This window comes from Mustela lutreola, chromosome 3 (genome assembly GCF_030435805.1).
Source record: "Mustela lutreola isolate mMusLut2 chromosome 3, mMusLut2.pri, whole genome shotgun sequence".
NCBI classification, from domain to species: domain Eukaryota; kingdom Metazoa; phylum Chordata; class Mammalia; order Carnivora; family Mustelidae; genus Mustela; species Mustela lutreola.
Genome location: NC_081292.1, coordinates 172,464,748 through 172,525,443, shown reverse-complemented (window position 1 = coordinate 172,525,443; position 60,696 = coordinate 172,464,748). Strand labels below are relative to the sequence as shown.

The 60,696-nt window shown below is 48.2% G+C and overlaps 1 protein-coding gene across 2 annotated transcripts; it reads right to left on the bottom strand.

Moving 5' to 3' along the window:
- Window positions 1-3,603: 3,603 nt before the first annotated feature.
- Window positions 3,604-41,033, bottom strand: GPR55 (G protein-coupled receptor 55). Of its 2 annotated transcripts, none has more exons than XM_059167743.1 (2): window positions 40,827-41,033; window positions 3,604-7,068 (listed from the first exon to the last, which is right to left on the bottom strand). In XM_059167743.1, exons 1-2 carry the CDS (start codon window positions 40,843-40,845, stop codon window positions 6,098-6,100), a joined length of 990 nt encoding a protein of 329 aa, XP_059023726.1. In that variant the 5' UTR covers window positions 40,846-41,033; the 3' UTR covers window positions 3,604-6,097. The 2 variants fall into 2 exon arrangements, with proteins under 2 accessions (XP_059023726.1, XP_059023725.1); XM_059167742.1 differs by lacking the exon at window positions 40,827-41,033 and adding an exon at window positions 15,759-15,858.
- Window positions 41,034-60,696: the final 19,663 nt, after the last annotated feature.

The following is a 60,696-nucleotide window of genomic DNA, read 5'->3' as shown; positions in this document are numbered from 1 at the left end:
TTGTTTGTTTGTTTGTTTGTTTTCCTGCAGGGGGGTTTTGGTAAATAACATTTTCTCAATCTCATAAACAACTCCTTGCTACACTAGGTCCCGTCTTATTTCAGGCTGCTGTAGCATAACACCACAGGCTGGGGCCTTCAACAACAGCCATTTATTTTTCCACAGTTCTGGAGGCCGGAAGTACAAGATCCAGGTGCCAGCATGGCCGGGATCTGTGGACAGCCCTCTCTCTTCACAGACTATGATTCCTTGCTGTGTTGTCACGTGACAGGAGGAGCAAGGGGTTCTTATGGTCTCTCCTCAGGGTCCTCATGACCTAATCACCTCCCAAAGGCCCCCCCTCCTAGTTTCATCCTATTGGAGGTGAGGATTTCAACATATGAATTTGGGGGGCGGGACACACACATTCAGTCCCCTTCCTGAGGGAGGTGGGAGGCGTGGGGAGGTGATGTGCGGCCTTGTCCATGGAATCAAATCATTCCTGTCACTGGCCCTGAGGCTCTCTCCGCTAACCTCCAGTGCCTGCCAGGTCCCGGAAGCTGAAGACCACCAGCTGAGTGCTGAGAAAGCCCACCACCGGCTCCCTGCCCCCTCAAGTTGGGGCTCTGCCCTGAACCAACTCATGCCCTCGGAAAGTCTCCAAGGCACTTCGAGGCAAAGACACTGGGTCTGACTTGTCTAAAGGCTCCACACTTGGGCACCAAGGTCCCCGGCTCTCTTTGATCTCAGGGACTCTGTCTACCTTCCCATTCCACATTCTGCATTCCTTCCCAGAAGGAGGCCACTCACTCCGCCCTCTGTGGCTTCCCACCCTGACTGAGACTCGGCCTCTCTATGTCTCAGGCTTAGCCACATATGCATCCCCAACCTCTCCTCCCAGAGTAGATCCAGATGAGTGGCGTGAGCTGTTCACCCAGCATTCTGCCTGCTCTCCTCTGGGCGCAACTTATGGGGTGCATCCAGGCCCCCTTCAAGGAGGACCCACTGTCTCGCTGCTCTGAGGCCCTCAAGGCAGGGAGTCCATTCTTCTGCTGGGCTATCCTCCTCAGGTATTTCTGGGTTCTCCTCCTGCCAAATTCCCCACACGTCTCCTTTCGGCCATGCCCCACGTGGCGGCACATGCTGGATTCCCATCCATGAGAATTCAGCTCCAGCTGCCCCTTGAAGTCCAAGCCCAAGACTTACAGAAAACGGAGGAAAAACCAAGCAAAAGGGCCCATATCCGTCCCCAGAGGTGGCCACACCCAGAGATGGGAACCCAGTGCTCCCTGTGGAGGGCGAGGTTTCCCCACCAATGTGGGGCCAGGCCTCTAGTTCGGAAGGCCTGTCTGCCCTGCGGGGAAACCCCACCACCCACCAACAGAGCTGTGGTTTGGCCCCAAACCTCCCACACAATCCCTGGGTTCCTGGACACGGTATGGTCCCCAAGTCAGCATCATGCCATGGGGAAGACACCGTCCATGAGAAGCCGCTGGGATCCTAGGATCTTGGAGCCTAGGGCCATCCGATTCCTGCGTATCTCTCCTCCATCCTCTGTGGCCTCCCCTGGACACACAGACTTGTCACCGTCACTGACACGGAGGTACAGCCCGAGCTGTCCTTGGAGAACAGGTCTGTCACTGGGGGATGGGCTTTGTTGCGTGACTGCAGGTGTCCCCCGGAACCTCTGTCTCAACAGCTTCCCCTCAAAGGGAGCATCTTGGTGACGCTTGCCCCGGTGATGGTCCCCGAAGAACAAAGGCTGTCTGAGGCCTCCAGGTGAAGTCGGGGCCCCTCCACCAAGCAGAACCGACATCAGGCTTTGAAGTGACAAAGCTTCAAATCTTCCTTCCAAGACTTCAAAGCACAGAGCCCACACTCAGGTTGCAGCTCCTGAGCAAGGGGCCGGCGGCGGCTTTGTGGAGAGGACACATCTTGCAGGCTCTTGGTAGGGGATGGGATGCTCAGGCTCAAACTGGCCAGGGGGAGGGGCATCCTTGTGTCCTGCTTCAAGACCCACACTCCGAGCCCTGCCGCCCACACTCCCACAGAGACCCGTTCAAGGAGGTGCGTCCTGGGCTCACGGGGAAGCCAGCTGCAGGTGGGAAAAGGGGAGAAGGGGCTGTGATGGTGGTTGTAGGGGGCGTTTCCAACCCCCCACCCCGCAAAGTGCTACTCTTCTGGGTCTTGAGCCCCCGTCCCCTAAGCAGCAGGGCTCCCGCCAGTTCCCATGGAACTGGAAGACAGTTCCATGTGGGAATCTCCCCCATCTCCACGTGGTACCTGAGTGCAGATGCCTGTGTCCCTACCCCGAGACGGCTCTGCATACCAGGCTCTCCTCACCGACCTATTAATTGAAGCTCTTTTAGCCTCTGCTGGTCTCCATGGTCACCTGCCAGCCCTCAGCCTTTTCAAGCAGCTTTGCAGTTAGGCTTTATTTGTGGCAACTTGCTACAAGGCTGTGGTCTTTCAGTTTCACAGGCTCCACAGAGAGGGATGCAAGAGGACCATGGAGCTCACGGACCAGCATTCTGCCTGTCAAATGTCCCCTGGGGGCTGATATCCCTAAAGGAAGGTCAGTCCTGCTGTGGAGGGGACACGGCCCAGACGGAAGGTGGCTCCTGGGTCAGAGGAGATGGCTGTGGCATTGATCTTCTTGGCCTGTCGTAACAAGATACCACAGACTTTGACAACAGGAGTATGTCTCACTGTTCTGGAGGCTGGGCGTCCAGGATGGAGGTACCACTGAGGGCTCCCTCCTTGGGTTGCAAATGGCCACCTTCTCCTCACGTCCTCAACACAGCCTTTCTCCGTGCATGCAGTGGAGGAGAAAAAAGCAAAAAAAAACTCTGGTGGCTCTTCCATAAGGACACCAATCCCGTTGTGAAGGCTCCAAGCTCAGGACCTCATCTAAAACAAAGTATGTCCCAAAGGCCCCATTTCCAAATACTGTCATACTGGGGGTTAGGACTCCAAAATATGGATTTGAGTGCTGAGAGGAGACACATAGCAACTGTCCAGGGTGGGGATGTCCCCAGCCAGCCCGCAGCACCCAGGCCGCAGCTTAGCTATGCCCGAGGTTGTGGGGAATTTAGGAGAAAGAGGTGGTCTGGGCCAGCCCCTAAGAGCTCCCATTCTCCAGAAGCTCTGGATAGGCGAGCAGGATTCTCACGTCAGGAGCCATGACAGAAAACTCAGATTTAACCTGGGAGAGTCAGACTCACACCACAGATAGTTGGTGAAGGGAGGGGGCACAGCGAAGGACCTCTGGGGGGCTGGCCCTGTGTCTTTCGCCCATTGGGGGTCAGCAGGCCACCTATGCTGGGCCACACAATGTCTGTAAAAGGAGCCCGGGCCCTTGGAAGCAGCTCCATCGTCACGATAGTAGTGGGACATGATGGAGGGAGTGGGTGTGGCGGGCTCAGTCCTGGAGGGACAGCAGCTGGGCCTGGGGGTGGGGGTTCTCTGCGGCCCAGCTGCTGCCACAAGGAGCCAAGTACACAAGTGGGTGTAGGGGTGTAGGGAGCTGCGCTGGGAGCAGTCTCAGGCAAGGGCCTTCAGCGGCCGGCTCTCCCCTGGAGCCAGGGCTGCCCGAGAACTCCCCATGACCACGTCACACAGCACCATAGAAATCCATTTATTTGGCAAATCCGTTTGATCGGATCATTTTCCCAATAAATTGTGCTACTTTCACGCATGTACCTATTACAAGTATCTCTTGGCTTTTTCCAGACTGGGAGGAAAACTATGGTCACGCTGACAGCCGAACAATGTCCCCAAGCCTCCTTTACCAACAGGCATTTCAGCCATTTCCACAGGCTGAGCTCAGAGTTCCACAACTCACTGACCGCCCCTTGCTGGCAGGAGAGGGCCCCTGGATGCCTCAGCACCCAGCCTTAACCCTGGCCCTGACCTCTGCCCCTTCCATGCCCACTGGACTGAGTGTGAAGCCCCCGGCAGAGCAGCCTGGCCAGAGGTCCTGGGTCCAAACCCACTCCCACAGGCCCCGATGAGTCCTCTGCGACTTGCAGACCAGGAGGGGTCTGCAAGGAGAGAGAGAAGAGGCCTGTGTTCTTCCCCAGTGTGTTGGCATCAGTCAGGGGGTCTCCAGGGCTCCCCAACAAGCCCACAGTCACCACACCGACCTGATACTGCTGTCCCCCTCCAAGGACTTACACCACTCATGGACCTCTCCTTCTCTCCTGCCTCCTCTGTCACCCAGCTCTGGCAGGGGCAGACTACCCATGAGACAAAATTTTATGTTTATGAACATCACAGGCATGACAGGTGGTCAGGGCACTGCTGTCTCCTCTTCTTAGGAAGCCTGTCTGGCCTGAAGTACACGAGGAGATGTGAGCACCTCATGATGGGCCCCCAGTGCAGAGACAGAAACTGGAGGAGTGGGCTGACCGCACACATCCATGGGCCCCATCTGGCACCAGCATCTGCTGTATGTAACAGCCTGGCTTCCTTAGAGCCTCTGGGCCGGATGGCCATGGCGCTGCAGGCACCTTGGGGCGGCTGGGTCTGCAGGACTCCTGCCCTGGGCTGCTGCCTCCTGGAGGCCCAGCCTGCAGGGCGGGAGTCTCTGATCCTGGCTGGGATCACACCTCTGCACCCATTTCCACCCCAGCATTGACACTTGCTTCCTCGCCCTTTCCTGCCCTGACCACCAAGTCAGCTGTGACTGAAGCAGGAGGTAGAGAGGCTCCAGCCTTGGATGGCCCTCTGTCGAGCCGGGGATTCTCAAGCAGGAAGCAGCTCTGCCCTCCATCCTTCCTCCCCGTCCCTCCACACACACCCCCTTCACAGGAGCCCCGGAGCTGCAAGCCTGGGGTTATCGCCTGATCTCCGCCTCCGCCTCCGCCTCCGCCTCCTGTCAGGCTTTTACCCAAACCACCCTCTTCCCCGCCACCCTGCCACCCTACCTTCCGTCCACCACTTAGCGGTGGAAGCTTCTTTACCTACAGGTAGAAAGTGGTTCTTTGCTTCCTCCAGACCTCCCCCTTTTTCACACGAAGCTCACCTCTTACATCTCATCCCACTCACCCTGTCTTGCCAAACCACCCCACAGTTCATCCTTGTAATCGGTCGGCTCTCTGGAGCAGCCTGAGTCATCAGAAGGCTTGCGGTGGTCTCGGCAGACCCTCTTCGAGATCATTCGAGAAGCCAGGGCTGGATCGTGATTTCCACGGTTGACAGTCTCCAGCCAGGAACCGCCAGGAGCTGCGTGCCATCAAATGGTTTCTCCGATCCCCGGCTGGCTCGTCTTCTCCCTCCCAGTCCCTGGAGAGGGACAGTCCTGTGGACAGTGCCACCCGGCCAGCCGCCCAGACAGGACTCGGGTGGGCGAGACAGGCACAGGGTCCTTATTCTCCTCTGGTGGACCCCAGTCAAGCCTGTTTCTCCTCGTTCTCGGTGAAACAGCCTCACGAACAGCCTCCTAGTCCGTTCAAGGTAGCAAGCCGGTCACGCTCAGGAAAGTCCCCTCTCCTAGGCTTGTCAATCACAAGCTATAGTTTCACCATGGCCCGGTTCACCTCAGCTTCCCTCATCCTTCTGCTGCCTTCTTGTGGGCATAAGAAGGCCTGGCTGGCTTTCTGGGCCTTTCTTCCCCGTAGGAAACGTGGGGCTCTCTGTATGTCCTTGTTCTGCTCTCATCACCCCCGCTAGCTGTGAAGTTACTGGCCTCCAGAGCCTGAGAAGGGACGGAGAACTACAAGTCTCCTTGACCAACCATCTTGGTTCTCTCTCCTAACGCCCCTCTCTTCCTTTCCAGAATCTCCCAGTCTAACAGAAGGATGGGGGGAGCTGGGAAACAGCCTCGCTCAGATGGTCTCCATCTTTTCAATTCTCCTGCCTCACGCAGAAGTAAAGAATTCACATGGTTCTCAGGTCCTTCAGGGACTCTGAAATACTGGGTGATTTATGTTGAGCTGTCTGGGTGCGGGGGAAAGGTCTTTGGGACACAATGAGCAAAGACCGTGTTCAGTGAGCATCAAAAGGGAAAGCGTACCAGTAATGTGCCACATTCGTCCATCACATCAGAAACCTTGCAACAGGGTATCTGCTATCAGAATCTGGGGCTGGGGTTTCCTTCCTCTGCATCAGTCTTTCCTTAGCCCCTGGTGGTCATGGTATCCTGGAGGACAAGCTGGGCCCTGGAAGGCCGGGGGGCCATGATGTCCATGCGGAGCTCTTTAATGACAAAGTAGTAGCAGAAGACGTCGAGGCAGCAGTTGACATTGGAGAAACACATGGACAACTGCAAGAACAAGCTGATGCTCTGCTTGGAGCTGCACTCCACGATGAAGCCGTTCCGCACCAGGAACTGCAAGAAGAAGCCCAGGTGGATGGGAAGAAAGGAGACCACGAAGACAGCCAGACTGGCTGCGATCGTCCAGATGCAGGCCTTCTTCTGGACCCAGTCCTGGGTGAGGTCCCGACGGCCAACCAGGATGCAGATGCTCCTGGAGGAACAGAAACCTATGACGCCCATGGGAAGAAGGAAGCCGAAGACCTCAAGGGGGAAGAAGACCTTGGCGCTCCAGGTGCCATCGGACATGTTGTGGAAGCACGTGTACTTCTCCACCTTCCCGTGGAAGCTGTAGATCGGGATGCTCCCGGCCCACACCAGGACCCAGATGGTGCCACAGATCCCCAGGATCTTCCTCGGGGACCGGAGATGGCTGACCAGGAACGGGTACTGGATGGCCAAGAATCGATCCAGACTAATGAAGCAGATGGTGAAGACGCTCCCGTACATGCTGACGAAGTAGAAGCACTCCACCAAGGTACAGAAGAAAGGAGGGGTGGCACGCACGTTGGACAGCGCCATCTTGAACGGAAGGGACAGCACCAGCAGCAGGTCGAAGACAGCCAGGTTGATCATGTAGATGGAGGTGGCGGCGTAATCCGGCCACCTCTTCTTCAGGAAGGAGCTGAAGCCTCGGATGGCCAATGCATTGAGGAGAAGGCCCAGGAGAAACGTGGGGATGTGGACGGCCAGCTGCACGGTTTTCATCAGCTCATCCACCTCATCGAAGGAGCAGCTCTGGTTCTTGTTGAGCTGCAGGCTCATGTTTTTTCCTACAATACCAACAACACAGGAGATGAAGTCCCTCTCGCTCTCTACAGGCGACAGATCCAAAGGACTGTATCACACAGTCATTTGTGCCCACTGAATCACAATTAGAAAATGCTAGAAAGAAAATTGCCTCTAATCCTGCTGCCCAGTTATAAGGGCTGTTACCTTTTTGTGTATTTCATTCCAAACTCTCTCTCTCACACACAGGTGCTCACGCATGCACAGGTGTACGCAAGTCTTTCTCTTTTACAAAAACGGAAGTGTGTGTGAACATCTGTCCCTTGTTTTCAATCAGAACTCCTGTTGAAAGTCCAGACCCTGGCCCAGAATGGCTTCAGCAAAGGACCGTTTCATGTAATTGAAAAACTAACCAGGGCAGGGCCGACCTGAGCTATGGCTTGATCAGGAATTCAAAGGCTGTTTCCAGGACCCAGACCCTCTTTGCACACTGTCCCTCTGCTCTCTGCCACCCACATCCTGGAAGGTTGCCGCATTGGTCCGGGTTGGAGCTCAGAGAACCAGCACGTTTGGAGGAGGGCCCTCTGCCAAGGGCAGAAAGAGAACAAGAGGGCTCTCTGGGGTCTCTTTTCTAAGAGCGCTAATCCCATTCATGAGTCTTGATCACCTCCCAAACTGCCCCATCTCCTAATACCACCACCTTGGGTTGGGGAGAGGGGTAGGTGTTTAGATTTCTGCATGTGAATTTGGGAAGGGGGATGGGACACAAACATTCAGTCCCTTAACAGTGGCCCTGGAGTAGATCAAACCCAGGAGATGTTCACTTGACCCAGACCTCCAGAACCAACGAGGCTGGACAGAGAATTCAGATGACCCAGACTCCATGCGCACACCTCTCCTTTCACAGCGGCTGGTCTGTGCCAGGCCCAGGAGCACACAGGGCCCCTGCATAGGAGAGGCCAGTCACGCTAGCCCTGGGAGGCTCACTGCGCCTCTCCTGCCCTCAAGGACTTCCTGGCAGCAGGGGCGGGGGCCCAAAACGTGGGCACAGCAGAGAGAAGGGGCCAACATCGCCCTTTACCAAGAATCCTGCACTAGCAACCAATGCAGTCATTTGCTGAGTATCTGTTATCCAGCTAGTTTTTATTATTATTATTATTGAGAAAATATCCTATGCATTCAATAAGATCTTCAGACAGTACCGAAAGAGAAAGAAAGAAGGAAGAAAGGAGGGAAGGAAGGAAAGAAAGAGTGAGAAAGAAAGAAAGAAAGAAAGAAAGAAAGAAAGAAAGAAAGAAAGATGCAAGCCTCCAAGGTACCCCAGGGCCTCGGTTTCCAGAGACAACTGTGGTTAACAGTTCTGTACATATTTTTCCAGAAATTTTCCAAGGATACACACACACACACACACACACACACACACGATGTTTCTTTACATTTAGAAAATATTACACCCATAGCACTGCCCCTTGCTTTTTCACTTTGTAACGATTCTTGGAAATTGTTTCCACATCAGCGTGTATGAATAGGCTTTTTCTTCTTAATGGCACACTTACATCCTGTTGTGTGGGGATACCTCAACCCATTTAGCCAACAGCCTATTGACGAACATTCAGGTTTCATAGGGTTTTACTGGGAAACAAAAATTTCCACAGAGAGCATCCCCATGACTTATTTCTTTGCTACACGGATTTCAATCAGCAAGAGAAGCCCCATTCTGCTGCTATTTCTCATCAGCATGGCTCCCTTGAAAACCTTGGGGAAAGAAGGCTTTGGGCATTTTTAAATTTGACTAAATTTGATCAAATACGTTACAAGAAGGACTCATTTCCTTTTCTCTCTGTAGAAAACACTACGAACTCATGGTCATATATGTAGAGGCAATCAAAGGCGTAAAACAAAAATTTAAAAAGGCCCCTATGAGGGGTGCCTGAGTGGCTTAGTGGGTTAAAGCCTCTGCCTTCAGCTCAGGTCATGATCTCAGAGTCCTGGAATTGAGTCCCCTGTCGGGCTCTCTGCTTAGCAGGGAACCTGTTTCCTTCTCTCTCTCTGCCTACTTCTGATCTCTCTCTCTCTCTCTGTCAAATAAATAAATAAAATCTTCATAAATAAATAAATCTTTTTTTAAAAGTCTCCTATGAAGTGCACAAAGCAGCCAATTAATAAAAACACTATTTTTCTGTCTGTAGTATCTGTCAATTCTTAAAATTGGAATTCACTGCGATTTATTTTCTCATTCTCATTCTAGAGTAGCTTTATAGCTAGCTTTGTATTCCTTTACTTAAAGAAGGCCTCCCCCACCTGGAGTGCCAGGGTGGCTCAGTCAATTAATTGTCTGCCTTTGGCTCAGGTTATGATCTCAGGGTCCTGAGATGGAGTTCTGCTCGGGCTGCTTGCTCAGGGAAGAGCCTGCTTCTCCTTCTGCCTCCCCCACTGCTCATGTTCTTTCTCTCCCTCTGTTTCACAAATGAATAAAAAAAAAAAAAAAAAAACTTAAAAAAAAAAAGGATGGAAAAAAATGGTCTGACGGATGCCGGGGCTTCTCTGACTCGATGGTACCAGATGGATGTATGGAAAAAGGCACAACTTAGCCCTCAGTGTTCTCCACCCAGACCATCCCAAAGGTCACATCTGAATTACTGACAGACTTCAAATGGGAACTTTTCAAAAGGTAATCTTTGAAGTTAGAGAAAGCACTCTATGGATTGGCAAAAAGAAATTAGTTTGGAAAAAAAAATACTTCCATCTCATGGCAGAGTAAGCAGAAAATCTGAAAAATTAATCCTCTGAATTCCCTTTGAAAGTTCAAGGAAACCATCTTTTTGAAAGTCTTCTTTTTTAAAAAAAGACCAGGAACTTCTCTGGAATAAGATAAAAAGGATTCAGGCTGCAGCGAGAGATAAAAAAAGTTATTTTTCTCAAAGATGGGCTGCCAGTAAAAGCCAGTCCCCTTGTGGCAGGAACTAGCAAGCTCCCCTCACTTGACCTGTTGCCACAGATAGGTCCTGAGCCAGTCAACTCAGGGATCCACTGGCGTGGGGGTGGGAGGCTGGGAAGCGATGCTTAGACAGGATTCCATGTTGGAGAGACAAATGCCTGTGTAGGATTCAGGGGAGAGCAGGTCTGACATCTGTGGACGGAGAGAAGGAAAGAAGCTTCCGGGGGCAGATAATTTTTTCTCCAGTATCCAAGAAACAGTTACCAAAATGAATTATCTCCCTATCAAGAACAAAGTCTTCCATTAAAAAAAAGAAAGAAAGGCAGAAATGATGTTGGGAATATTCTGACCACCATATGTAGAAACCTTCTTTTTAACATTTTGTTAAAATATTTTCACATCAGGGACGCCTGGGTGGCTCAGTTGGTTGGACAACTGCCTTAGGCTCAGGTCATGATCCCGGAACCCCGGGATCGAGTCCTGCATCAGGCTCCCAGCTCCATGGGGAGTCTGCTTCTCCCTCTGACCTTCTCCTCGCTCATGCTCTCTCTCACTGTCTCTCAAATACATAAATAAAATCTTTAAAAAAATATATTTTCACATCAAGTAATATACCAGGGGGGAAAAATACACAGAAACATCAGATGAATGATGTTCTTTCTTTATGAAGAGTATAAAAACTATATGATACAAAGATCCTCAGGAGACAAACAGGCAAAGGACGGAGAGTTCCCAGAAGAGGATTTACAACGAGATAAAATTTTTGCTCATCATTTCAACAAAGAAGCTAGTAAGGGTTCTATGAAACAGTCATCGATATGCTGGTGAGTGTACACAGCTTCTAGATTTGATAACTTAGAGAAAAAGTCAGAAAAACCTTATTAATCTTTTACCCAGTCATTAAAAATTTACTTTAAGTAAATCAGGAAAAGCAAAAAAAGTCGTGTACAGAAAATGTGTTTACCTGAACATTTTTTCTGCTAGCAAAAAAACACACACACATTTTTAAATGCCACCCAGAGCTTAATTTCACGATGGTAAATCTACTCAATGGAAAATTTTTCTGTCTGATTATGTTATGTTTATGCTGACTGTGTTAAGTAAAAAACCCACAAACTACAGAACGATACATTCAGAATGACTTCAACTATGATTTAAGAAAAAAAACCCACATACAGGGAAAAAAAAAAAACCTAGAAAAAAATTTCCATATGTCCAACATTGGTTGCATTCTAACAGTTAGATGGTGGGTATTTATTCAGTCTTTTTTTCTTTTTTTAAAGTTTTTATTTATTTGACAGAGAGAGATCACAGTAGGCAGAGAGGCAGGCAGAGAGAGAGGAGGAAACAGACTCCCCACTGAGCAGAGAGCCCGGATTAATCCCAGGACCCTAGGATCACGACCCACACCAAAGGCAGAGGCTTAACCCACTGAACCACCTAGGCGCCCCCTATTCAGTTTTTTAAATTTCTTTTAAAGATTTTAAAAAAATTTTTGTATTTGATAGACAGAGATCACAAGTAGGCAGAGAGGCAGGCAGAGAGAGGGGGAAGCAGGCTCCCTGCAGAGCAGAGAGCCTGAAGTGAGGCTCTATCACAGGACCCTAAGATCATGACCTGAGCCGAAGACAGATGCTTAACCCACTGAGCCACCCAGATGCCCCAACGTATTCAGTCTTTTAAATCACCCTCTCTCTCTCTCCTCTCCCCCCCCACCGTGTGTATATTTTTCTAATTAATGATGATATGAAAACAATTTAATTTTTTAAGTTGTAATAAATGCTGGGAGAAAAGGAGAAAAATAAGAACAGCTTTTGACTTTCTCTTAAAAGAAGAAAAATCTGGGAGAGTGTTTGAGGCATGGCAGAGGCAGGAGTGAGGTTCACTTAAAATTTAAAAGACGGCATTGGTCTAACCCGTGCTCAGCTGGCGAGACATCAGTGTTGCGGGGCCGAGGATGAACATTTCAACAGACAGCATCTGAGGGACGTGGGGACAAGGCATGACAGAATTGGAAGTGACAGATGAGAGCGCAGCTGCTACCTCAGAGATGAGCAATGACCACAAGAACCTGATTGGTGATTTTTTTTAAAAAAGTCTTCATCTGTCCACAGGTCAGCCATCACATCATAAAAATTGTGCCTAACATGAAGAGTGAATGAAGACTGACACAAAAAGACATTCAAAATGCAGATTAACCATGAAGAGAGGGTCAAGGGAAGGGAAGTTATTTACATAAATCCTCCCAAAGCTTGGACAGCTGTAAAGAGAAACAAATGCTGGAGTGAAAACTTACATATTTTCTAGATCGGATTTTTCAGGTTTAATTATCTTGTCTATTGTAAAGGGACACAAGGAAGAGAAAATGCACAATAGAAACTAAATGTGAAAAACTACCATGTTTCTGTGTAGACAGCAGGGGTAACCCCGAGGAGGTTTACACAAATGTAACAATTACGTAATAGAATTACAGCACTCCCTGACCGTGTTAACACTCCCTCTGAAAAGGGGCATTCATTAAAAAAGTCCAGACCTTTCCCCCCACCCCCACATAAGAAACACAGAGGGGAAAAAAAAAAAAAAAGGCATGGACAGAGTAAAATGATAGGGCAATTTTGGCTTATCAGGCACACAGAACTCTAGGGAAAAAAAAAAGAGAATATGACTAAGTAATTTTTGTCTCATAAAAAGAATTGAGAGAGTAACACAGAGACTTTACAGAGGTAAAAGTTACAATGAATAATTAAAACATAAAATACTTAATTTCTGTTCCAAGGTGCATAGCAAGGAAATGCATAACGTATTTCCATACAGAACATGCCAGAAATGCAAAAAGAAGTAGAAATAGAAATATAATTGTAGGTAGAGACCTTCGTCCTCCTTCCTCGAGTATCATCATCAAGTACACAGAAATTTCGAACTCCTCCTAGGCCAATTAAAAAGGCAGATCGGTGAGGACCAAATCATAAATCAAGGGACTATGCTTTCTTTGGGAGACGACAAGGATCTTTTCACTAAACGGATGCCATTCCTGGGCCCAGCCCTGGTCTCCAAGACAATGGCAAGTCTATCTTCTGTGCCTCAGACCCTAAAGAAAGCACAACTACTTGTTGAACACCGTGACATTAATAATAGATCATTGGTACTTTTAAGCAATCTCTTAAATGGTCTCTTAAATAATGTGTGAGTCACGGATAAAATCGGAACTACATTACTGAAATATTGGAAAAGAATTTGTTCTTCTTTTATTTATGTATACACAAAACACAGAGGCAGTCACGGCTTACAGGGAAATGGGAGTTCTTAAGTATTCTCGCAAACAGGAAAGATGGCGACAAATGAGAGGAACCAGGCTCTATTAGAGGATCTAGAAGAGGAACTTGGCGTGACAGTGGCCTTTGCACCACTCTGATCACCTGCGTGCCGGGGACTGTCTTTCTGCTGGGGCTGCCTGTGGAAGGCTAGAGAGCCACAGCCCAGGAGAATATGGGGAAAGGACTCGAGTTGCTCATGATCTATAAAAGAATAGACATTTTAGCATCCCCCAGTGCTCAAGACATGCTCCCCTGTATGACTTCACAGAGCAGGCTCCAGATGCCACAGAGATGGACCTGCCTTGCTAACGGAGTATCTGAGAACAGACAGAGCAGCCTTGCTATATAGTGAGCTCTCTATCACCAGAGGTATGTAAGCAAAGGTAGGAGATCTGTTTATCCAGAATGTTGTCAGGGGGATTCACACATACGGAAGGATTTTTTTTTTTTTTTCCAACGCTGAAATGGAATCTTCTCTCAATATATTAACACTTTCTTGTATTTGGTGAAGAGGAGAGGAAATAGTCTGTGTGTGAAGAGGGACAGGCCTGGTAGTCCAGAGGCTTCGGTTCCTGGCTCTTTCTGGCTGTGGGGCCTCCATCTGGGTTCTGGGTTCTCTCCTCCGAACAGCGAGCGGGGAGCCCGTGGCCTCCCTGAGCTGGCTCTCTTCCTGCTGTCCGGTCAGGCTCTGGGCTCTGATTCCTGCAGCTGCCTGGGCCCGGCTCCCACCCAGGGCAGCCCCAGAGCTGTTACGCACAGCCTCGGCCCCTGAACCCAGCTGTGCGGCTCAGACCAAGCCAACCCTTCTTCCAGCAGCAGACAGACTTTTCAGAAACACCAGCAACAGTAAGAGGGGAACTTTACGAGGTTTGTGGGCTGAGAAGGATCCCCATCCCCCTCTCTTTTGCTGCCAGACTCCTCATCCACACGGAGCACTGTGGTATGAACCACCTAAGAAAAGGAAGGTCCAGCCATGACTGAGCACAGCTGGTATACAGCCCAAGGGTTGTAGTTTTAGGAGGAGCACTCCCCTGGACCAGTGCCATCCAGGTTCCTTGCTGGCAGTTCCCATCTCCTTTGGGGGTGAGGCACTGAAGTCCACGGTTAGAATATAAATATTTACTTGGATGTGGTTATCTGCCACTAACACCGTAGTGTAAATAAAGCCGTCTGTCTACACCTGAGCTAGGCTTCTAGGAGACACGATGCAAAAAGGAACAGGACACAGAGGGGACAGACCACACAGAATCTCCCAGACTCCAAGATTTTGCTGGAGCTGTATCCTGAGCCTCGCGGGTTGGAGTGAAGTTGGGGGAGCGGGGGTTTCAGTTCAGGGACTTGAGATGTGGCTGTCCCTGTGCTAAGTGCTCTGCAATGGGAACTTGGCACCCTCCTGGACTGTTGTTATAATCATGCCCATTTTACAGATGAGGACAGTGAGGCTCAGAGAAGCTAGAGTCTACCCAAGAGCAAACAGGTGGTGAGGGGTCTCACTGGCGCTCACACTGAGTCTCTCCTTTATCTTCCCCACTCCCACCCCAGCTCCCCATCAGCATCACCAGCCCAAGCATCCAATATAACCAGGAGCCCCCCAGTTCCCTCTTCCTCACTTCCTGACATGCCCAGTTCCACTTAACATCTCTTCTTTCTCCGCAGACTCTCCCCTCCCCTCCTAAGAACTTCATTCTTTTCTTCAAATGCCCACTTCTCTGATCTACCTGCATCACCATGGCCTAATGGGGCCGTCCGTCAGGGTACCATAGGGGTACCCATAGGAAATAATCCAGTCATAACACATCAGAGCAGTCAAAGCTGCCCTCTTGCTTCCTGCACGATCGAGCACTTCCATCACTCACTGCTCTCAAGAGCCCCATGAGGGGCAAAAAAAAAAAAACACCATCATGACTCCCATTCTCCAGAGAGGTACAACAAGGCCAGGGAAGTCTACACAACTGGTAAGGGGCTGGCCGGGGATCCAAAGCCCAGCTGTGGCCTGCCTGGAGCCCGTTGCTTGTGGGCTGTCAGGTGATTCCTTCGAGTGTGTCATCTTGGGCTGTGGGTGCTTTCCAGGCCGGGTTCCAGGAGAGCAGGCAGCCAGGCCAGCAGGAGGTGATGGCACGCAAGCCGAGCTCCCCTGGGGAAAGCTCCTGGGCTACCTACCGTGAGATCTCTCCACCCCAGCAAGAAGCTGCAACCTTGAGTCAAATCAGGAGGAAATTGAGGGTTGGTAGGAAATGTCACTAATACCAGGAGTCCTCTGCTTGCCGTTGCTATTTTCACAGAGACTCTGTGGGGGCTGCTGGGCTGCTGGCCCTCCGGCCATCGGGGATGCTGGGTCTGCGCAGGTCTGGACAGAACCCAGACCACGGAGGCACCGCTGGCCTCAGGAAAGTTACCTGCTGTCCGGGAAAGCCAGGTCAGTCCGTGGCTCTGTGCCTGGGTTTTAGTAAGTGGCCCCAAGGGGGGTGGGTGGCGCTGTTACCTGCTGGGGGTCCAGTGCAGCTGAGTGAGCTGCGAGACGTCATTTGTCCTCCCAGCTTGGTGACCAGCCTGCTCCTGAGAGAGCCACTTCCCTCTCTGGGGCTTGGCTTCCTCATCAGTAAAATGAGGGGGGTGGGACCAAGATGCTTTTCAAGTGGCTCTCAGGGCTGGTCTGGAGAGAGGCCTTGCGGAGGGGGTCCCTCCCCACTGAGTAGAACCAGAATGGGGCAGGGGGAGCCTCTTTCCAGGAAAAAAATCTCCCTGCTGGGACCTCTCTTGCTCACTCAGCTTCCAAAAAGCAGGTGGGGTTCGTGGGGGTACAAGGAGCGCAGCAGGGCGCTTGCAGGGGTGTTAAGAAGCTTGTGGAAAAGCCGGGCGTCACCAAGGGACAGCCAGTGTAGAGAAAACACTATCCGGACTCCCAGCCCTTCTGGCGGATTAGGATGTGGAACTGCTGCCCACACACAGAGGGGCACAGGGAGCAGGAGATCCCATTAGAGACCAAAGCACGGGCATGCAGTGACTTTTGGGTTTCTACAGGAATCGAAACTTCCCGAAGTTGGTCTGGGTCATTCATCCAAGCATATGGTCATCTCTGCAGAAATAGCAACCCTGTGTGACTGTGGGGAGGTCACCTGGCCCCCCAGGGCATGGGCAAAGGGGTTGACAGAACTGACTGTGACCCCCTTTTAAGTTGTCGCTATGGCTCTGGTCGCGGGCAGAACCAAATTCACTCCCTGACCTGGGACCCTCGCTGGCCTGGGAGGGGTTCCCCACTGAGGGGTCCCCAGAGATGGATTCCCCACTCTGTCCCTCCCCAAAGGGAGCCTCGGCCACCTCCCGTTCTAGCTATCTTCTCTTTTCACGAATATTTCTGTTGTATTGCTGTTGCTTTTTACCTAAAAGTTTGAGTACATGCGCCTGGTTCAAATACACTGGTAAACACAGACAGTAAGATGTCTCTGCCCCCCACCACTGCCCACCCCCCAGTCCAGTGTCCACTCCCCTCAGGGTACCACTGATGACAGCTTCTTCCCAACTGTCATACCAACATATGCACATATGTGTTCCAATTTTCTCCCTCTTTTAACACAAAAGATTGAGTCCTACGTGGGTCCGAGTCATCTCTCATCCTCCCCTCTTGAAGAGCTTTGCTAATGACCCTCATCAAGGGTGTAACAGTGGACCCCCAGCAGGATAGGGTGAGCCTGAGAAACTCTCCTAAGCGGTAGGCAAGGCAGGGACTCGCCCAAGGCCTCACCCACGGCTCCGGCCTGTCCAGCCTGCTCCTCTCCATGCCCTGCCCCCGCCATGCCCCTTTGAAGTCACAAATAGGAAAACTCTTTTTCTCAGAGGTTCTATATGCCTCTCAGAACCAGCATCCCTGGTCTTGCCCACCCACTCATCTTCCAGAACAAACCCAAGGCTCTGGAAGCCTGGGGGAAGCGAGGGAAGGGGTTCCACCTGCCCACCAGTTGGGAAGCCCAGAGTAGGGGGCTCATACCTCCAACCTGACCAGTGTCCTGGGCAGTATCTGAGCTTCACGAGCCACTTCGTGTAGGGCGAAGAACAAGCCACTTTGACTGGGTTTGCCAAAGAGCGGCTCCCCGGCACCTGGAGACTCGCCACACCCTCTCCTGATGCGCTGCTTGAATTTGTTCCCTTAGTGATTAAAGTTCTCCCTCTGCACATGGGCCGTTGCCTCTGGGTTTGCCCACTGGGTGCATCACAGGGCATCAGAGCTGGGATGCCCCCCAAATGCACCACGGGGGAACTGCTCAGGGACCAGAGACAAGGGATGAAGTGCACACAGAAGATGCTGGAAGCACAGAGAACAGCCTATATGCAGACAGGAGGAAGGAGAACTGTGACGCTCTAGGTGAGGGCCAGGAGGCTCTTGCAGCTGAATCCTGGGGATGGAGGAGACTGGCAGGAGCTGAGGCTGGAGGGCTGGCTAGACTGGAGGAGGGCAGGGGTGCTCAGAGGACCTAGGGGACAAGTGCAATGGACTGGAAGCCATCCCATCACAGAGAAAGTTCTGGAATGGTATGATGCCTTTCTTCTCACACCCATCCAAATCAGGACCAGCTACAGTGGGATGGGCAGTTCAGGGAATGGACACAAGGCAGACTCTCTCACATGGCAGGGCCGGAGCAGGTTGCGGGTGGACAACAGCAGAAACAGGAAGGAATCAGGATGGAAAGAGGGTGTGTGAGAGAAGGGTAGCCATCATCTGAGGCAGCCTGATTCCAGGGAGAGCCATGCCCTCATTAGCTGCTTTGTAAACTTGGCTCATTGCCTAACTTCCGTGAATGGCAGCCATACATTCTTTCAGTCCACAAGGGACTGTCGGTCACCAGTGTGTACCAGACAGTGGTGATCAAGATGGTAGCACTTCTCTCAAAAACTCTTTTCAGGAGCTGGCATGACAAGGGCAGGTGAAGGCACTGGCCAAGTGTCCAGTACTTGATGACCCCAAGTCCCCCAGCTCCCAGTGACATTATGTCAGCTTCAAGGGTCTTGGGAAAAAGAGCAACATAAAGAACAGGACCTTCCTCATTGCCGAGGGTGGGGTCCCAGATATAAGAGGAGGTCTCAACAGAGAGACTGAGGACCAAGAGGCAGAGAGAGCAAGATGGGTCCAGCCCCTCCCACCCTCTGATCCAAACCTCCAGGCTCTGCCATCTTCTGTCCCCAAGCCCACCCTATGCATTCCGCCTGCATGACCCCCACTGGGGCAGAAATGAGGCGCTTCCTGGGGTCTGAACCAAGTCCCCGATGCTCTTCCTCATCCCCGTGTTTCCCCCTAGTTGCTCCAAAACACTGATGGACCCTAACAGCCGTCCACAGAGATCCAAAACGTTCAGCCTCCTTGAACGTGGGCACGGGGCAGTTGACAGCATCAATGTCAAGGCAAGGGGGGGGGGCGTAAAACACGTAGTGGGAGGTGGGGTAAGGGGAGAGGGACGGCAACCCTTTAGAACTGGCCCCTTCCCCTCCCACACGCCCCCTCCGGCTCTCGCTGGAAATGTAGCTGTGAGGTTAAGGCATAAAGTTCTGGACTCTCAGAGCTGGGTGTGGGCTTTCCTTCCGTTCCTGCCACCACCGCTTCAGTAAATGGTTTTCTGAGCTTCCCGCTCCCCACATCGTCCTGCCTGTAGTCAGGTAGGGTCCTGATGGGATTATAAAGACCCCAGGGTTCTGGAAAAGACAGACATGCAAAGCTTCCTCTCCACTGAACTTAAGAAGGGAGGTTCTGTTATTTATATCAAAAAGACGTCCCACTACCAGGGAGCAACCCAACATCTCAGAACTCTAAGCAGAGACTCCTCCCAGGTTAACACAAGGGCTTCCCTGGTCTGGGCTCACCGATGCCTTGTGAGGAGCGTCAAAGGATCTCCCAGGACGTTCTTCTGCTCACCTGGCAACTCAGGCCCCCTGCCTGGGCCCTGGGCTCCATGGCATCTGTCAGAGGCCACTAGAATATTTCCTAGGGACGTGTTGGGGGTTGGGAAGGGTGGATGCTTTTGAAATATTTTGTTCTTCATGTTTCCTTTTGCATAAAGCACAAAGCTCTAGCCCACGTGTCTATCATGGGGTTAATAATCACCTTCCCACTTCCGTTATTAAATGTTATCAGATTATTCATGAGCGTTTTCCCCCCACGCCACCTTCCCACCCCTACGCCTTGTGCACACATATTTATACTTGTTTTACTGTATGGAAATTGTCCATTTGGGTGTAAGAGTACGTCCTTTTGTTCCCACAAACTGTCTTGGGCACTCTAATAATGTGTGTATTTTCCTTCTGCCACAGTTAAAGTACGGTATTCATTTAGTTCCTGGAAATCTTTGAATTGATTTTTTTCTTTTAATCCTAGGTTGGAGGATTAAAAAAAAAAAAAAAAGTCCACTCCGATACCAAACACCTGGCAGGTCAGAGCTGGGATTGGAGTCCCAGGCACCCCCAACTCCTCTCTAGGGGTGAAGGCAACATTCCCATTCTGATGCAAAAGCCCTTTGTGAGGGGGACTCCTGCCCCCAGATTCGGAGTCCCCCACCTCTGTTGACTCATTGTCATTGAATACCGGCCCTTCCTGCCCAGCCAGGTTCAGAATCCACCGCCATCACCCCAACCCCCACAAGGAGACTTCATTACAGCGACAGCACCTTCCATCATTTATATCAAGAGTCCTAAGGATCAGTCAGCCGGCAACGCACTTGACAAATAAAATCAGTTCATTCTCCAAACCGCCTATGAGGTATAGACTATCATTAGCCTCATTTACAGACGGGGAAACTGAGGTGCAGCATGGTCGAGTCATGAGCCTACAAGGGCCCCAGGAGGTCAGAGTAGAGCTGGAGTTGGAAAGGGTCATGCACTCAAAATGGTGATCGTGGAGGGGCGCCTAGGTGACTCAGTGGGTTAAGCCTCTGCCTTTGGCTCAGGTCATAATCTCAGGGTTCTGGGATGGAGTCCCACATCCAGCTCTCTGCTCAGCGGGGAGCCTGTTCCCCCCAACACACACTCTCTGCCTGCCTCTCCACCTACTTGTGATCTCTCTCTCTCTCTGTGTCAAATAAATAAATAAAATCTTTTTTAAAAAATAGAAGAAAATCAGGGCGCCTGGGTGGCTTGGTGGGTTAAAGCCTCTGCCTTTGGCTCAGGTCATGATTTCAGGATCCTGGGATAGAGCCCCACATGGGGCTCTCTGCTCTGCAGGGAGCCTGCTTCCTCCTCTCTCTCTGCCTGCCTCTCTGCCTGCTTGTGATCTCTGTCTGTCAAATAAATAAATAAAATCTTTTTTAAAAATGGTGATCGTGGAGATCCAGGATCCCTTTCCTGGCACAAGGCTGTCCCCCGCCCCCGCCGCTCCCCACATCCAGGATGCCTTTGCCTCCAACTTCACAGAGAAAATCAGGCCTAAACCTCAGGCTCCTTGTCCTTAGACCAGGGCCGTCTGCCCCCAGCCAGCAGCCCCACGGTGTTTCTGCCGCTTAAGGGAACTCAGCCATACCTGCTGCCCATCCCCCCTGTTCCCTAGGAGAACGTCCTCCCCCCCTCCAGTTGTCACTGCTGCTGATGAGGGGTGCCCACAGCCCCCAGAAAATGTTAGCAGATGTCCCAGGAACAGAAATTCATCCCCTACTTGTTGATTTTGAAGGTAGACAATTATTCATGATTTGGCTGGCTACCTGTTCTAAGGTGACCAGAAGTTTTCATTTACATTAAATCATTTTAAAAACTGCAAAGACTTCTGTAGAAGACATTAAGTTCTGTTTCATGCGGCATGTGACGTTGTATGAAGAGAAGGCCATTACGGAAGGGAAAGTTCTCAGTATTCATCAAAGTAGCCGGACCTACACCTCTTCTAAATGAACTCCCCAGTGATTCTCACCCACGTGGGGGTCCGGCCAGGGTCCCCCAGTCAGTGCTCCTCCTCAGGATCGGTCCACAGGCCAAGAAAATGTGACAAACTGCTCTGTGTCCATACTGGGGCCTCTCCAGGCCCTCGGGGTTCCCACTGGGAGGGGGTGGCTGGGGTCAGTGGACTCAGGGTACCTTTCCCTGCAGGACTGTTCCCCTGCCCAGGGCCAAGTGCAACCCCCCCCCCCTTGAAGGAGCAACAGCGCCCGGTGCCTGGTACTTACCCCATTCCCCAAAGCTAATCTCCCCAGGCAACAGCGACCCGGGCTCCCTTTGGCAGAGGGAGGCTGTGGCACCGGGAGGAGGGGTGAAGTCCTGCTAGAAGGAGCAGGACTGGAGGCTTGCAGGGTCGGGGGAAGAAAGGATGTCTGGGAACTTCGGGGTCTTCTTTATCATGTATCAGGTCTTGCTTACCCAGGCTTGGCCTCAGAAGTCCCTGACTTTGGTTTCTGAGGTCATACCTGTAGCCCCCCTACAGCATCCTAGCCCGAGAGGGGCTCTGGTCAGCCTGTCCTGCTCCCATGCACCTCCCCTGCTCATCACTTCCCCCGTCCACCTTGAAAACTCCCCTTCAGTGTCAGCAGCTCGTCTGCCCTCAGGGGGCACTGGCCTCAGCACTTGGGCCACTCATTAGGGGGGACCTTCACCACCCTGGCTGTTTTTCCTCTGAACCTCATTGAATGAAGGCTCATTGCTTTCCTCCTCTGGTGACAGAACTCGGAAGCTTCTAACCCAGCCTGGTTCTAGAATCACAAAACCTCAGTTTTCAAAAGTCCCAGGACCTCTCTGCTCTTCTCTCACCAAAAGCCGGGCAACGATCTCAAATTCGATGTTGGTCCCCACTCTCTCAGCAACTCCCACCACCCATCACCACCCTCCCACCCCCAGCTCCACCGGACCTCGGGGAGGTAGGTGTAGGTGACCAAACTGTGGGAAACCAAACTGAGGTGACCAACAGCTATTCACAGCCTGAATCTTCCATGGAAAGCCTCAGCCACACGTTCTTGGTGGCAGGGAAGGTGGACACAGGCCAGACACAGAAGGAAAACCCAGGCTCGGCCAGTCTGAGTATGGTGAGTCAAGTCCCCAGTCTTGCCCCAATCCTGGGGCCCCACGCAGTTCACTCAGCGAGGACACTTCCTTGGGAAAGAGGCAGCTTCCCCTCAGGAGACCCCAGTGCTACCTGGGGTGGGGTGAGGGTGACCAGGTATCCTGGGTGCCCGGGACTGTGGGGACCTCCAGGACAGTCCCTGACAAACATGGTCACCATGGGTTGGTGAGGAAGCTTTGGGAACTGGTCCTGTCTCCAGTCTGCGGGTTTCTCTCCCTGCAGAGTCCCTGTTTCTAGCTGCCTGTGTCCAGGCCACCCTGATACTCTGGCTTCCGGAATGCATGAGCTTCCCGCCTGGACGAATGAGCACACACAGGAGCCTTCCCTGAGGAAATTCCTGGATCTGAGAACCAGGTGGGGCGTGGGGGGTGGGGGGAATAGGTACTTTTCCTCTTGTCCTCACAGATGGCTGGCAGGCACCCCGCTTTCAACACCACAGGGAACCACGTTTCCAAGAAAAAGCTCCCAGAGCCACAGCGAGACAAAGGGGTTGTATGTCACCTGGGGCAGCCCTTGGCTGTCAGCCTGAGGAAATGTCTGGAACCTACCAGAGAAGCAGCTTCAGGTTACACGGAGCGGGGCTGTGGAGACTAGAGGGTGTGGTCCCAGACCCAGCAGCCAGCCCCAGCCCCGGCCCAGCCTCCTGTGGGGATGAGAGGCCCCGGCGCTGAGGGATGATGACACCCCAGATGTCTGTTCATTATTTTCTCTGTCGGGAAGTTGGTCCTTCTTAACAGACTCCTAGAGGGCCACAAATGGGGGGTATATCACTTAGCCATCAAAGGGGGTTTTGCCCAATTAGTTCAGTCCCCAAGTCCAGAATCATTGGGCTGGGTGTTGTGGTCTTTCCTCAGATCTTCATGACTCACAGCCAGAATTACGCACACCGACCCTGAAACACACACACACAGTCATAGACACACAAGCATGTGGGTATGCACCTCCCTCCCACACACGTGCACACGCAGAGACACACCCTTACTAGAGACACCCACACAAACACACACACACCACAAACTCATCCAAAGATACATGTGCAGAGAAATAAGGACCAAGTCCCTCCACATGCCCCCAAGGACACACACACACATTAACTCTCCCATACACACACTCACATTCAAATACACATATTTGGCTAATCACACAAAACCCATAGACCAATCATGCAAGTGTGTAAGGAGATCTAAAGTCAGAAAACAACATGTGCATGCGTGCGCGCACACACACACACACACAGACCTAACACTCTCAGATGACCAGTCCCAAATCACACACAGATTTTATGCAGCTCTGCCCAACCATACAGCTGACCCACGGCCTCCTGTCCCTGCCCATGACCACGGTCCCGGTGTCCCAAGCACCCTGTGCCAGAGCCCTCAGCAGGAGAAAAGGTGGCAGATCATTCAAGAGGCTCCTGGAGAGGAAAGAGCCAGGGGGCAAATTTGGCCTGAGCCAGTGACAGTGACATAAAAAGTCACCTTCCTGCCAAATGGCTGAAAGGGGAAAGCCCACACACCTCCCACCACCTGAGGATGCAGCTGGAGAATTTGAAAATGTTCCTGCAGGCTGCATTCCAAAAGTTTTTTTGTTCTCAAAGAGCCCCCAACTTAATCAAAACAATTAAAGAATGAACCCTATGGAGAATTACATATGAGAAGTGAACAACGCAGTGCTTATGAAAGTGAAACATTTGGCTAATTAGGATGTATCTTGCATGAAAAAATTGTATTTGATGTTTAGCGACACGGAAAAATATGTAAGTTATATCATAGCTTTAAGGAAATAAACTTGGATAGAATTTTTTACGAGGATTACAACGATGCCAGTAAACAAGCAGTCGACAACGGGAAATAGGAAAGATAAGGCAAGTGATGGGAGGATATTCCCTGTTCCCAGACTTCTGCAAAATGGGCAAATAAAAATTAAATCTAGCTAGCCACAGAGAATAAGGTCACCATCTCCAGCGTTTAGAGATACCTTCTTTGTAGAAGCAGAAGGAGTCCGGTTTAGCGAGTTTGATGCTGAGGACACACCCTCTTACTAATTTGTCAATTTGGAAAGATCCAGCTTTATGTGGGATGTGGCAGTTCACGGATAAAGCATTAATGAGGACCTGCGATGTGCATGTAATTGGGGTCACACAGATGAATAAAACTTTCTTTAAACCCTAAGGCTTCTTGGAGGAGATGGTGCTGGAACTGAGGTTGGAGGAGACATGGAAGGACATGTGGATTCCAGCAGTGGTTAGGAGACCAGGGGACAAAATGAAGCAAGGAGGGGGCTTGTGAAGCCAACAGTGTCTCTGGGGCTTCTTACACCAGGACTGGATGGGTCATGGGAGAATTCATAAGGAGAAGCAGCATGGGGCTTCAGGATGGGGCTGGGGCGGGGGGGAGTGGTTCCACTTTGGACCCAACGGTTTGGAATACCCCAAAATACCACCCACTCTCCATGGAGTTATAGAAGGGAGAGTGGTCAGAGTAAAGATAGTGGAGGAAGCTTGCAGGTTTGTAGAAAATAATTCATAATGTAAGAAAATAATCAAGGAGCTAACTCCAGGGAAGAGAGCTAGTAAAGGGGTTGGTAGAAAGATTGGAACCCATGAAGACTGAAAGGAGCTGGTCAGAGGTAGAACTACCTGTCACAAAATGCAAACGAAGGGTCAAGGCAAAGGGCTAACCAACATGTGAAAGAGTCTTAAAGGTGACAAGGGGTCTGTACAAAGTCTTGGGAGAGGACATCAAGAACATTTCTTGACAATGATGCCTTTAAAAGTCCTACCCACCCAGAGCACCAAGGAGAGCATCAAGAAATAGGTTTCAGCTTATGGAAATCAATTGTCTATAAACACTTGGAGTCCAGCATGATCCCGAAAGATAAATTGGCCAAAGCTTATCATAATATAAAAATGAATTACTAGAACCTTCCTTATCAGCCAAGCTACCCTGGGCTTATTAGGTGGTTTGGCTGGAGACCAAGTGGTAAGTAATCAATATTTATGATGATTCCCTCATATAGGTAGTTAACTCTTTGGTCTAAACTGAGCCAGATCTCCTACACCCAAAAAATGGTCTCCCTGGTTTTCCTTTTGCCTCTCTAGTCTCCCAAGTTTATTAATAAATTTTAAAACACATGTTAACAAATTAATCACAAATTTTAAAAATTTCAAATTGGTTTCGTTGAAAAAGATGGCCCTGATTCTAGGTTGGGCCTTCCAACACAGACTGGAAACATTAAATAAAAAGTTAGTATATAATAATTTGTAAATTTTTGTGTGTGGTTCCGGGTAAAAATGTGAGCCATTGAAAAGTCTTGTTCTGGGTTGTTAAAAAAAAAAAAAAAAAAAGGGAACATTATGTGGCAAAAATCCTCATCTAGAACATTAATGCTAATGTCTCAAAATCTGTAAACTATGCAGTGTAGATGCTGTTGAAATGGCCAAATAAAATAGAGAATTGACCAAGGAGAGCAAGATGCTTGACTCCTTTAGAATTTGGTGAGTCATTCTCGTCTTAAAGCTCTCGGACATAAAAAGTATATATAATACAATGCCTTGCTCACATTACTCCAAAAATATTAGCTGGTATTATAAGAAAGGATCTGTTTATAGATAATAAAACTAAATTTAAACAATGCAGACTGTAAAGGGAATTTAAATAGAGAACTGACCTTACTACAACAACTTCTCACAGTAAATAATTAGCCCTTTATGTGGTATTTTGTCTAAGCGGCTTTAAGTTTGACCTATAATTATAAGGTACTGAAATCTTAAGTTTATATCTTAGCTCCTTAAAGAAATTGTAAAAGACCTTGGAATTTATTTAATTTAAACCTACCTTAAGAATTACAGTATAGGGGAGCCTGGGTGGTTCATTCAGTTAAGTGGCTGCCTTCAGCTCAGGTCATGATCCCAGGGTCCTGGGATCGAGCCCCGCATCGGGCTCTCTTCTCAGTGGAGAGCCTGCTTCTCCCTCTCCTCTGCCTGCCACTCTGCCTACTTGTGCTCTCTCTATCTCTCTGTCAAATAAATAAATAAAATCTTAAAAAAAAAAAAAAGAACTATAGTATAAAAATGAATGGCAGTGGGCACCTGGATGGCTCAGTCCGTTAAACCTCTGCCTTTGGCTCAGGTCATGATGTCAGGGTCTTGGGATCCAGCCCTGCATGGAGCTCCCTGCTCGACAGGGAGTCTGCTTTTTCCTCTCCCTCTGCTGCTCCCCCCGCTTGTGCTATCTCTCAAATAAAAGAGTAAAAATCTTTTTAAAAAAATGAATGGCAATTGTTAAAAGCAATATATATTTAGATCAAATATGTAGGATCGTAGGAACAAGTCACTTAAACTTTCTGGTTAGTTAGACTAAATCAGTAGTTCTCAAAAGTGATGAAGCATTGGCATCACTTCAGAAATTAGAAATGCAGATTATCAGTGCCCCTTCAGACCTACTGAATCAGAAATTCCTGGAGACAGACCAGCAATCTGTGTTGTAAGGAGGCCTTCAGGGGATGTTGATGCATGCTCAAGTTTGAGAACTGTGGAACCAGCTGATCTGTGAGGTTCCTTCCAGCTCTACCATCTGTGGATCTATGAATGGGAAATGTGCCCCAGAAAGCTTACCATATTCCAAATTATTGATCCTGACAGCATTAAATACTTGATTTCAACAACAACAACAATAAAAATAAATAATTGGGGGCGGGGATACCTGAGGAGCTCAATGGGTTAACCCTCTGCTTTGGCTCAGGTCATGATCTCAGGGTCCTGGAACTGATTCCTGCATCAGGCTCTGCTCAGCAGGGAGCCTGCTTCCCCCCTCTCTCTGCCTGCCTCTCTGCCTACTTGTGATCTCTGTCTGTCAAATAAATAAATAAAATCCTTAAAAAAAAAATAAATAACTGGGGGTGGGAGGTCATGTAAGACATCACGTAAAAAGCTGGCCAGGCAAGGACCTTCTGAACAGCCACCTGAGGGAGTGAGGCTGTCGAGATGGGCTTCATACGGGATCGGTTTTCTTTATCATAGACCATGTAATGCTGTTTACTCCTTCTAAAATACGTAAGTACAAAGTTTTCTTTCTATAACCAGATGACCAAAAGACGGTTGAGCCAGTCCTCCATACCTAAGCCTTTTGTCCTGTTCTTCTATGAAATGGTTTGAACAAGTATTTTATATGGCTTTGGAAAATCCTTGCTATTTCCTGAAAGCATCTCATCTGTGGGAAGGAAAGGCAAGGCAGCTTAGCTGGTGCTGGGGATACTGGAATCAGGAGGAGAGTAAGTGAAGATTTCAGGTACTCCTATGGCTTAATTCTACCAGCTCTGGAAACTATGAAAGTCTACAGAATCCCAAGCAGTAGGCAAAGGCAGGCCTTGGAGGAGGCCCATGGCACTGGGGCAGCCATAAGCTCTCCATAGAATCTCAAGATGTTGTATCATTTCATTCCCCTTGAGCCATTAAAAGGTACCATTTTGAGTGGAAGGAAATAGACCTCCAAGTCTAATCATTTGCTCATGAGAAGAACCTTGATTGCTGGTGTATCTCTTCCGGGTCTCAGTAAATCGCTCCCAGTTAAAGCAGGAGGGCCTGACCTTCCTTTAGAGCTCATTAAACGTTGCCCCCAAATAGCACTTGGGAAGGAAAATCGGCTACGACATGACTTCCATCACACCACCCGAGGTTGAAAGCATCACGCACCTTGGAAGCTTGTCTTAAGGGGACAAGGTGCAAGATGGATAGCGATGGACCAGCTACCAATGAGCCCTTTTTAGTTGTGGGTCTTGGCTGAGGCTCTGAGAACCCAGTGCTTACACTGCCCCGGGCAAGAGCCTGGGGTGCCCTGGGTGAGAGAGTTCCTTTCCCATGAATCCAACTAGTTGGGTCATTGGTTTCCTTACTTGGGAGGACATTGCACAGCTCTGTCCTCGGTCAGCCCTGTCTGAGATGCTGGTGCCCAGGGGAGGAGAAGGTATCACAAAGGTCATAGCGAGAGGGGAGGGTCCACAGGTGGGAGGTGATTTGGAGCCTGGGAATGCCTAGCACTAGATGTATCCAAGAGAAGTTCCCAAACCAAAAAGAGCACAAATGCTTCAGGGTGATCTACACAGAAGGGGCCCACTTCTGTTGCCCTATGAAGACTTCACCTCCAGGCTACCCAGCTCCCCAGGGCCCCAGAAATCCGGACTTTGGTGGGGGGAGGTACGTCTGGGGAGAGATTACCACTCCCACCCCAAATAAATAAAGAGGAAACCACCCCACCCCCAGACAGCTCCCTGGACTGCCAACCCCACCCAGCAGCGCTCAGAGCTATGTCCAGCAGACCCAGGGTCAAAGGGTCCTTCTGGGCTCCAGAAAGAGCCAGTCTCCCTACCCTTGATCTAGTGGGCACCTCAGATTCCTGCCACACCTGGCCTAGAGGATGCAGAGGGCTTGGGGAAGATGGGGCCTCCCAGGAGCATGTTCTTTGGCCTATGCCTGGACCAGGGCCCAGTAGAGGTTCCACTCAAAGTAGAACTGAGCCCCAGAGAAGTTGCTGGGCTCAGGAAGGATCTTATGGAGGGGGTCCTCCCACTCTGCCTGTCTCTGCACTGGCCCCTGGCATTAGAATGGAGAGCTCAAGGTTGGGGTTTTCCGGCAGACCGCATTCACTTTACAATCATCTGCAAACCCAAGGCCATCAGCTAGAGGAATCTGGGCTCCCGCCAACCCGTAAATCCTAGAAAAGAGGCACCAGTCAGAGGGTCTGTCTTCAAACCATTAATTTTCACCCCACAGGAAGGCCATTATCAAGACTAAGAAGTCTAGGGACCAAAAGGAAGTGTAATTCTGGAGGCTGGCCAGGCGAGGCCATGCCCCACCTTGAGGAGGGCAGGGAGCTTGTGTTCTGCAAGTTCTTGGGGGTCAGCGCTCCCCATACTTAGCCAATACTCACCCTCCTAGAGGGGGCGTGCTGCTGCTTTGGGGGCCACCCCAGTTCAGGGTGTCTGGCCCATCTGGTCAGACAGAAGAGTTTAAACATGGTTGCCCCCCGTATCTGGCTGGTCCAGCCTTTTCTTGCTTCTGTCCTGGGTGGGAGAAGTAGCAGCTCTGGCTGCACGGGGGCCTGCGGGGAAGGGAGTCATGGAGAGCATGGAGGCCATGAGGCCCAGGAGGCTCAGAAAAGCCCCTCCAGTCAGCCTTCCCCTCTTGCTGGAACTCTCTTTCGCAGCCTCCAGCTGCCCCCAGGAAAGCTGTGGGAACACAGTCCTCACCCAGCAGGATGCTGAGGGCCAGCTTCAGGCACAGAGCTGAGCAGTTGCCCTCTGAGGGCCCAGGACCCACAGGGAGCAGGGTGCTCTCCTCAGCAAGGGTCCCAGCCCCACCTCCCAGGGCTCCATGGGCCCAGCCCCTTGCACCAGAGCTTCACCCCTCCTCCCGCTGCCACAGCCCACCTCTGCCAAAGGGAGCCCAGGTCCCTGTCTCCTGGGGCGGCTGGCTTCAGGGAATGGGGTAAGTGCCAGGCACCGTTGCTCCTTCTGAATAAGGTGGGGGTTGTGCTTGGCCTCAGGGAGGGGAACAGCCCTGCAAGGAAATGTACCCTGAGTCCACTGAGCCCAGCCACCCCCTCCCAAGGGGATCTCTGAGAGCCCGGAGCAGGGGGCAGGCGTGGACACAGAGCAGTTTGTCATGTTTTCTTGGCCTGTGGACTGATCCCGAGGAGGGGCACCCACTGGGTGACCCACGCAGGACACTCACGTGGCTGAGAACTCACTGGGGCAATGGGGGGTGCCACGGGGCTGCCCCACAGTGGCCAGGCATGTGCTGCTCCCTAAGCCCAGCAGGTGAGGGACCCCTGGGGCTCCCAGAGAGGTAGGTGCCCCCTGGCAGGGATGCCAGGCCCCTGAGCCGATTTGCAGGATGGCTCAAATGTGGGGAGATGGTGGGAGGTAGTGACTCCGTTTGGTGGGCGGGGGAGTAGGGGCAGCTGACCAGTCTGGCCAGGTGGCTGGAGGTCAGCGCAGGACCAGAAGGGAGGCCTAGGCCAAAGGCAGAGTGAAGACAGAGAGAAAGGCCAGGCAGAAAGTGGGGAGGCAGCGGGGGGAAGGGAGACGGGCAGGGTAGGGGCTGCAGGGGCCTCCAGGGAACCTGTGAGGACAGCGGGCCCTGTGGGCTTCCCAGGGAGGGGAGGGCCAGCAGGTGAGAGGTGAGAGCTTGGCTGTGTGAGCTGGGCCAGCAGGGGGAGGGCCAGGCCCAGGGCCCAGAGTGGGGGCCTGCAGAGGGCAGGGCTGGAGGACAGCAGGAAGGGGGAAAGGGACAAGGAAAGGGCAAAGGGAAGGGAAGAGAGTGGGCCAGGCCCAGTGGAATAATAATAACGCTATTCTTCTTCCTCGCTGCCAGGGAACAGGAGAGAGTGTGACCCAGGGCTCTGGAGTCTGCCTACCTCTGTTCCTTTAGGATTGCTCAGGTCCTTGGGACCTCGGAGGCAGAGAATTCTGGAGAGAGAGACCTGGAAGCCTTGCCTGCAACACAGCTGTGCCCATTGCAGAGATGACTAAACTGAAGCTCTGTGGGGTCCCGGGCCTCAGTGCTCGGGCTGAAATCAAGTGTGCTCATCCCAGGGCAAAGCCACTCTACAACCTGAGCCAGCCCATGTGAGGCTCCGTACGGGACACCGGAGACAGCATCCTGGCTGTTTCCCTCCAGGGACGCTCCCTGAGAGCACCGCCCCACCTTCCTGTACACCCCTTCCCTGCACCGGGAGGCCCCCCACCATGGGGGAATCAAGAAGCTCAGCCAGTCCCTGAGCTTGGGTGCCTGTAAGATGTCTGGACTCAGCAATTCCCTGCAAGGACAGGGGACCCATATCTGTCTCTGGGCATCCACGGCCCGGGGAGGCAGGTACCCTGACAACAGAGATGACAGTGGAGTCAAGAAGCAAGAGCCTGGAGAGATGAGCACCCCTTGGGCTTTGTGCTGGCACATGATGGCCAGGCAAGGGGTGCCTCAGTCTGCCCCCTATCTCCCCAACTTCCTCCCCCAGGCCCAGTAGTGAGAACAACTGAGAAGAAACTTCGAGAGGACCCCTTCTGTCATTCGTCACTCACACAGTAACATCCCTCTGTTGCCGGGGTTCCAAGACAGACCTCAAGAAACCTTCCCAGGACAGTGATGGAAATTACCAGAGACTGGACACCAGCCCGCGGCGGACCTGATGGGCAAAGGGGTGAATCAACTTCTCTCCCACCTGCGTCCGAATGGTTTTTCCTCGAATTTCTGCAAGCTTTATAATCAGGACTAGAGAACTTTGTTTTGGGGGAGCTAGTGGACTCCCCTCGCAGGAGCAGCTGACCCTCAAGTCTCTCCTCTAGATCTTTTTGTCTCTTAGCAAATGCTCAAGGAATCCTGAACCCCTCCGACCTCCCCTAGGGTCATGCGCTCTTCCACCATCCACCCCCCGCCCCCACCATGGCTCTGAGCCACGGTCCAACAATCTGAAGGCCTCAGGGCCACTATCTTTCCTCTGCAGCTCTTCTCCGACCTCCCCACCCCTCCTGACCCCACTGACCTCATTAAAGGGGCTCCTTGAAAACACCCCAAGATGCTGGCAGATCGTTGAGAGGGAGCCCACAGAGGGAGCAGCGTCCCAAGGGAAGGGTATGACAGAGACCCCAGTAAGCTATGGGGATCAGAGAGCAAGGATGGAGGGGTTGCTCCCCCTGCCCAGGTAGAGACAGGGGCAGCCTGCAGAAAGTCACAGAGATCCCAGCAGCCCAGCCCCGCATGGGAGCACTTGTCTGAGCCCCACACACCACAGGGGGGAGGCAGTGGGAAACCAAGAAGTGCCTCATCCTATCACCCCAGGGGGTTCTACTTTAGGGACCACAGAGGAACCCTGATCTCGTGAGGGGGGAGGAAGTCACTGATCATCCAAGTTAGAAGAAATGGGGACGGGTTAAACGCCACCCGTGGGAGCTGACGGCCTGGGCCACGTGGGGCCAGAGCATCACTGCAGATGTGACTCAGCATGGATCAGAGATGTCCCAAGGACCGGAGGCTGACCAGCGCCACACTCCCTACACAGCCTCACCCCCGCACGCATGCAATCCTGGGGACAGAGGAGAATCCCGAGTTAATGGAGGTTGGGAGTCCTCAAAACAGAAGTGAAGTCCGAGAAAACAATGAAGACATTGTGGTCCCCTCATGCCTGAGTAGGCATGTGAGCAGGGATGTGTCCCGGCCTCATGAGCGTGAGGACTTGGATCCCTGGGGTTGGAGGGGTACTCCACAAGTTTGGGGGTGAAGGGAAGAAAGTTTGCAGAGGGGACTAGAGGGGACACGGTTCCCATAACCGCTGCGGTTAGCTCAGAGGGAAACATCCACAGCCCACAGCCGAGATGACTAGGCCTCGGCACGAGAGTTACTCCTCAGAGCGAGAGTGAGCATGGCTAGCGTGAGTGGGGGCCCCCCCGAAAATGACTCAGCGCCGCATGACATCAGCCAAGAGGTTCCGACTCTCTCTCAGGAGTGGGAAGAATGTACCTGAAGGCTCTATCACACATTTACATTGGGCTTGCCCATCACGACTCCTCAGGCACAGGCCACTGGCCCAAAGGCGATACAGAAGGCCCACTGCCTGTAGTCACACGGGGGCTCCTTCTAGATGCCCTGCGCTCGGCCTTCAGATGCAGCCCCCCCAACAGGCGCTACCTGGTGCAGAAGGCAGATACCCGCACAGATAAGATGCCCCCGTATCCTCCCCCGCGTTCTCGCTGCACAGCCGGAACTTGCCCCATCTTCCTCCAGCAGGAGCGTGCCTGCTGACTCAGCGCTCCTGCTCTCCTTTGTGATCACTGATCCTGGTCATGGCAAGTGGAGAGAACCCTAAAGAAGAGGGAGGCTCAGGTGATCGGTGCAAAACAGAGCAGGGGGAGAGGAAGGCCTGGCGGAACCCATGGTGGGGAAACTGTTGTTGGGAGGTTGGGATTTGAGAGGGAGCCCCAGAGCGGGAGGAGGGTCAGGGAGGCAGGTGCCTGAGTGTGGAGTGTTTCCAGGGGACCAAGCGGGGAGAGGATCCCAGTTATTTTCTGTGCAAGGAGCAGGTCCTCTTAGATCAGTGACTTAGTTGCCTCAACAAACCAAGGACATGGAAAGAAAGGAAGGGACAGAAGACTGTTAAGAAAACGCAACGCACTTCCCTCCAAAGATGCCCTCATTGGAGTCCTGACCTGGTTCCAATAAACCAGCTGTAAAAAGACACCTTTTAGACAACTAGGGGGAAATCCAAGTATGAACTGACTTTTAATTTTGTTTCCCATGATGATGGAACCTGGTGGTTGCATTAAAAAGTGTCCTTAACTGGGGCACCTAGGTGGCTCAGTCAGTTGGGCATCTGCCTTGAGCTCAGGTCATGACCCCAGGGTCCTATGATCAAGCTCCACATCAGGCTCCTTGTTCAGCAGGGAGCCTGCTTCTCCCTCTGCCACTCCCCCTGCTTCTGCTCTCTCTCTCTGACAAATAAAATCTTTTAAAAAAATGTCCTTAAAAGACGCACCCTAAAGTACTGAGCTGAGATGTCTTGAGGTCACTGGGAGTGGATGAAGGGAAGAAATCCATGGAAAAGTTTGGTGGGGGTTGACTGTGGTGGCAGCTGGACACACTGTCCCCAGGGAGGGGGGGTGAGGCCCGGCTGCTGACCACACCTGGACCAGGCTGCAGCCGGTGAGGTGGGGGGCACTTTCTGCTCTGGCAGCAACACAAGCAAACAGGACTGGCCCCCCGGTCCTTGGGGATTTCCTGGGCCAATCAGGAGCATGGCAGGTGGGTATTCAGTGTGGTTCTTTAGAACTCTACTTGAGCTCCTTGAGATGCGCTCCCAGACTGAACACCTTAGTCACCTATGTTAGTGACTCTCACAAAGTAGGTCAGAACCAAAGTAGCTTCATACCTAACTGGGGTTAACCTCATCTACTGTTAACTTTCCCATAGCTGATTTTTGTATATTCGACTTTCCAACAGCCTCATCACCCTTGGCCACCAGACAAACCAACACCCTCTGCTCCTCTCACACCCCCCAACCAGAGAAAGCCATTTGCTGTCCAATGGGCATTTTGAACTGTTGCCTGAACCCCCTGCCTGGCAGCCAGCAGCCGATGGTGCATCTGCCCCCTTGGCTGTGCTGCCGTAGTTTGGGGACTATCGCACTGAAGTTAGCCTTTATTGGTTTATGACTGTGAATGGAAAAGTGAAAGCATTGACACCAGGGTAGGAAACAACAATGCAGGGAGAGGGGAGTCATGAGATGTGCAGAAGCGGCCAACCTTGAACCTCAGCCAGCCGTGCCGGGGACGTGAGCCAAGCGTGCCCCGGTGTGCAGGACAAGAACCCAATCCCAGCGCTCGAGCACAATCCTGGAAGAGTGCATCTAAGTTACACGGTGTCAGTAGGGATTTCCTTGTACTTCCAGCTCATGGAGAACCAGGACCATTCCACATTCCCTCCCCTTTTCCCACTCACACGGAGTCTGTTGCTGGATTTGATGTCTTTGGGGTTTTTTGTTTGGGTTTTTTTAGTTCATTGTACGACTTACAGTTTATTTGAAGAGTCTCATGGAAGGATCAATTCATACTGTTTTTTTTTTTTTTTCTGTTCTCCCTTTCCTGTACTCCATTTAAAAGAGAAAACCTCCTTTTTTTCCCCAATTCTGAGTTTTGTCCTTTTAATCTCTTCTTTCCCTCTTTTATTTCTTCTGCTCTTTCTTCCTCGTGTTTCTCTGGTTTTTCTCCTTTCCCCTTCCCTAGCCAAAGCTCTCATAACAAAAGTGGCACAGATAACAATACCTTCCCTTCTTCGTATGTATTGAAATTTTCTCATATCTAAATAGAGATTTAACGACATTTAAAATAGGCTTTTCATTATTACTCACCCCATTTGAAGGGGTAATGTGTATACTTTAAAAACCCATCTTCACATGTAATCAAAGAACTGAAAATGAGGTGGGGTTTTTCTTTTTTTTTCATGTTATATTGGCAGAAATATATTAAATGGCAATTCTTTGTGCTGGCAAAAGTTGAGGGAGAAGGACCTTCTCAGGTTTCTAGAAGGCAGTTTGGCAACATGTATCAGAAACCTTAAAAACCGCCTACACTTTGACCCCAAGGAACATAAACATCTATTGGTTCCACTTTGTGCCAGATGCAGCTTGGAATGGCTTGGAAACTAAGAAGTGAGAGTTAGAAAGAACATTTCCCCCTTTCTTTGGGCCCTGAGAAGATTAAATTGGGGACAGAGGGGTTACTGGACTTCAGATAGAGACGACAGGGTCAAAGGTGAGTCCTTTATGGGGCAGGGAGGGGGAAGCCTGGGGGAGAGCAGCTTGGGTGCCAGGAGCCTGAAAACCTATGGTGTTCCAATTGGAATGCCCTCCTGTTATCCCCACGCCTTCAAGAACATAAAATGAACAGGTACAGCCTTGCTTTAGTTGTGAGATCTAGAAATCTAATAGACTTTCGCCATCCCATGAGGTCTAGATGAGATGAGTTCCACTGGACCTCAAGGGTCTGGGGAAGAGGGCAAAGCCCTTCCTGGGATGCCCTGTTCCATGGACTGCAGACAGCCAAAACCCTCCCAGCTTTTCAGCAAGTTCCCAGGGCAGGGGTAGCTGACACCTCCAGGACCCCCTCTGGCCACTATGTTTGTTAGCCTCTTTGCAGAGATCCCCCAAGACTTCCTGCCTACAGGTAGTCATCAGTGTCCTGGGTATTTCTGGAGTTTGGAGGGCTACATGGAGATGGGGAGGATTCATGTTACAGAAACACAAATTTTGGCTTCTCAGCCAAGCATTTCCCAAGCTAAAATGCCTATGGGCACTCTGTTCCTAGGGGACATCCTCAAGTCTTCTTCCACACAGGCCACAGCCTCTCGCTGTCAGGCTCCTCTCACCCCACTGCTTTCCTGGCCTCTCTCTGTCTCTCGAGCCCCCGAGTTGTGGCCTGGGTTCATGCTGACTCCTCCACCCTCGGGCCCCACCTTCTGCCCTAACAGTTGTCAAGATATCTCTCTGGAGTGTCAGTGCCAGTTGTGACAGTGATGTTTTCATCCTGTTTTAAATGAGCCTTGGGGAATTTGGGCAATGCCTAGGCCCACCCTTGGGTTACAGGGCTCAGGGAGAATGGATACCCCAAGGAAGCTGGTTCTGAGGGGGTCAGAGGTGAGGAAGGAGAAACATCAGCTGCAACCAGGAAGGTTTTGTGGTTCATCAAGCACTCCTCAGGACTTCTGAGGTGGGCAGAATAACGCCCTCCCCCAAAAGATATCCTCATACTAATTCCTAGAACCTGGGAATGTGTTGATTCATGTGGCATCAAGTCATGTGGGAATCAAGGTTATAGATGAAATTAAGTTTGCTAATCAGCTGTCCTAAAAATAAGGGGATTAATCTGTATTACCCAGGTGGGTCCGATAATCACAAGAATCCTTAAAAGCAGGAAAGGGAGACAGAAGAGAAAGTCAGAGGGAACTTCGTTCCTCGTTGCTGGCTTTGAAGATGGAGGGAACAAATCAAACCAAACCAACCAACCAACAAAAACTCCTCCAGGAACTTACATCCCAGGGAGAGAGGAGAGACAATAACTAACTACCATCATACAAGTTCAGTGACAGGTGCCAAGGAGACAATTAGAGCAGAAAAGAGTAGATGGGGGTTTAAATTTGAAATAGGATAACTGGAAAAGGCTTACTGACATGGTGAGGAAAGACCTGAGGAAGCCTGCTTCAGTTCCTTGTTTGTAACGTGAGCACGATAATAATGGTTTTACCTCATCAATCGTCGTGAGGATCAATTAAGTTAATACACACAAAGCATTCCGGTTACAGCCTGGCCCATTGTAAGTGCTTTACAGATATTAGATATTGTTATAATCATCACTTTAACAAAGCTTTTTTGAAGACTTTAGGGTTTTTCCAGCATTCAGTTTAGTGTTGGGTATTCAAAGATGGCCAAGTGACAGGCAAGCCAAGATGGTCTTTCAAAAATCATAACACAGACATCACTAATCAACTATCACCCTCTGCCTCCCTGAGCCAGGAATCTGCCTTAATATCATCCTAGAACCAGTTTTCATCAAACAATTGGAATGGGCAGGTGAGAAGAAATGAACGTACTATCCCTTGGAGACTTCCCAAGGACTGTCTCTCCTCTCTACTGTTAGAGACGGATTCATCTTTTGAATTCCCCCCATCCTCCTTCCCCATTTACTGTGTGAGAGTAATTTCCTCTGTCACCAATAGCTGGTATTCCATCTCATTCATCCTTCTTGTGACATGACCATCTCCATCTGCTTTGAGTAGCAAAGAAAAGAATAATTCGTAGTCCGCTATTGACAACATGTAAGACAATACAAACCAACCTAGACACTGTCAGTTGTCTATTTGTTATGTGTTATTTCTTTAGGGATCTCCCAGTAAAAAAATCTTAACTTCCTACTTTCTATGTTTCCCTGATGTGACCAAAGGTCTGAGTCATGGTTACGATCACATGTGACAGGGAGGTCAGATGTTCTTGGGAAGGAAAATAGCTTTCACACAGACTCTTTGTTTTTCCCACATAATTGTGAAATTTCCACAACATGAACATAGGGGTTTTTTCATTGTGCTCTTTCTTGAGCCTGTTCGAGGCAGTCCTAGTGTCCATATATAGTAGAGCATTTAGCCGTATTACAACTCTAGTAAACATTAGCTCAAGGGAAATCTTCTTGGAACTGTAAAGCAAGACCAAATATAATTCAAGTGTACAGGACGGTTATACTTACCTTTGTGGACCAGATGTCCATAAAGAAGACGCAAGAAAATGTGGCCAGAAAAGAGGACGCCTATGTCTTCAAGCCAGACACTCTCTCATTTTCCTAAGGAGGAAGTTCCAATGCCTCAGTCCTTGGGAAGTCTTGTCCTAGCATTCATCTGGAAGCTGTGTTTTATTACAAATTTTTAATTTTTTAAAATATTGAACTTGCAAAAGAGGAGATCTCATGGTTGGCTTTGAAAGACTAATACCGATTTACCCTTCACCAATTTTTTCTAGCTACACATATCTATGTAAACCACACCTTTTTCTGCTGAATGCTTTGAAATTAGTTGTAGACATAAGATTACTCTCACCCCTAAGTACTTAGCCTGCTTCTTAAAAAAAAAAGGGATGACAATTCTCTTACAGAATCAAAATACCATCATTGCACACAAGAAAGGTAGCAGGGACACAATCATATTATGTCACAGACAGTCCTTTTTCTAATTTCTCCAATGATCTCCTTAAATTGGAGTCCTTTATATCCTTTTTGAAAAAATTATCATCTTGAATACAATTAAGGTTCACACACTGTTTAATGTATTTTCACGTAGAGTTGTCCCTCCATTTTTGGTTTTTCATGATGTTGACGTTCTTTAAGAATCTTATGGACTATTTCCCAATCTCTGTTTGCATAATTGTTTCCTCATGATGTAATTCAGAGGAACTATTTGGGGCCAGATGCTACTGGAGGTGATGCTATGTCCTTCCCTAATAGATCACATCGGGAGGCACAGAACGTTAGTCTGTCCCACTATTTATGAATCTGATTTTGATCATTTAGTTAAGGTGAGACCTCTCCCCTGTCCTTAATACATAATCTGCAAAAAGATTTTTCTAAGAATTAAGTTAATTTTTCTTTCTTTCTTTCTTTCTTTCTTTCTTTCTTTCTTTCTTTTTCTTTCCTTCTTTCTTTTTTAAGATTTTATTATTTATTTGACACAGAGAGAGAGAGATCACAAACAGGGAGAGAGGCAGGCAGAGGGGGAGGGGGAAGCAGTCTCCCTGCTAAGCAGAAAGCCCAATGCCAGGCTCGATCCCAGGACCCAGAGATCATGACCTGATTGGAAGGCAGAGGCTTAACCCACTCAGCCACCCAGGTGCCCCCGAAAGGATATTTTGATACTGTGTGAACATCTCGTACCCAACAGCGTTTCACTCAATGGCTTTAGCATCTGATGATATTGACGGAATCCATTATTATGGGATTCTGCAGAATGGCAATTATCCGATTCTATTACTCCTTCTTTCTTTATTAGCTGGCATTCCTCTGTGAAGACAACCTGAAACCTGGGTCTCTGTCATACACTCCATTTAAAACAGCAGGAAATCCTCTGCTGGAAGCCAATTAAGCACAAGGTACTAGGTGGTCTCTAATTCCTTCTTCTCATTCCTCTTTCCCTTCAACTGCTCCCTGTTGGGGGCTTGGTGCCCAGTGCTGTATAAAGTGCTTTAGGTACACCAGATCCCTGAATTAACTCCCAACCACCCTGGAGGGCTAGGTGGGAGCGGTCTCATCTCACAGAGGAGGACACTGAGACAGAGAGAAGCAGCTGGCTCAAGGTCATCTAATAAGTGGTGGACCTGAGATTTGGAACCCAGATACGTTTGAACAAAAAGGCTATATTCCAGCCGCTTTCCTGAACCACTGTGTTATCCTTTTTTTGCATACACATAGAACAATTCAGGCAGTAACAGTCCTTGATTTTTATTGATTCCTAGAGAACCCTTTCTCCTTCCCCCTGAGTATTAGCCGTGCACAGTAAAAATTCCGGAGGAGTAAAAAGAGTGACCATGGGATTATGGATCATTTTCCTTTTCCTCTTCATACTTAGCTGTATTTCCCAGGTTTTCTACAATGAAGGTGCATTGATGGTTTGGTCAAATATCTAGTTGTCAGATTCAGAATGGCTCTTCCTAGGAGCAATCTGTCCCTGTTGGAGCCAGGCTTGGATTGGACACGTGGATACCTGTCTGGGCTTATGTGCTAGTAAGTGGCTATTTAGTGACATAGGTGATTCACACTACACCAAACCAACTGGGGAAAGAATCTAGTCCAACTGATAGTCCATTTTCCCGAATCCTAATCACAGCCTCGCTTTGTGCAAGATGGCAGACAACCACCAAGGACAGAGAAGACTGAGGCTTGGACCTCAAGTTGTTTACAAAGTAACAGCAATACAAGAAAACACACCAGAAACACTTTTGGAGAAGGACAAGATAAGAAAAACTTGGCAACAGGAAAGAGCAGTGGCCATCATGCCTGAAGGTCAGATAGGGAGAATTACCAAGGCTTCAACAGATTTCTAGAGGGAGAAGTCAAAATCACAGACCAGAAAGTCATTACTCTGAGTTTGTAAGATTCCGACCCTTTATAACTTTCTCATGTTTCTTATTTTTGTTACTCCACATCTGTTTCCTGATAGTCTTCAGCAAAGGGGGGGGGGGGAGTGCCTTTAAGAAGGAAGAAAAGAATTATTAGTGGGAAGATAAGAATCATGACAACAAACTGTATAATTCTGAATAACAAAAAGCCTCCAAAAGGCAACTCTCATGCATAAAGAGCTTGGGAGTCAGTTCCTTCCATCCTCACAAGAAATGAACCTGAACAAACAAAAATCAACAGCTTTTCTTAGATCCATTGGAGAACTGAGGTCATAGAGCAACACACCAGCCTGAAATCTGGCGGGTAAGGGGGATACAGAGAAATGTGCCTTACCAGGAGCTGAAGCCGCCATTGAAGCCCACAGTCTGTAGGAACAGGAACACTTGAACGGTCTGATGAGGCGGAGTGTGGACTAACCTGACAGCTAAAAATCCCTGGAGTCCCAAACTTGTCTGGGCTTTACTTCCAGAAGCTCCACCAGGCTCTCACTGTGAAGGTTCTGGACAAAAATCTCCATGCGTCAACCAAGTCAAGGGGAAAGTAACCATTTTCAAACACACTCAGGGGGAATGTAACCATTTTGAAAGCCAAGAGCATTATGTTCTCTTTAATAAAGGCATGAATCCAGAGAAACTGCCTTACCAGACCCTTATCTTCCCTGGGGGAAGGGCAAGGAGACAAGGACAACTCCTCCAGCCTTCCAGTCTGCTTTCATCACTCATCTGTTCCTGTAGGCTGTCCACCCCTTCCTTTAGACCCCTTAACACATTCATCATAGTCCTCTTAAATTCCCTGACAATTCCAAAATCGTTGTCATAGCTGAGTCTGGTTCAGATACTTGCTTTGTTTCTTCAGACTACTTTGTTGCCTTTGAGCATGGCTTGTAATATGTTGTCGAAGTTCAAATGTGATGTATGTGATAATAGGACCTGAGCTAATCAGACTTTTAGAACGGGGTTTTAGGTTAATCTGATGAGGATCTAGGCTGTGTTTAGTGTTTGCTGTAGTTGTTGGTGCCAAAGACTTCAGTTTCCTCTAGATGTCTGTTTTGTTTTATTTTCCCTCTCTTCTGTTGTTTTGGGTTTCCTTAAGGACCCCATCTTAAATAGTCTGTGCCTTGTGGCTCTCTCAGTCATAATCCACTTTTTATTTTATTTTATTTTTAAAGATTTTGTTTATATGTTTGACAGAGAGAGACATGCAAGAGAGGGAACACAAGCAGAGGGAGCAGGAAAGGGAGTAGCAGGATTCCCACTGAGCAGGGAGACCGATGTGGGGCTCGATCCCAGAACCCTGGGATGATGACCTGAGCCAAAGGCAGATGCCTAACAATTGAGCCACCCAAGTGCCCCCATAATCCACTTTTATAATACTGGAGACTGTTGATGTGGCGGTAAGTATAGTGAGTAGAGTAATGTCCCCCCAAAATTCAAGTTCACTTGGAACCTCAGAATGTGACCTTATTTGGAAATAGGAACTTTTGCAGATGTAATTGCTCACGTTAACTATGAGATCATACTGGATTAGTGTGGAACCTAAATCCAATGACTGGTGTGCTCATAAGAAGTGAGCACACATGGATACGCACGGACACATAGAAAAACAATAAAGATACTCTTGAACTGAAGAGCACCATCAATCAGCAGGATCCAGTTGGCATTTATGGAATATTCCCCCAACAACAGCATAATACATACATTCCTCAAGTTCACATGGAACAGTCACCAAGATAGACCATAACATCTGGGCCATAACACAGATGTAAACAAGTTTAAAAGGATAGATATCATATAAATTATGTTCTCAGACCACAGTGAAATTAAACCAGAAGTCAATAACAGAACAACAGTGACAAAATCCCCAAATATTTGGAGATTAAACCACACGTTTTTAAATGACATATGGATAAAAGAAGTTTCAAAAATTATTTTGAAAATATTGTACATGAAAATGAAATGAAAACTTACCAAAATTTGTGGGATGCAGCAAAAGCAGTGCTTAGAGGAAAATTTATAGTATTGAATGCACATATTAGAAAAGAAGAAAGATCTAAAAGTAATAACCTAAGCTTCTACCTAGAGACACTAGAGAAAGAAGAGTAATAGAAACCCAAAACAAACAGAAGAAAACAATAGCAAAAATTGGAGTGAAAGTTAATAAAATTAAAGATGATAAATTAGGGTGCCTGGGTGGCTCAGTGGGTTAAGCCGCTGCCTTTGGCTCAGGTCATGATCTCAGGGTCCTGGGATCGAGTCCTGCATCGGGCTCTCTGCTAGGCAGGGAGTCTGCTTCCTCCTCTCTCTCTCTCTGCCTGCCTCTCTGCCTACTTGTGATCTATCTCTGTCAAATAAATAAATAAAATCTTAAAAAAAAAAAAGATGATAAATTAATAGACAAAATCACTAAAACCAAAAGCTGATTCTTTGGGGGGGAAAAAGATAATAAAATTGATAAACCTCTAGACAAACTAACCAAAAAGAGAAGACACAAATTACCAATAATTTGTAATATGAGTAATTTAGTTAATATTAATTAAATAATATCAGTTATAATATTAATCATGTTTATTGATTTATAGTTGATTATATAATTATATGATTGATTATAATATCACAATTGATTAATATTAATTATATATTATATATTAATTATAATAATAAATGTTATATATTTGTAATTATTAATTAATATTAGGTTTTTATGGTTTCAGGTCTTCCTTTGAGGTCTTAAAACTATTCTGAGTTTATTTGTCTGATAAAAAGAAAGAGGGGCAGTCACTACTGATCCAATGAACATCAAAAGGAGAATATAGGACTATTACAAACAACTCTATGCCCACAAATTTAATAATTTAAATGAGATGAACCAATTCCTAAAACACATGATCTGAGGCACATGGGTGGCTCAGTCAGTTAAGCATCTGACTCTATTTCAGCTCAGTTAACTCAGTCATTTAAGCATCTGACTCTATTTCAGCTCAGGTCATGATCTCAGGATCCTGAGATGGAGCGCCACATTTGACTCCACGCTCAGTGTAGAATCTGCTTGAAATTCTCTCTCTCCCTCTCCCTCTCCCTCTCCCTCTGCCTCTCCCTCTCTTTGTGCTCTCACTCTAAATAAATAAATAAAATCTTTTTTTTTTTTAAGCACGATATACCAAAACTCACATAAAGAGAAATAGATAATCTAAATAAATCTCTTCTCAGAAGTTGAATAGGAATCAAAAGCCTTTCAAAAAAAGAAAGCACCAGGCCCAGATGGTTTCACTAGTGAATTTTGCCAAACATTTAAGGAAAAAAAAAATGATCTAACTGACAGAGAAAAATGTTGCAAGAATTAATGATGGCTGGGAAAGACATTTATTTTATAAACCAAAACAGTTATCAAGAGCTTTCCAATGCATACATCAGGAAGTAGATTGATAGTTGAGAGAACGTGTGGGCTAGATACATTTTTAAAAAACAACTTATCCTTTACAGTGCAACACATAATGCAGACCTAAATGAGAATATTGGGCAGAATAACAGATTAAATTTTATAACTCTAATCTTTAAAAAATTGTTTTGTGTACTTGCATTTGTAACATCAAACTAAATAACCATTAAGATGGGCTCTAGTTATACAATTCAATTATACATTTACACTATGAGTCACTCAAGCAAAAGCCTAGTTTGGGGATTCTTTATATCACAAAATATATCTCTTTATATCTTTATATCTTATATATATACATCTCAAAATTTTGCAAGGTTAAAAAGTTGCAAACTTATGTAAAACAAAATCCACAATGTACTTGATAAGGGATTAATATTCAAAATAAATACATACTTCCTAAAACTCAAAAACAGATCAACAAAAAAACCTGATTCAAAACTAGGCAAACAACTTGCTTAGACATTCCTCCAAAAAAGATATACAAATGGCCTCTAAGTACATGGGAAGATACACCACATCACTAACCACTAAAGAAATGCAATTGAAACCACAGTGAATCCAGGGGTACCTGGCAGTCTCAGAAGATGGAGCATGCAACTCTTGATCTCAGGGTTGTGAGTTCAAGCCCCGTGTTCCACGCAGAGGTTACTTAAAAACAAAATCTTTTTTTTTTTAAGATTTTATTTATTTATTTGACAGACAGAGATCACAAGTAGGCAGAGAAGCAGGCAGAGGGAGAGGAGGAAGCAGACTCCCCGCTGAGCAGAGAGCCCGATGTGGGGCTCGATCCCAGGACCCTGGGATCATGACCTGAGCCGAAGGCAGAGGCTTTAACCCACTGAGCCACCCAGGCGCCCCTTAAAAACAAAATCTTAAACATACATACAAACACTGAGTCCAAAGAAGACATACAGATGGGGAATAGACATGAAAAATCAACATCACTCATCACCAAGGAAATGCAAATCAAAAGTACAATGAGACATCACCTCACACCTGTCAGAATGGCTAAAATAAAAAACACAAGAAACCAGTGTTGGTAAGGATGTGGAGAAAAAGGAACCCTCTTGCACTATTGGTGGGAATGCAAACTGGTACAGCCCCTGTGGAAAACAGTATAGAGGTTCCTCCAAAAATTAAAACTAGAAATACCCTATGATCCAGTAATTGCACTACTGGGTATCTAACCAAAGAATACAAAAACAGGAGCACCTGGGTGGCTCAGTGGTTTGAAGCTTCTGCCTTCGGCTCAGGTCATGGTCTCAGGGTCCTGGGATCCAGCCCCGGCAACGGGCTCTCAGCTCATCAGGGAGCCTGCTTTCCCCTCTCTCTCTGCCTGCCTCTCTGCCTGCTTGTGATCGCTGTCTGTCAAATAAATAAATAAAATCTTAAAAAAAAAAAACAGTAATTCAAAAAGATATATGCACCTCTATGTTTACTGCAGTGTTATTTTCAATAGCCAAATTATGGAAGCAGCCCATGTATCCATTGATAGATGAACAGATAAAGAAGATATGGTGTATTTGTACAGTGGAATATTATTCAGCCACTAAAAAAAGAATGAAATCCTGGAGTTTGCAACATGGATGGACTGAAGTTTATTAGCTTAAGTGAAATAAGTCAGTTGAGAAAGACACATGCCATACAATTTCACTCTTGTGTGGAATTTAAGAATCAACACAAACGAGCAAAGGGAAAAAAAGTGAGAGAGACAAATCAAGAAAGAGACTCTTGGGCGCCTGGGTGGCTCAGTGGGTTAAGCCGCTGCCTTCGGCTCAGGTCATGATCTCAGGGTCCTGGGATCGAGTCCCACATCGGGCTCTCCGCTCAGCGGGGAGCCTGCTTCCCTCTCTCTCTCTCTGCCTGCCTCTCCATCTACTTGTGATTTCTGTCAAATAAATAAATAAAATCTTAAAAAAAAAAAAAAAAGAGAGACTCTTAACTACAGAGAACAAACAGGTGATTACCAGAGGGGAGGTGGGTGGGAGATGGGGGAAATCAGTGATGGGGGATTAAGAGGACACTGACCATGATGAGCAACAGTAATGTATAGAATCGTTGAAACTAATATAAACATTGTGGGCTAACTACAGTAGAGCTAAAATAAAAAGCTGTTTAAAAAGAGGAAAAAACCCACAGTGAGAAACCATTAGAATGGCTATTATCGTTTAACTAACTAACAGGAAGTAACAAGTGTTGATGCGGATGCAAGGAAATTGGAACCCTTGTGCCTTACTGGCGGGAATGTGAAATGGTGTCTCGACTACTGGAGACTGTAGGGCAGTTCCTCAAAGAGTTAAAAATAGACTTTCCAGATGATCCAACAGTTACATTTCAGGAATTGAAAAGAGCTGAAAATAGAGACTCAGTAGATACTTGTGTGCCTATGTTTATCGCAGCTTTAGGAACAATAGCCAAAATGTAGATGCGATCTGTCCCTCTAGAGATGAATGGATAAAGGAAATGAGTGTGTGTGTGTGTGTGTGTGTGTGTGTACACACACATTGTAAAAATGTATATATATGCATACATACAGTGTATATATAATGAAATATTATCCAGCCTCAAAGAAGGAAGGACTTTCTGACATATACTACAGCATGGATGAATCTTGAAAATATTATGCTAAGTGAAACAAGGCAGTCACAAAAAGACAAATACTGTATAATTACAGTTCATGAGGTACCTAGAGCAACCAGATTCACAGACACGGGACTTAGAGGGGTGGTTGCCAGGGCCTGGGCTGAAGGAAGGAATGGGAGTTAATGGTTCATGACTGTGGAGTTTCGATTTTGCAAGGTTAAAAAAAATAAGTTCAGGACATGGATGGTAGTGATGGTTCACGACAATGAAAATGAATTTCATGCCATTGAACTGTACCCTTTAAAATGGGTCAAATGGTAAATTTTATATTATGTATATTCCATCACAATTTTTTTCCATCACAACTTTTTAAATAAATAATAATAATAATTCATGATAAACAGCAGAGCCATATTAATTATTGTCCAAGCCAGGACACTTTGGATTGTGGAGGTAGTTGCTTTTAACAACTAGACCTGGACAGCAGGAGTGACCTGACCTGGGAAGCCCAGGTATCCCTCAAATATCCTGCTCTGATCTCAGTTAAAAAATAACTACCTATCTCAGTTGAAAGGGAGCGTCTTTTTTAGTCTGGCAAATGTTCAGTAGAAGTAACTAGGGCTCTCACAATTAACACCACCAAGAAATAATCATTCCTCTTTCATAACCTCAAACTTTCAAAATTGGCCATGAAACTTTTATTTGTTTTTAAAGATTTATTTATTTATTTATTTTGCACGTGAATGGAGTGCAGGGCAGAGGGAGAGAAATCCTCAAGCCGACTCTCTGACTGAGCTCTGAGCACAGAGTCCATATTGGGGTTCCAGTGGATCCTGGGACCCTGAGATCGTGACCCGAGCCGAAATTAAGAGGTGGCTGCTTAACCCCCTGAGCCATCCAGGCACCACTGGCTGTGAAACTTTTAGAATAAAATTGCCACAATAATTTTTACAAATATTTCAGATTCACAGTTTTATCCTAGAAGTCCCTCCTACTTTGGGACTCTCAGCTTCGGTCAGTATGCGAATACATTACTCCCCTCAATTCCATCTCAATTGCATCCATCCTTTATGGTAGATCCCCACACAGGCCCCCCCACATCTGTCCAGGCTTGCCTGGTCCACGAGGTAAAATTCCTCTGATTTCACACCTCACTGGACTTTACTGGGCATGAGAATTACAGGAGATAAGACCTTGATTCTTTTTTTTTTTTTTTTAAAGACTTTATCTATTTGAGAGAGAGAAAGAGCATGAGCAGGGGGAGGGGCAAAAGCAGAGGGAGAAGCAGGCTGCCCGCTAGCAGGGAGCCTGATGTGGGACTCGATCCCAGGATCCTGAGATCATGACCTGGGCAGAAGGCAGACGCTTAACCGACTGAGCCACCCAGGCACCCATGACCTTGATTCTTGAATGAATGTTATGCTCCTCTGCTCAGGCGCAACCTTGAAAAATAGCCATAATTAAAATCATTAACAGCCATAAGGAAAACTACCTGGGACCTCCCCTATTCAAACTCCTTGAGTTTCCAGGAGTTTGTGGGGAGCTTAAGGCTGAGTCTTGGTGAAAGAATCCAATTTGATTCTTGGCCACAGCCTGGAGTTGGGGGGGGGGGGGGGGGAAGGAAGGGACACAACCGACATCCCTTTGACTATTTTTCACATACAGGAAGTGGTAATTCTCACCCTCCCTGGTCTTGGTCTCTGACTCACTGGGTCTCCCAGCCCCCAGGGCATGGCCTCCTTGCTGCTAAGGCCCCGAGCAACACAGTTAAGTTGACTGGGTGAAAAGCTACCCCAAGTGGGGAGCCAACTGGCCTAAAGAAGCGCTACTCTACCCATTCATGTGGTTTTGTTAGGAGCCTGGAGACCTCAGGCCTGGGCCAGGTTACCTTGATCACACCAATTGCTGTAGATTCAAAAACAGTCCTAAAGGTCACCTGTCTCATTCAGTACTTCACACCCCAAACCCCAAGTTAACAATATCACCTCTGTGTTCTTGTACCCCCATAGTACATGGTGTGACTCTATGCAGCAAAGATTCCATCTGAGGTTTCTTGCAAACGTTCAGCTGACATCATGCTTCGTATGTACCAGCATTCCTCTCCTATAGCCATGGATCCCCAGGATCACCAGCTTAAAAGACAACAAAGATGCATCTTACAGGGAAATGGAAGCCTTAGACAGAACCAAAGGGCAACATGACGAAAGCGAGTAACGTACGTCTCAAGCTCGTGACACAAGCATGTACTTTGCCCACTTCACACCCACTAGGATGGCTATCACCAAAAACATAGAGAATAAAAAGCGTCAGCAAGGATGCGGAGAAATCAGAACATTTCTACATCGCTGGTGAGCATGGAAAACTGGGGAGCTGCTATGGAATAGGGTCTGGCGGCTCCTTGAAGGGTTAAACGTAGACTTACCATGTGGCCCAGCCACTCTACTCCTAGGGATATGCCCAAAAGAATGGAAAACAGGTGTTCAGACTGATATAAGATTTATGTAACATAGTTCACAGCAATGCTATCTGTAGGGCCAAAAGGCCAAGCAGCCCAGCTGTACACCAACTGGGAAATGGGTAAGCGTGGCGTGTCCAGTCATAAGAAGCAGTGAAGTCCCCATACATTTGTAACGTGGACAAACCTTGCAAACATTAAGGCAAGTGAGAGAAGCCAGACATCAAGGGTACATACGTTATGATTCCATTTACAGAAAATGTCAAGAATAGGCAACTCCATAAAGACAGAAAGCAGCTTAGTGATTGCCAGTGGCTGAGAGGAAGGGGAAATGGGGAATGACTGCTTCGTGGGTATGAAATTTCCTTTGGAGGTGATGAAAAGGTGGTTATACAGCATTGTGAATGTGCTGAAAGCGGCGAAAATACACACTTTAAAATGATTAGCTTTGAGTTTTATGGGATGTGAATTTTATCTCAAAATTTTTAAGTGTGCATTTCCACTAAGGCAAGTGTTGGTCACAGAAGGTGCCTCTCTCCTTGCAATATTTAATCTTAATCCTCTGGGGTCAGTGCCCCATCTCTAAAGCCACCGCATCCCAAGAGGGAGAAGTCAGCCTGCTGCATGACCTTCACCTGAACTTGAGCTTCCGTTCTACTGTTTTTCCATCACTCTCGGAGTCTGGGGGTCACACAAACCCCAGGAAGACCCAGGTATTTCCAATGCCCTGATATCAAATGTATCAAATTAGCGAGGGCCTTCGCTAATTCTCAGCACCGGTTTAACAAAAACCAACACTGAATGGATTCCATGTGAAGTCAGAAGTTCTCAAACAGGAGGAAACGAAAGTGAGCTCGGGAGGTCTGTTTAAATGGGTAACAAAGTTCAGGGTAATACACAAAGAGGAAATATACACTACTGTCTTTGTATAAGAAAGAAGAAAAAATGAGAAAATGTGTTATTTTCATTAAAAGAAACACAGGAAGTGTAACAGAAACTGACAAAAGAAGCTAACCATGTTGGTGGGAGGGAACAATGTGGAAATAGGGATGGTGGTGAGACTTCTCTTGTATACCTTCTTATGTCATTTTAACTTTGAACCTTATAAATGTTTCATGTGTACAAAAAAATAAAATTAAATTTTTCAAGGACGGGATAAAGCAATCCCTACCATAGAGTGCAAACACAAACAGAACAAAATTAATTATATAGGTTTTACTTGCTAGGTATATTATTAATAATACCATTGGTCTTGTCATTCTTTTATGCATAATATAGCATTAAGGACATACATATTTTACTAAAGAGAAAAAAAACTAGTAATAAGTAAAAGAAGTTAAAGAAAAACCCTACAATTTAAATTTGAGGTGGAAATATCAGTTTGAACTCATGATTGTTTGAAAAATGAGTCTCCAGGGGGCCTGAGTGGCTCAGTTGCTTTAGTAGCTGCCTTCGGCTCAGGTCATGATCTTGGGGTCCTAGGATGAAGCCCCGCATTGGGCTCCCTGATCATCGGGAAGTCTGCTTCCCCCTCTGCCCAGCACTCCCCCCCCCATCCTTTCTCTCTCTCTCTCTCTCTAATACATAAATATAAAAAATCTTATAAAAATGAGCTTCCAGTGTCTGTTCACTGACAGACCTAGAAGGAACAACACTCCTATACCAATGAACACACATCACATTGTGTTGTTTGTTCATTTTTTTAGGATTTTATTTATTTATTTGACAGAGAGAGGGGAAACAGGCAGGGGGAGCAGCAGGCAGAGGGAGAGGAAGAAGCAGACTCCCCATTGAGCAGGGAGCCTGATATGGGACTCAATCCCAGGACACTGGGATCATAACCTGAGCCGAAGGCAGATGCTTAACTACCTGAGCCACTCAGGCACCCCTGTGTTCTTGTTTTCTAGCTGTCGTTCTAGGTGCCAGGACCCCTTGAAGAAATGGTTAATTCTAGGCCTGGAGCTAAAAATGTACAGCAGGAGCCCACGTGCCCACGAGCCCACGTGTGATCACGTGCAAGGGATACGGGAGCTCGACCCTGAAGGACTCCCGCTGCTCGATGTAGGACCAGGTCAACGCCGAAATGGATAATGATAGTGTCAGGTTATAACACATTTTTTTAAAAAACCCATGAATCTGCAGTGATTTTTTAGGGAAAGAGTTGGGGGAAATTGCAGCTCATAAAGGTGGAAGGAATGAAAGAATGAACCACCACCACTTTGCAATGCCTGCCCCCCTCAGTGGTATATGATTCAGGCAAGGCTCGCCGCTGATGTCTCCAAAACTATTAGGTGAACAGGAGACTCAGTAGAGTCCAGGCCCACATGAGGATCCCACAAGCTACTTCTTAATCACAAAGGAGAAATTGGAGAACATCACTCAGCATCACCCAGAGGGCACAGTCTGACATCATCTGTCCTCTGGTGTGATTCAAGTAGTGGTACACACCATCACCTAGGTCGTACTCTAGTCCAACGTCTTAAACCTGAATGTATCCATGAGTAAATAAGCAGATTAATCCGGCATGTGGGGCATCCCACATGCTGACCGCCCGGGACACTTCAAAAGAGCCAAGATCACTGGAACAAACCAATAGCCACAGCAACGACATCAAGGTGACAGGCGATTTTAGATCTCAGGAGACTCAGGAGACAGAACCAAATATCATACGAGAACCTCGACTGGACTCTGGGTGGCAGAAAAAAAATCCAACTTTAAACAAGATTTGGGGGACAACAATAGAGATTTGAATACAGATGGTACACTGGATGCTATTATGGTTGTGAAAATGGTCTTGTGGTTTTGTGGCAGAACATCCTTAGGAGGAGATGCTGAGATATTCGGAAGTATCAAGATGTCAGCAACTTGCTTGCAAATTGTTCGGCAAAATAAAAGTATGTAAAATACACAGAGAAAGGGGGCGAGAAAGAGAAAGCAAATATGACAAAATGTTAAGTTGGAGAATCTAGGGGAGGGTGTGTGTAGGGGGGGGTTATTTCATGTAGTCTTTTTTCAACTTTTCTTTCAATTTTGACAATTTCAAAATAAAATGTCAGGGTGCGCACAATTGCAGAGTGGGTGGAGCCAGCTGTAATAGGGCTTGCTGCTGGACCCAAGACAGGCTGCCGCCCACACCGGAAGGTTAGAAGGACTCCCTAAATTATACTGGACTAACGCTCCTTTGAAGTCTTCCTGAAGGCAGCAGGAAGGGTGTACATGTCATGTCCCTGAGCCCCCCTGCCCCATTCAGCACCCACCATTCACAGACACTCGGAACTCAATAGCCTTTGGAAAAGTTTAATGAATGGAAAACACAGCTGGCAAACATCAGCCAGGTGGAGAGGGTTTCCCAAGGCCCCAAGCACTGGGATGGGCGTTCCACATCTGTGCCAGCTTCTGGGACCTGTGAGGTTTCTGGCTGGTTCCAGCCCTGTGCTCAGATTGGGGGAAGGGATCTACCCATCATTCCAGAGATTCCCCTTTCTTATCATCCGGGGCACCTGGGGCTCTTCCTGGGTGGATCTCGGACTCCGTTCGGACTCTTTCTGTTTCTTTCCAGAACCACCCCGGCTCAACATAGCATTTGCTCATTCATTCACTTCATTTATTCAATTATTTGACAAGTACTTCTTGAGCACCAGGCACTGTTTGGGGACACTAGGAACACTCGCAGAGAACAAGCAGTGGTGGTTTCCCTTCTCAAGGTGAACAGCAACCATCACAAGGGTCACGGAGGGAGGAACAAGGTGCCAACAGCGCTGATAAGAGGAAAACTGCTGAGGTAACATTTCAGTGACAAGCAAGATAAACAATCTGAGGCTCTGGGGCTGGGATGGGCTTGGGGGATGATAAGGAGGAGGGAGAGGGTCGGGGGGCACTCACAGGCTTCTGACTTGTATAACCAGCAAAATGGTTGTAGCCTCAAAGGGACATCCTGGAAAAGGCCTGCAGTGAAGTGGGGTGACCAACAGTTACACGGCCACCACACGACAGTCAGGCACACAAAGGGGAGGCATGAGCCGAGCCGCGGATCTGCAAGTCACCGTGGAGGCTCTGTGTGGCCAGAGCCTGCCCTGATCCTCCAGAAACCTCCACCACCATGGCCAGAACGACACATGAAATTCTTCAGTCCTGGGCAGTCTTTTGTTTCGCTCTTCTTTGTCCTCAGATGTCCCCAGAAGCAGACTCTGGGCACATCTCCTATCCCAATGGCCAGGCTCTGGCTTCCTGGCTGGAAAGGTTGCCTTTCCTTCCTCCCCTGGAAGCGAGGGTGGTGGGGATGAGCAGGGGGGGCACACACACGCTAACACTCTCTGTCACACACACACACACACACACACACACACACACACACTCATGTGCACGATTCCATTTCTCAGGACCTGCTAGCCCACGGGTGTCAGATTCACTCCAAAAAGGTGGGGGATGGTTTCATTTAGCCAAATTTGGATGAGGGAAGATTCAGTGTTTGTGCTGGAGAATGGAAGCCGTCTCTGCTACACTCCTGCCCCACGGTTTCCCTAAGAACAAGAAATTCTTGGTGCTAGTACATTTCACGCGGACCAGGAGCAGGATGAGGGGACCATCTCACTTGCAGGTGGCCATGGAGCAAAATGGGGCAAAATTGGGCACGCGTGGCTGAAGAGTCTCAGGAGCATGAATCCCCAGGAATTCGGAGAAGATGCGCATTGGGATGAGTATTCATTTCCCGGGGGTCCTGCAACCAGCAACCCTCAGTTTGGAGTCTCACAACCACAGCAAGTGAATGGCTTGCCGCTCGGACGGCTGAAAGTCCAAAATCAGGGCCACTCTCCCTCCGGAAGCTCTAGAGGACACACTGTTCCTGTGTCTCCCAGCTTCGGGGGTCTCTGGGCATTCGCTGGCGGGTGGTTCCAGCACTCCAGTCTCTGCTTCCATGTTCCATGGCCTTCTCCTCTTCTGTCTTGGTGTCTCTCCTCTGTGCGCATCTCTCGTGAGGACACTTGTCATTGGATTTAGGGCCCATCCAGATAATGATCTCATAGACAGATCTCCGCATCTCGAGATCCTCAGCTATGTCTGTGAAGAGTCTTTGTCCAAATGAGGTCACATTCGCAGGTCCCACGAATTCTAATGTGGACAATATCTTTTGGGGGCCACCATTCAACCCACTACAGGATGAGACTCTCACAGGACACGGGGGATGGGAGGCAGCGGTTACGATTTCTTTCTTTCTTCCTGGCGTGGTACTAGCAGCTTGTGGTCAGGGACACTCATACCAGAACTGTGCTGAGAAACCCACTGCTCCCTCGGGCTCTCGCCACTTCTCAAGAAGAAACAGAAGGCATTCTGGGAAATGCTTCTGGGCCTCAAACCCCTTCCCAGCTATGCAAATAATACCCCCTCTTCAGGGCCCACTTCCAAGCACCCCCCCCAACTTTGGCCAGCCACCATGGACCCCAGCTAGCTCATCTTCCAGTGGACTCTATGACCTTGGCCCATAGAGTCTTGTTTGACCCCCCAACCCCCATCCTGGACCTGCATTTGCAGGCTGCCCACTTTATGCGGGACCCAGGTTTCTGAGAAAACCCATTGGCAATTAATCCTGCTAATGGTTTTGGCATGCTAGCCCTGGACTGTGTTCTGTGAAGTCCCAGATTTCCTGAGGGGCGAGCGGAAGGTTCAAAGGTCAGTACAGGAAACTAAAATCCCTTCAGCCAGAACCACGCTCAGAGATCACCTTTAAACCACCAAATGCCAGAACTTGAGGCTCTAACCCAAAATTCAATTTGTTCCTTGCACTGTAAGTTGGCTATTCCTTGCCCTGGGACAGATCTAATTTGCAAATGGCAGCGGGGGGAGGGAAGAGGGATTTCTCTCTCTCTCTCTCTCTCTTTTTCTTTTTCTTTTTCAATTTCCAGATTTCACAGTTGGCTTTCCTGTATTATACACTTATGCATGGCAACTCCTGTGTATTATTCTTCTCATGATCCTGACCCAAACTCCCTGAGTGCAGAAGCAATGCCCCTAATCTCCCCACCTCAAATGGGCCAAAGAACATTCTATGCAAGGCTGGGCAGAGCAGGTGCTTCGTAAAGTCACTGAGGCAAAGTAGGGAGGGAGATGTTCACACCCACGGCTCTCACTAATCCAAGTGACTCTAAGATATTTTCCCACGCAGAGACTGTTCTCACCAAGAGGAATTCTGGGACGAGTTGCTAAGATAAGGCTTTCTCCTCACCTCATTGCCCAGGTCCAGTGCCTTTCCAGAAAGTCACTGTGCCCGGTGCCTGACGTAGAAGTCAACACATAGTAGATGCTCATCCAGTGCTGACCACCCCAGAGAATTCTCAGGTCTGCCAATCTCAGTCAGGGCCCTGGTGCTCCCTGTATCAGTCAGTGTTTCCCAGAGAAACAGAAACAATAGGATGGGGAGAGGGAGAGAGAGATTTAAGGGATTAGCTCACATGATTCTGGAACCTGGCAAATCCAACATCTGTAGGATAAGCTGGAGATCCAGGGAAGAGGTGATGCTGCCATTTGAGTCCAAAGGCATCCTGCTGGCAAATTCCCCCTCTCTTGAGGGAGGTCAGTCTTAAGGCCTTCAGCTGGTTGGGTGAGGCCCACCCACATTATGGCCAGCAGTCTACTTTACCCAAGTCTACTGATATAAATGTTAAGTCTATCTAAAAAATACATTCCTAAAAGCATCTAGTATAATATTTGACCAAACATATGGGTGCCAAGTTGACACATAAAATTAGCCATCACACTCCCCAACACCTGCTCCGCCAAGGCCTTCTAGGGATCGTGAGGATTCTGATTCTCCCTCTCATTCTCTCTGCCTCTCACTTTCAGGCTGGGCTGACCCTGAGGCTCTACCACGCCCTATTCTATCCAAAGAGGTCCAGGTACCTGAACTCCTATTCCTGGACCTTTCTCTTTCCAGCCAGGCCGTTCCCAATACTTTGGCAGTTCCCAGAATTACATTCTCACGCAAAAGTCCCTCTAGATGGAATCAAGAGTTGGTGGCTGTGCCTGGGTACCTCTCCCTGCCCCCTCCTCCTGTTCCTCCTCCCCTCATCACTGCCAGCCTGGACCAGCAAGAAACAAGATTAGTCCTTGCCCTCCATCCCAGGGCAAGGCCTGAGTCCCCGGAGGCTGTTGAGCTGAGTCATTGAGGGGATACCTTTGGTGGAGTTGGAGGAAAGGGAACAGGAAACACGGGGCGGGAGGAGGTGGCTGCATCTCGGTTCTCCCCGTGGACTCATCCACAGTCAACAGCAGTTCTGGGGGGAAGGGGAGAGGAGTGTGCTTTGGAGACAGAGCTCCAACTTTGCACCCAGCTCTTCCTGAACCCCTAGTCCTGCCGCTGGGGACTCCTCAGGGCCAGCTGGACTAAAAGCCACCCCGATCCAAGAGGAGGCACTGTTGATCTTTCCCTCTCTGGGTCCTTCGGGACCGCAGCCCGGCAGCGCCACCTGGTGGTCGGTGTCGCTCAGATCTCGCGGAGAGACTCCGCGCAGGCCAGGGCCCCTGTGTGCGAGGACAGAGTTTATACTGCAGGTGACTAGGTCACCGCAAATCCAGCAATCCCCCGTGCGCATCTCTGTAACTAACTCTTCTTACTGCAGCAGAACTCCTCTTGATTCCCCCTCTTTAGTTCAAGAGTAGTGTATATTCATCATAAAAAAAAAAAAAAAACACTGGTAAACAAAATCTCACATAGATTAAAAAAAAAAACAGGACATCCGTTAAATTTGGATTTTGAATAAACAACGAATAATTGCGTGGGACTTGCTTGTTCTAAAAAATTATTCGCAGTTCAACTGAAATGCAAATTTAACGGGATGTCCTATTTTTTTATTTGCAAAACCTGGCATCTCTATACCCATAACCTAGTTACACTCAAGTTAACACATTGAAGTGTATTTATGCAGCTTTTTTAAAATCTCTGTATGTACATTTTTTACCCAAAAAGCGGAGAGAGGTTCATAAGGTAGACTGTTCTACAACCTCATTTTTCTATTTAGCCACATCCCGTGAACCTCTTTTAATAGCATCAAATGTTCTCTTATAGCCTAGTTTTCCACGTCGACGTACTAGAAGACTCTTAGACATCTGTACATAATTATAGTATCCTGATCCCCTTCTTTTTTTCAAGGACCTGACTTCCCTGGTCCTTCCCTGGTTCCCAGGAATTCACCACCAGGCTCGCTGTCCTCTGTCCTTGCTGTAGGAACCAGCCTGAACACTTTAACACAGGTGACAACAAGTGCACCCTTCCTCAGAGAAACACTAGGGCTCCTGCTCAGAACTTAGACTCCAAGGTCAAAACCTTCCCTGCCACAGTGCCAGGGTCTTGGACACTGCCTAGAGTTGTTCTGTGGCAGCCTCCCTGATTGCAGAGTGGGGCTAGCAATCATGGTAGGGTTACTGGAATGATTAGCCTCATGAGATGATCACCTCCAGGTGGTTAAGAAGTTTCCAGATCCATCACGGTCACCACCATATCCTGATAGAATACATTCCATGCTTGCACATCATAGGCACTCAAAAAATGTGTTGACCAAATGAGGCAATTTCAGATGATTTCCCACGGGAGGAAGGAGTGTGACTGTCCACTCTGGGGGAGATGGCACAAAGCTCTTAGGATCTGTTGTAAGAGAAACTGAGGCGTCTTAAAAATGTTAAGCGTTGGGGCACCTGGGTGGCTCAGAGGGTTAAGCCTCTGCCTTCGGGTCAGGTCATGATCTCGGTCCTGCGATCGAGTCCCGCATCGGGTTCTCTACCCCACGGGGAGCCTGCTTCCCTCTCTCTCTCTGTCTGCCTGCCCTCTGACTACTTGTGATCTGTCAAATAAATAAAATCTTTTTTTAAAAATGTTAAGCGTTTATTTGAGCAAAAAAATCAACCCACATTGGGCAGCACTAAACCGGAAGTGGTTATGGCACCTACCTGGTCAGAGCCATGAGGAAGATAGAGAAAGTGCAGAATCAGAGAAAGGAAGTTATTTGATTGAGTGTAGTTGAAAGCCTCGTTGGCTGTTCATGATTGGTTGTCCTTAGGATTTTGATTTCTTAACCCTGAGGCATTTATGGGTTTAGATTTTGGTTTGCTGACATAGGTTGCCACAGCACTGGAGACACACCAGCTTAATGGCTTCCTTGTTGAATTAATTGAACAAATCTGACCTGCATTCTAACCACAGGTTCCTGAGCAGCCAGATTAGCCTACCTTGCCTCTCCCCACAATAACACAGCTCCCATACTTCCGGCTCAGGTAACTCAGTCAGTAGCTTTGAGAGCTCCTTCTGCAGAGGAAAAGGAAAGTCTGTCCAAAGTCTGGGTGAGCTCCCCATGAGACAATCCAGACGTGGATCCCTGCTCTGCCCCTTTCTGGCTATGTGAGTTCTAGTAGTTTCTTATTGCTCCAAATGACCGCACCCTTAGCATCTTAAAACAACACAAATTTGTCATCTCACAGTTCTGTAGGGTGGAAGTTCTCACTGGACTAAAATGTAGCTGTTGGCAGTACTGTGTTCCTTTCTGAAAGCTCAGGGGAAAATCCATTTCTCCTATGCAGTGAATGCTTGTGGTCCTCGAAAATTGAAATCCCAAACCCAAATATGATGGTATTTGGAAGTGGGGCCTCTGGAGGGGGTCATGTCTCGAGGGTGGATGAGATGAGTGCCCTTATGAAAGTGACCTCAGGAGCTCCCCCACCCCTTCCACCATGGGAGGACACAAGAAGATGACTATCCCTGAACCAGGGATCACACACCGGGGGTGTATGATATTTTGTTATAGCAGCCCAAGATGACTAAGACCATTCCCTCGCCTTTTCCAGCCACTGCATGCTCCCCACATTTCTTGGCACATGGCCTCACTCTCCCGTCCTTCAAGTCAACACTCTTGGCATTCTAGAGTCACATCTCCCTCTGATTCATCCCTCCTGCCTCCCTTTTAGGACTTTTTAATTATATTGTGCCTCTCTGAATAACCCAAAGTAATCTATTTTAAAGGAGGGACTGGCAACCATGATTCCATCTGAAACTTAAATTCACTTTTGCCGGGTAACCTAACAAAGTCACTGGTTACAAGAATTAGGATGTGGACAGCATCTTAGGGGGACCATTATGCTGCCCATCGTGACCCATCGTGACCTAGAGTAATTACATAACTTCTAAGACTCTGTGTCTTTTCTTTTCTTTCTTTCTTTTTTTCTTTTGATTCAGTTCACTGACATATACTATATTATTGGTTTTAGAAGTGGATTCAGTATTCATCAGACGCACGTGACACCCAGTGCTCATTACATCCCGTGCCTTCCTCAGTGCCCGTCACCCAGTTACCCCATCCTCCCACCACCCTTCCCTTCAACAGCCCTCAGTTGGTCTCCTGTGGTTAAGAGTTTCTTATGGTTTTTCTCCCTCTCTGTTTTGTCTTATTGTTCCCTCCCTTCCCCTATGCTCCTCTGTTTTGTTTCTTAAATTCCACATATGAGTGAGATCATAATTGCCATTCTCTGATTGACTTATTTCACTTAGCATTATACCCTCTAGTTGCATCCATGTCATTGCAAATGATAAGATTTTGGGGTTTTTTGATGGCTGCATAATATTTATTTATATATAAATAGATAGATAGATAGATAGATAGATATAGATATAATCTCACATCTTCTTTATCCATTCATCTGTTGATGGACATCTGGGCTCTTTCCATAGTTTAGCTATTGTGGACATTGCTGCTATAAACATTGGGGTGCACGTGCCCCTTCAGATCACTACATTTGTATCCTTTGGATAAGTAGTGTAAGTACCTAGTAGAGCAATTGCTGGGTTGTAGGGTAGCTCTATTTTAAATTTTTTGAGGAACGTCCATACTGATTTCCAGAAGGTCGGCACCAGCTTGCATTCCCACCAACAGTGCAAGAGGGTTCCCCTTTCTCCTCATCCTTGCCAATATTTGTTGTGTCCTGACTTGAGTTTAGTCATTCTGACCACTGTGAGGTAGTATCTCATTGCCGTTTTAATTTGTATTTCCCTGAATCCTGGTGATGTTGAGTATTTTTTCATGTGTCTGTTGGCATCTCTGTTTCTCTATAAAGTGGAATTCCTACGATGGTTAGAGTGGGACTCAGGGATGACATTGCATGAATCATCTATTGCTGCGTAACAAATTACCCCAAAACTTAGTGGCATAAAACAATATTATTATCTCACCCTCTTCTGAGGGTCAGGAATTAGTGAGCAGCTTAGCTGAGTAGTCCAGGGTTGGTCTTTCACAAGGTATCAGTCAGGGGTTGGGTCATCTGAAAGGTTGCCTAGAGCTGAAAGCTTCCAAGATGGCTGCCTCTGTGGTTGCTGGCAGGTGGCCTCTCAGTTCCTCCACAGAGCTGTTTGAGTGTCCTCACTATGTGGCAGCTGGCTCCCCTAGAGAGCAGTCCAAGAGAGCCAAACAGAAGCAACAATGTGGGTTTTTTTTTTTTTTTCAATCTAGCCATATACCTCTATTACCTGTTTAAAATAATTAAATGATTTTTCAAAATAAATAAGAATCAGGCATAACATTATTCTATTTGGTCTAGTTCAGAAGTTTCCAAGCATTATCTGCAGAATCCTTTCCTTAAATGAAATTTTATGGGGAACTCCAATATGGCAACCAGACGCAAAGGCAAGGGACCCAAACAGATGCAAGTCCTGCCACACACCTCTCACACTTGTTTGCAAACCTCTGGGTTCAACCC

Bases quoted from the DNA above. Each gene is read 5' to 3' on its own strand.
- GPR55 (XM_059167742.1), bottom strand. From the start codon at position 15,801: ATGACGTCTCGCAGCTCACTCAGCTGCACTGGACCCCCAGCAG. The intron at 7,069-15,758 runs GTAACAGCGCCA...TTGGTATTGTAG, and splicing joins CTGCACTGGACCCCCAGCAG to GAAAAAACATGAGCCTGCAG.